At 40.3% G+C, this 72,089-nt stretch overlaps 3 protein-coding genes across 4 annotated transcripts in view; 1 reads left to right on the forward strand and 2 right to left on the reverse strand.

The window, feature by feature from the left end:
- Positions 1-3,423: 3,423 nt before the first annotated feature.
- On the forward strand, positions 3,424-29,279 carry LOC310937558 (homeobox protein Mohawk-like; the record flags this gene model as incomplete). The annotated part of the gene is given in 10 exon segments (XM_083901841.1): positions 3,424-3,495; positions 3,497-3,505; positions 3,509-3,647; positions 4,740-4,798; positions 4,802-5,028; positions 7,038-7,197; positions 10,011-10,164; positions 15,424-15,861; positions 28,888-28,921; positions 29,072-29,279. Coding segments are annotated over 10 exon segments (1,500 nt in total).
- A 26,857-nt stretch (positions 29,280-56,136) lies between these two features.
- On the reverse strand, positions 56,137-65,924 carry LOC310937614 (ras-related protein Rab-18). The gene is made up of 7 exons (XM_083901918.1): positions 65,761-65,924; positions 63,967-64,022; positions 61,454-61,515; positions 61,091-61,163; positions 59,992-60,110; positions 58,585-58,651; positions 56,137-57,868 (listed from the first exon to the last, which is right to left on the reverse strand). The coding sequence occupies exons 1-7, from the start codon at positions 65,826-65,828 to the stop codon at positions 57,699-57,701; spliced, it is 615 nt and encodes a 204-aa protein (XP_083758044.1). The 5' UTR covers positions 65,829-65,924; the 3' UTR covers positions 56,137-57,698.
- Positions 65,925-67,385: 1,461 nt separating this feature from the next.
- The window catches only part of itgb1a (integrin, beta 1a), a 30,711-nt gene continuing 26,007 nt past the window's right edge, over positions 67,386-72,089 (reverse strand). The window contains exons 14-17 of one of the 2 annotated variants that reach the window (XM_083902015.1): positions 70,692-70,927; positions 70,112-70,278; positions 69,038-69,118; positions 67,386-68,635 (exon numbers count right to left, since the gene is read on the reverse strand). In XM_083902015.1, coding sequence (XP_083758141.1) covers positions 69,038-69,118; positions 70,112-70,278; positions 70,692-70,927 — 484 coding nt within the window. In that variant the 3' untranslated portion in view covers positions 67,386-68,635. The remainder of the gene's footprint in view (positions 68,636-69,037; positions 69,119-70,111; positions 70,279-70,691; positions 70,928-72,089) is intronic. The other variant, XM_083902016.1, reaches the window with a different exon arrangement.

Genomic DNA, 72,089 nt, shown 5'->3' on the forward strand with positions numbered 1-72,089 from the left:
TGTCCAATGTCTGTGCTCCTGGATAGTTTTAGCATGTCAAAACATGTCAAATCAGAGGTGGCTGTTACATTACATTAACATTGTTGGTCACAGGCTTTAGAAAATCATTACCAGTGAATTATAGTGACCAGTGCACCTATAAAGACTGTAGGTGAACACCAGTGTCATGAGGAACAGAGCCATGCAAATGCAGGGCTTGTTGCAGAATCTACTGCCGCCAACGTTGTGCTCCTGAATCATAGTGCACACCCACACTGGACAACAGGCACGAGTCTGAAGCTCAAATACAGTGAGCTAAACCAGAATAGCTGGAGGAGGTGAATCAAGATTAAAGAGATGCAAGAGTGACAAACTGTTTATTTTATTTTCTCATCCCTAGAGAAGGTTGCTCTGACCCACAGGTCACAATAACAGACGTGAGGTCACGGGAGGTAAAGCAAGTTCATTTCAGGCGAGAAAGAAAACTTACATATTGTGTATTACCAGAGAAAATAAACCCTCCCCGACCTTAATTAAAGTGATTACATGACTGAGCCATTCATAGCATGTTTGCACAAGCTGTTAGTAAAAGTTAACTTCCCCTGTTAAATTAAAATAAGTACAAATAAACAATAATTACACAGATCCCTAAACCTTCATATGGCTCTTGCTGTTTAGTCACGTCCTTTGAATCACTACCTTGGATAAACCCCAAAGGAACACACAGCTGAGCACCACAGAACCTATGACTCATGAGCCCATACTGTGACAGCTTTTATAATGGAAGTCAATGAGAGGGTACATCAGGAGTAATCAACAGTGGCGTGGCTATATACAGTAAGAATCTATCTTTTTTTTTCTTGATGTCACCAAAAGCAGCTTGGATGGTGTTTGGTTTGATTCTGAGGGAATAATTATTGTTGCAGCAAAAAGTCCATGTCTGTGTTTGATACTGACATCGGCTTCAGGCAGCTTCAAGATGAAGATGTTCCAAAAAAACACAGGATGTTCTGCTTTAATCAGGTATGAAACACACAAAGTTAGAGAAAGTGCTGCAAACCTAATGTGGAAAGACTGCTGGACCATTTAAAACCCAGGTCATGCTGCGTCGATTACATACTATGTGAGGGTTTGTATTAGACTTAATGTAAATGTGTTACTGTTTATTAGCTTCAACAAAGTTCTGCTAAATAATGTCCTGCATTATTAGAAAGTACACTTGATAAAGTTTCACCAGCCTCAGCTTGACTAACCCTTATTTGACACAATAAACACCCACACATCTTGCACTCGCTTAAATGTTTTCCCACAGATGCTCATCCTCTCAGGTAGACCACAGTGCTGTGTGAGTGAGAGGGGGAGTGGCTACAGTAGAGCGGCGAAGGCCAATGTGTGCTTCTTTTACTGATATATTTAACGATATCTTTTGCATTACTGATCCAAACAACATCAAACTTGACGTTGCACGAACTCGTGCCCGTAGCAAAACACCTGTCAAGTTTGAAATCAATCGGAGTGATATGCAAATAACAGACACACACAGACACACAGACAGACAGACGCTCCTGGAATTTATGATTGGAGTTTTCATTTAAAAACACACCCTAATTAAATAAAATACATTTTAGCATTTGCATACTAATTTTGTAGGTTATTGCACTGCTGATCTGGCAACCCATGCTGTACATCTATATATAAATATTTGGGTCTGGACTCTACAGTGACAGTATACCCACTACTGTAGACCAGAGGCGCAGCTTGTGAACAGGCAAGGCAGGCAACTGCTTGGGGCCCCGAGCTGATAGGGGGCCCCCGACACTCGGAGCCTGAGGGCTGTTTTAACTGAAATGTGCAGTGAGCAGCCGCCTCCCTGTCCCCCTTAAACAACAATGGGCGATCTCAGTAGGAAACCTCCCTAAAGGGGCCCCACCTCACTTTAACCTCTGTGAAGTTATCGTTCTGCAAGTTGGAAAATGAAGAGGATTATTCACAGTATAATGCATATCTTTTTTTACTCAGTTTATATAGGGTTTTTTCAGTTATTTATAGTATTTTATTGTTCTTTACATGTATATTTTCACATACTTTTTAATTACAAGGTTTTTACATGTTGTTTCTTTCATTTTGAAAAAAATATATTTCGAACTCATACATTTTTCGTTGGTGTCAGATTATTTGTAACATAATGGTGATGAACACTGGTTGGAAGGGCCCCCCTGGGAATTTTTGCTTAGGGCCCCCACAGACTCTAGAATCGCCTCTGCAGTAGACCACATGGGTAGAGCCTACACACTTACTCCACGTCACAAGAATCGGCTGTGTTTAAAAACAGTTTAGTCTCAAAGTCCAAACTCAGATGATATTGGTGTTATATCTAAAATATACACTGACACATTCATCTGACCACACACCAGAATAGCATTTCCTACATTTGTCAGAAAGCTAAATGTGAAAATAGTTAAAAACTCTTAAGTGTTGTATTTACTCTTGATTTACATGCTTTTGAGCTTAAGTCTGAAGAGTTAAAATGAGGAATTTTTTTTTGCCTCAGGGTAATATTGAAAAATATTTTCTGTCAGAATGATTGACCACACCTGGTGGACTACACTTTTCCGTCTTGTTTTGAAGACGTTGTGAAGATTGGTCATGTTTATTACAGTTTTATTCCAACTTTAGTTACAGATTGCTATCACAAAGGGAGGAAATAAGGTGTTTCAGAAAAAACTAATTGTGCAACGTTTTGGTGTTAACGTTATTTCTATCCTGCATCTGTTATCTGAAAATAGGCTCTGTCAAGCAAAACTATCAGACCTGACTCAGGTATTTTTGTGTGTATACAGCTGGGGCAGGCACCACACTTTTTGAGCAGCCATACTCTGTATAAGCAGTTGTCTCTCTTACGAGCACAAGGATAGGCTTAATCATCAATGGTTTGAATTAAATGTGGTTATATTTCGTATTAATATAATACAATATTGTATATATTAAGTTATCTACTACATTCTTCAATACGACTGTTAATAAAATGTATAATTTTGGACCTTATAACTTTGCTGTGTATATAACATTAGTTTATGCTAAATTAACCATTAATAAACCATTAGTTTATTCAATCAATCAATCAATCAATCAATCAAAGTTTATTCACTAAGTCCTTTTTAAGTGGTGCCTTTTTGATAAAGCTTGAAATAACTTGAACCTCATACAAACTTTAAGCTGGCAACTTATTTTTTCTCCTTTTCACAACTGGAGAATTTATTTAATTGTTTTTTTTAAGCAATATTTTCGAGTTACACTGGATTCACTAATCCAGACAGCCTCCTCGCTTTAGCGCGATGCCCTCCCTCTCTCCCTCTCTCGCTCCCTCTCTCCCTCTCTCTCTCCCTCTCTCTCTCCACTCCAGTGCTGGCCTCGGCCCCAGAATCGGCGTAAACCATCAACAGTATGTTCGCAGGCTCGGGCTGTGTACGAGGAAACATGAGCAGGGTGAAATATTCAGAGTCCCGGGCGGCGCAGCGCAGGCCGCTGAATAAAGCGGAGGAGGAGACGGCGGTCCGTGTGGTTTGAGCTCAGGATCTCAGGACATGAACATGTGAGCAGGGAATGGGCGACTGGAAACAGGATTATTGTTGTACACAGCAGAGAGACACAGGAGGGCCCCGGGACAGGTAACTGACCAACACACAGCTTCATAAATGTTATATTAGCTCTTTATTTCCATGTTTGTAAAGTTTGGAGCAGGGATGTAGACGATTTGAAGTCTGTTTTCTCAACTTTGAATGGACACATCTGACTTATCTGCGTCTTTATGACTTTATTTCTTATGACACACATTAATGTAATGTATTAGATTTTTTAACAGTTTGTTAGTTAGTTAATTTCACTTCACTTCACTCACGAGTGTTGATATTTTGGCACCAGGCTGCAGCTGATGACACCTCACCACTGCTCTGCGCCGTGACATATAAAATATTCTACATTTAGAGAAAAAGGAAAAAGAAAACACACAGTGGCACATGTTCCTGCTCATGCACGCGTGTTTGTTGTGCATTAAAAAACAGGAAGAGCGCAGACCCAAAACAAACCATCCAGAGTTGATAGCGATGCGCGAACTCACCGCAGTGCACTGGAGGAAAGGCAGAGATATTCACGCCTGACTTTTTTTTTTCTTTCATCCATGTCAAGTGTTTGCTGTCCAAACCACGTACTCTTTACTCTACAGATTATAATCCAGTATCTTCTCTGACCAGAAAATAAAGTGAAACTGTACTAATGATAATTAAGTGGAATGCCGTCACTTGTGCAGAGGATAATCCGGTTTAGGGTGGAATATGGGAATAAATGGTCTAAATTGTGAATGGACTTCTGTTGCGCACGACGAAAGTTTAATCTATTTAACCCCAAATGACTTTCTATCAATGGACTGAATGTCCACTCTAGATTCATAACATATAGAAACTCCTTTCATTTGGTTTTTGATTTGGTTTAAAAGTTCTGATATTTTATTGCGTTGGAATCGCAGATGTAAATATTTTGCCACATTATACCGATGCATTATAAGCGCTTTTACGCACGCTCCTCTGTGATGGAGTGAGTCTGCGGGCTGTTTAATGCGGTGAGCAGGCACATAGTGAGGGGTGATCACACTGAATGTGTCACAGTAGGATATGAAACGTTTGTATTATGCTGTCATGAGATATTGTTTTTGGCTGTTAGGGTGCATATACTCATGTTTGTGTCCGTTATTCTCACTTCCACAGGAGAGACACTGGGGCGTTGTGACAAATCCAAGGAGAGACTTTCCCCCCCCCCCCTTATTTAGATTTTTTATATGTTTACGCATCAGACAAATCGGACGACTATCTGGCCAAAGATGAACACCATCGTGTTTAACAAGCTGAGCGGTCAGGTCCTGTTCGAGGAGAAGGCGAAGGAGGTGGAGATGAGCAGCAGAAATTATCTAGAAGTCATCGACGGGCAACATCCAGACCTGCTGTCCAGTAACCAGGCCATGCGAGACAACCAGGCCATGAGGCACAGGCGGAGCGGGTATGTGGAGCATTGTGCCGTACGTGTTTGACGCTGCGGCTCAGCATGTGTGGCTTGTGTTAACATGTGGATTAACTGGAGTTCCGGAAGCGCCATGAGGAATACCGCTATTTCACAGTTGTATCACTCAGCAGTTAATGCAGTGAGATAATGATGATTTAGATATGAGAAGTCCGATTGTCTCTCCACGTTTAACGTGTCATTAAATTTGATTAAGAAAATATTAAGCTGATACAAAGCTTTACTCCTTGGGCCAAAGCCCTACAAAAATGTATGGGCACGATTCTGCTTGAGCTATTAGACCTAATCATTTATTGAGATTTCAGCTCAAATATTTGATGTGTATGCGCCTTTACGCACAAAGCCACATTTTTACGCACATGTAAAATATCCCCACTGAATAGCTTCTCATGTCTGAAACACCAATTTGGTGTTAGGTCTGTTTTATTTTTCGTGATCCTTCACTTCCATAAGCTCTGATGTAACAGGGAAGTTAACCTGATCGTTAAAATTAACAAGTGGTCAACCTTGTTCAGTAGCGTCTTATAGAGGTTTCCATCTGTTTCCAATAGAGAAAATTCATCCTGCTGCTCTCTGTGTGGTCTAGTCGAACACATAAGTATGTAAAATATGTGTTTTATTAAGTTTTTTTTGTGTGACAGGTAGTGAATGTAGAGAAGATCATGTCCCTATATTATTATTATGTTGTTTGAAAGTTAATTGGACAAACATATGAAACGATTGGAGCACGCATTAAGAGGAAATAACTTGGCTCAGTGTGACCTCAGAGGAAACACAGAGGCTAATGAAGAGCATTCATTTATTACAGAGAGGTGAGTGTGTTTGTGTGTTTTAAATCCAAAGCTGTGGAACACGGAGTAAATGTCCTTTAGGATGTTCATGCCGATCTAGATTACAAGGAAAATATTTGTAGAACATGGACCTCAGGCAGACTTGAGGTTAGACTAAAATATGTTGCATCTGCAGACAGTGGAGCTTTAGATAAAAGGAGAATCTGAGCACAGCACCATAGTGACATCTACAGGTTCATAAAACCTGGAGCCACAGGTGAGGCTGAGTCCTTTGCAAGACTTCACAGACTGCTTCAAATGCACTGCAGGGAAAACAAATCGTTAAATATTCCTTCCGATAATCATGGACTTTGTCAGTAATGACTTTAAGGATATTTCGTGGTGTTTTATTATGTGTAATACCACGACAGTCCAGCGTTCCTCTAAGAGCTGGTAGTAAAAACACTGAGGTGTCTGTCTCTCAGACAGGGTTTTTATTTGACTCTCCACTCCACTGTGGCCTTAACCTAATGTAATGTTTTTACAGCATCCTCTCTTCTGGACATGTGTCGTAGCTCTTTTCTGTAAGGGAAAGCCAGAAGTATAATTTCAGTGTTTTTGTTATTCCCCTCTGTGAAGGCTTGGCTGTGATCTTGACCCAGATACATTGTTCTTGATCCACTTCTTCTGCGTGTATAACATTTAATCTGGAAAAAAAAAAAGTGCGCCGGAGCAGAAATGTTTTTTGTTTGTCTCACTGCAACGTGTTGGTGGTTTGTGGGACACGCAATGAAAAGTAAACTGCATGCGGCCATTTCTCTTTCTCTCTCTCTATATCTGACTCTGTGTTTCCTCTCTCTCCTGTAATCCAACATGTCTAAGCTTAATTTGCAATGCCTTGGCTGAGAAAATTGCATACTGTATGTGGAGTGTTCACTTTATGTGTCATGACAAGCTAATTTAGACAACATGCCGACCACTTGCAGCTGTGCTACATTGTTTGGTTCACTTCAATAAACAACATGATTGTTTTTTTATGAGTTTGAGACATTTGGATGTTACTTTAATTTGTAAAAAATAAAAGGAGAAATCATTTCTTTACAAAAGTCAGAATGGGTGATTTCTATTAGAAAAGAGGACCATATCCAGGCATATCCAGTATTTAATCTATCATCTGATATCTGATAGCTAAAGATCCTTTTTTTTTTTTTTTCACAGAGGTCGTCCCAGCGGTGGCAAAGTACGACACAAACGCCAGGCCCTTCAGGATATGGCACGGCCACTGAAGCAGTGGCTCTACAAGCACAGAGACAACCCCTACCCCACCAAGACAGAGAAAATCCTGCTGGCCCTCGGCTCACAAATGACCCTGGTCCAGGTGAGTCTATTGTCGTATAGACGCTGTTACAGCTGCTCATAATAATAAAAGAGCGATGCTGATTAAGTAAAAAGAAAAGTGAGTGAGTGAGTTTATGGTGTATTTATGAGTGTTATTGGTGAGGGGAAAAGTTAGATGTGATTTCTGTGGTTGAGTGTGTCTCTAATTAGGTCTGAAAAGCTGGATTTTAAGTTGCATTTGTAATCAGGGGGCTCTGGGGGAAAAAAGTGTTTGTACATCTTGAACTGTTTATTTTACAGCCCTCATGCAGCGGTGAATTTGTAATGCTGCATTTCTTCGAAACACGACAGTTGGCAGTCATGTTCGCTCTTTTGTTATTTCATAGCAATGCGAAGCTCGGAGTCATAAATAGAATTTGTAGTCGTATACTGTACGACTGTGGCTGTGAATCTGTCAGTTTGAATGAAGTGAACACAGCACAACTAAATAATCTAATATGTTGACTTTCAGTTTAGTATCTAATGACCTCGTAGGATTTTGTTTACATCCTTTTATAGTCCCAACCCACAAACTGGAAATCCCCTGTGGCTTTGTCGTATAAAAATCAGGCTGTGTTTATTTTCAAATATGACAAGTAACACGGTTGTCTTTGCTCATTTGTGATTTAACAATTACATGAAAAAACTTTCTGGAATTAAAAATCATGTCCACTTAGCGTGCTCAGTTTCTTTAATACATTTAGTCGTTTGTTTAAATTATCCCCAATTTCTTAAAGAAACCAACAAATATGTTAACAATTTTGTGCATTAGACATTCATTTTCTTACTTTTTTCTTATTTTATTTGTCTTGTAAAGCCTTACATTTCTCACGAGACCCTAAAAGGTCTTGATTCACATTTTGGGAAGAACTGATCTGCAGTTTATACTACACTGCAGATATACAAGGGATATTTTATATTTTAAAGTTCTATTGCACCCTCTACTGATAGTACAAGTGCATAGAGGATCACTAGACTTAAGCAACTGACCACTTAGAGGAAAAACCAGTGTTGAATATTGAGTGTATTTGGTGTCTGGAGTGTCCAGCTGTGTATGTACAGTATCATCTGGCTGACAAGGTCAGTGATTTGGCCTCAGAACGTCTGCAGCAGCTTTTTCGGGCCGACGGCCACGACGCTTAATCTGGTTCTCATTTAGGAGGCCTGTTTGTTTTGGTGAGCGCGAGCAGAGTGCAGAGGAATGCTTTGTGTTGGACAGTGGGATGCCGTGCTGTGAACACACCACACACACACACACACACAATCTCAAACACGCATGCATTTGAGCTGACACCCAAATAGCAGCAGCAGTGTTAAAGGTCAGTGGAAGATTTTGTGAAATTGAGTGAGAGTGATGACATGAAAGTAAATTAATTTTCATCACATTTTCCAACATAAAAGAGGTCCTTCAAGAGATTTGTGGAGTTTTTACAAGGAAGTTATTTACATTATCCCCTAATTCTTTCTTTAAATATGCAATGCTGAGCTGATTAATTCATCCAGTGAGTGATCGACAGAAAATTCAGAGTCAAAATAGTTTTGATCAAATACTTTCTATACATATCAGAATCAGGAAAGAAAACACATCCGCTTAAAAACATATCATCAATTGGCAACAAGAATCTCTGCACAATAACTTTCCAGTTCTTCCATGATTTGGTCCAAATTCACCTCTGTTGTTTCCTGCAGTAATGTAGAAAGCATCACTTTATGTTCAGGTTTCCCTTCAAACTCCCACCTGTCTCCAGGTGTTTCAAGCATCTAAATCCATCATGTTTCAACAGAACAGCTCTCATTTTCCATGCAATTGTTGCAAATTCTTTAAAGTCTGCTCTAAAAAGCCAGTGCCAGCTGAAGTCTGTGGCCATACCTACATGCCGTCTCCTCTATGGTTTGCACAGTGCATCCAGGCCATGGTCGAAGGAGCTGCTTTGGCGGCACTGTCCCTCCTTCTTTGTTGGTGTCATCAGCGCGAGTGTGCCGTCATCCCCCTCCTCCCTCCCTTCTGTTTTTTCTCACCCCCGCTGACAGACCATCTTTCCTCCCGTCCCCATTAGCAGAGCCGTGCCATGCCATGCCTCGCCTCGTCTCACCTCGCCTCCCCTCCGGCCAAGCCACATGTACTGGATGCCGCCTTCCCTGTGGAGTGCCACAGTGCTGGGCTCGTGACAAATGGATGTGGGATGGTCCTAGTTAACGAGAAACAAGATACTGAAAGAGGGGATCAGAAGAATAAGTACTCTAGCATAAGGCCCCTGTCTCAGCCCCTTCATAAGCTGCTTGAAATCTATTGAGCATGAAAAGTTATTCTAGTATAACATCTAATGGCCTCCCTTCCCAGTGAAAAGAAGAGTGCCAGCTCAAGTGTCTTTTTTATTGCATCCTGAAGACATTGTTGGAAAAAATGTATTATTCGAGGGAGTCCAAAATAAGCATGGAGGGGACGTACGCCTTGATCGGAACATTAGTTAATGAAATGTTGCATTTGCTGGCCATTTGGCAGTTGGCGCGTGCTAAAGGTTTCTGAATGGTGTTGATACAGAGAAGATGCATGCCGAGGTGTCTCTCTGGAGCGCCTGGGTTGTTTCTGAAAGCTCTGTTTCAAAGCAACCTGACTCTGGTTCTGTCTTTTGCTTCGGTCGCTCTTGGTTTTCTGGATGAGTCTGATGGCAGGGAGACAGCAGACCCTTTTCATCAAGTGAAGTCTTTGTTTTCATATGGATGTCAGGATGTTTGGAATCAAAACAATAACTTGTTCGTATTTTGCTGTGTGTTCCTACTCCCCTTCTTGGTCCCTCGCTGTCTTTCTTGCAGGTCTCCAACTGGTTCGCTAATGCCAGGAGGCGACTGAAGAACACGGTGAGGCAGCCAGACCTGAGCTGGGCGCTCAGGATTAAACTCTACAACAAATACGTTCAGGGCAACGCAGAGAGGCTCAGCATCAGCAGTGATGACAGCTGCTCTGAAGGTACGGAAGGAGGTTGCTCCAGCTTTTCTCTCGTGCTCTTTTAAATCCTCCCTTACACTGGATTATGACACAAAGACCATAAATCATCACCTCATTTCATTGTGTAGATAATATATATATAGTCGCACCCATTCATTTCCAATGTCAGTTGTTTTTGACCACAAACACCAAGGTGTAAAGTTTGAGAAAACTTTAAAAAAAAACTCAATTCATTCATTTTAGATGCTTAGTGCAGATGATATTTTGAGTTTTTGACGCAAAAAGATGAAAAACACAATGACTGTGCTTTAGAAAAGTTGTTAAAGATTTTGCCAAACACACAGAGGACGGCAAATTGCACCTCTTGACCGACCAGTCATATGCTGTATGACTGTAATCCATGATTTTAGGACAAAGTCATGGATGCAAGGCAATAATCATGGAATATGAATAACTGGTTTTGATCTCACGTTTCCTATTTTAATATCCTATAATATAGTTCCTGGGCTTGTGTTATGATGGTGGTGCCCTGCTAACATGCACTTAAACAGAAAGCAATATGTTTCATGAGGCTGGGAGAGTTTAACATTTATGTAACAGTGGGAGAATGAAATGTTATGGATTGTTCTCAGGACTTGAACATACAGCGCTGCGGTTTGCTGCAGGATATTACAGCAGCAGCAGATTCTCTAACACTTTACTCACATGGAGTTGTGCACAATTAAAAAAAAAAAAACCTTCAATATAATATCAATGCCCTGTGGCTCTCTGAGATATTTGTGAAGTCTGAGGAAACAGGCGAGATGACGTCATCACAAGGGTCTGATGGGAGATACGATTGAGTTGCGTTATGAGATTTCGAGGTTCCAGCTTTTTTTTTAAGGCTCATGGTGGAGATTAAAAGTCAGTGCAGCTTTGAACATCCATTGTGTAATGTCTCATCTGAGTGCCCCGACTTTATGAAAGTGCAAGAACAAACTGCTGGAGTGTTCTGTCAGATAGTTTTACCAGCAGAGATAATGTTACACAGCTCTCTCCTCTCTTGTGCACACACACTCACAAAAGCTCTTTTTTTTTTTTTTTACTCAGTTAAATGAAATACATTATATTTGGAAATCATGAAAATAATGTATGGATTAATACAGTGCTTGGAGGAATCATTAACAAATTAAGCCTGGAATCAAATAAACTAGTGCAAGATTATTTAAGTCACAAATCATTAGACAAATTGTACTGTTTTCTAATTGCCCCATCCATGATTTTCTAACACAAATACCATTACCTTAATACAATAGCAAGCCATATAAATTTGCGTCTCTCTGTCTCGGGGTCGTCACAGTGGATGATCTGCAAACATTTGGCTGAGATTATGCCGGATGCCCTCCCTGACGCAGCCCACAGGGCTCAATTTAGAGTGTCAGATTGACAATGTGCGATGGAGATCGGGTAGCTTGCTCAGGGGTACCGCAGCCTTTAACCTGGCGGGGACTCAAACAGACAACCTTCCTGTTACAAGCCAAGTTTCCTTTCCACTTGGCCACGGGCTGCCCAGGAAGCCATATCGTGAGCTAAACTAACTGACATTTAAAGATTAAGAAGATTACAATATCATACAAATTATGTCCAAAGCAAAATGTCCATCTAAAAATCACCTTCGAGTATCCAGATGTTGTTAAAAACAAGGAACAATCGAATTGGAATATTCCTATTAAAACCAGAGATATGAACAAATTCTTGCTCTAAACATTTTTAAAACATTGAAATAGTCTCACAGAACATGATAAGAATTATTTTATCTTGTAGTGTACCATTAGAAATGTAAGTTAATTGAAATAAAGTGAGTTATAGCTACAGGTATAAACTATAACGTTACAATTTAAATATCAATCAATCAAAGATACACCAATCAGATGTTTAATTTGTACTGTACACACACACACACACACACACACATATATGGGTTATTGTTTTTTACTTTAGGGCCCAATAGTTGTTAATCCAGTATGTTAGTTATCAGAATCAGAATTTTGTCTGTAACCCTTAACCTCTATCCCACAGTTATTCTCCAGTTCTCTAGTATTGATATTACACCATGAAAACAAAAGCTACAATAATATTCTGCAATGTCAAATAAAAAAAAACCAAAAAAAAAAAACATTTAATTTGTTTGATTGGCAAGATTTTAACATAGGCAGCTGTGTGTTCTATTAAAATTAGGTGGAAAACGTTTCCATTTGTGCAACTGCTCGATCCATCAATTTAATCATTTCACAGACGTCACATCATAATGTCTTTTATAAATTGGCCCCGTCCTCTGTTGCGAACCTGATACCCTTTGCGCACAGTGACCAGGAAAAGCTCCTTACATCATCCTTCCAGTGTCCCCGAAATTTAAATCTAGCATTATAACGTGAATTGAGGCCAAAGGCCACACTGTCTCCTGCTGTGCCCAACCTAAAGCGGGCTGATGCTATGCAGAGTCATGTTCGGGGTGTGTATAAATGGCGAGTGTGTGACCCAGCCGAGAGACGCCAAGGCCAGCGGGCTGCAACACGCTGTCATTAAGACACCCCGCTGAGCCAACCTCTGTCTCCCAGCCTACAATTGGAAATGAGTGCTTCTCTCCCGTCAGCCGTGTATTTACTGCACATGCTGTTTTTCAACGGAGCGAAGGCCATTTTCTGCTCACTGACAGCACAGAAAACATGGTCAGGAAACATAAAAAAAAAAAAAAAAAAAAAGTTCAATAAAACACACATACTGCACACAGGGAACGAGTGAGCAGAAATGAAGAGGGCTGTGGTGTCAGTGATCTCTAATTCAATTTCTGAGGAGGACAGGCTGAGCGTGCGGCTGACAGAGGAATGTGTGCATGGTGTTTGCATTGTGTCCGCCACAGGCCACTGTACCTCCAGAGGCTCTGTATATCTCTCTGACTCTTCTCCCTGTCACATTATGGTTATGAAGCTCCCCGCAGCCTTCTCCTACTTCTGATCCAGCAGCTAAAAGGCCCTCCATTATGTTTTTTATGCCTATGCTTTTGTTCCAGAGGCTATTTATGGGGCTAGACCTGACCCCGATGACCGATATACATTCCTCTTACTACCCTGAGATGGTTCACCTTTTCTGTTTTGTAGCTACAGTCTAACTGAGGAAATGTTTTCTGCAAAGGATGTGGAGAGGACATATTGGCACACATTTTATTTAAAAAGATGCCAGACTTTGATGTATAAGGACCTTGTCATGGGATTATGACGACAAATATATTATTGCTTATGCGGTTTCGGAGGATATGCGGGGCGTTTGCTCAATCCCACCTCAGGCAATTCAGGGGAAGGAGCGCAAGTACACAACCTCCATGTGTTTCTGATATGTGGGAGCTATAATTTTCATTTGGCCCAGACAGAATCAAATGTTCAACCTGCCCAAATTACAAAATTACACTCTTGGCAGGGACAGTATCGACAGTGAACTTCTCCCTGATTTCACTCCTGCCAGGAGATCTGTTTTTTCTGCACACTGTTTTATCTTCCTCCCCTTTGCTTTCATCGGGACTCATGCTTTAATTCAATCTCCTAAGTCTCAGAGCACCTTGGAAATTATTTATTCCTACAGGGGAATAGAGACGCAACATGCTTTTGATGGAGAGGAAGTCTCGGATAGGCTCTCTGTTCTTGACATGATGCCAACAAGTGGGCAGGAGCGCCTGACACTTAGATTCAAGATTACATTGAAATCACCTCATTCTGACTTAGATCGGATGAACATGGGCCGTTAACAATTTCTTGGAATTAGATGAGCGTTTTTTTCAGGAAAATGTGTGTGATTGCTGGATCAGTGAGGCCGATTGGCAAAGTTTTTGAAAATTGAATTGAAAATGTTTCATATCTTCATTGCGTTATGTGAAATTGAGAATGGAGTTTGTACTGAGCATGAGTCCTAATGCAAAATGCAAAATGTATAGTAAAGCTATCAGTAAGAAAAATCATAACTCTCTAATTTACAGAGCCACACCAGAGATGCCCGTCTTTAGCATTAAAACTACACGAGAGAAATCAAAGTCTAAATAAAACCTTTCATTTTAGATAAATGCCCAAATGTGTGCAGCTTTTAATGCAAAAAAAAAACTAGATAAATGACTTACATATTGCTGATTTTTTTGTTATTGGGTCATCATTTATGTGCCGAGTCACAACAGGCTCACTAGACACCATATTGTCAACAAAATTGTCAACAGACCAACGATCCTGATGTTTTTTCCAAGATTTAGAAACAAAAGCAGACGACCTATAAGCATTAAATTAGACAGCCATTCCACCCTGTCATCAGCGCACCAGAACATTCCTGGATTGTGATCAGAAATTACATCAAATAAATATTTTCTTAAATCACTATAATGAGGTCAGTACAGAAGAAAATGTGATTCATTCTTGAGCTCTCTCCATTCACGTAGTTCACACAACCTGTTACTCACAACCTGGGGATTTTTAAATCTATCAACCTCAAATACCAGAGAACTTTCCTTTTCTTAATTCTCAATTTCAAATTCCCATCCTGTAAATGGGTTTGGTATGAATGTGTGTGCTTAATGTGTGTTACATTTGACGTACAGGTGAACGAAATAAATGACTTCATGAATAAAGGGAAAAGGAAAATGTTTTTTAAGAGAGAATGAGTAAAAATATTCTGAATGTATCATTCATTGTATTTGAAAACAGGGACGGGGCTGATATTTTCCATGTTTAAATAATTTATATTAAGCAGTTATTACAATTTTTTGTTCTCTGAAACAGTCACTCAAACTTTATTTTTTCATCCTGTTCATTATTTTTTATTGAAAATACTTATATATAATTGCAATGTAGTGCAGACATAAAATGTAGTTTGGAAAAGCAGACCATTGGAGTTATTTAATAACCGGTAAAGCATTTATTTGTATTATTTGTCATCATTAAACAGTTATATTTTATCAGATTGTGGGAAGAAAATTAAATTAGCTAAAGATATGTATCAGAAAAACAGCATCGGCCATAGAAAAACACATATGGGTCGACCTTCACATGTAAATGTCACAGATTGCAGACATAGTAATAGAACATACACAAAGAAATATAGAGCAAAACTGCCAGTCAGATTGCACATTGCTCTGTGTAGTGCAGTGTAGATCACATATGTTAATACTGCACATGTACATTATGAATGATACAGTATATTTTTGCACTTCATCCTCAAACAATTCTGATATTATTTTTCTTCTGATTTTGTCTCTCAATGATTTAGACGGTGACAACCCTCAGAGGACACAGAATGGCCCAGAGGAGCTTTCCAAGCCCATGTACCAGAGTGTCATCAAAAAGGAGAGCTCCTCCATGGTGGCCATGGGCATGGGAATGGGAATGGGCATGGGAATGGGAATGGGAATGGGAATGGGAATGGGCATGGGCATGGGCATGGGAATGGGAATGGGCATGGGTCCAGGACTGCGCTCGGCAGCCGAAGCCGCCTCGCTAGCCGACGACTACGTGTCTCCGCCTAAGTACAAGAGCAGCCTGTTGCACCGCTACCTGAACGACTCCCTGCGCCACGTCATGGTGGCCAACGCCGTCATGGACGCTCGCAAGAGGAACCACTCCGGCTCCTTCAGCTCCAACGAGTACGACGACGAGCTGCTCTCACCTTCCTCTTCTGAGGCTGAGGCGAACTTTGTTTATCGGGCTGGTAAGGAGCCACATTTCTTGCATTCTTTCCCTTTAAGAGTATCCCTCACACACACACACACACACATCATCCTTCATTTTAGTTCTTTTTTTTGTCCCCACCATCTGCACATTTTGTTTTAATTCCTTCAGCGGGTTCATTATTTCCTCCCTGTCTTTTGCATCACAGTAATGCTGCTCTATTACACTGTTCTCTCCTCTTTTTTTTTTTTAATGGGAGCTTTGTTTTATGTCTCTTGTCACAACTGAAATGGAGACAGAAAAAAAAACCACACACTGCATCAACACCAACTTGTGTATTGTCACTCACACACTCTCACGTAAGCACACTGGCCGTTTCTCCATCTGAGCAAAGAAAAAAATTCCCCCCGGTCGGCTCCTCTGACCCAGACAGAACACAGTCATATGGAGCACGCTCACTTTCAGACTACTGTTTGGCATGTCTTTGATCCTGCCATGAGGTCCAGGACCAGGCTGTGTGTGTATGTGTGTGTGTGTGTGTGTGTGTGTGTGTGTGTGTGTGTGTGTGTGTGTGTGTGTGTGTGTGTGTGTGTGTGCGTTTGTGTGTGTTTGTGTGTCAGCAGATACAGGGTATGTGAGATACATAAAAGGATGCAGTCAGAACATTTAAAAAAGAAACGTGAACTTGCACAGACCAGTGTCTAATTATCTTCTTGGCACATCATGATTAATGACTCTCGCCTCCAAAGGCATTAAAATGTAAACTCAAACTCGCCCATCACCTTTGCATTATATTCCTATTGCAGATAATATTATCACAGATGGTCCACAGAGCTGACATTTTTGAGGTTGTTCTACTCCACGACAGAATGAAAAACACTGTCCAGAGCAAGATGAAGCCTTTCTTTGATTAAGTAAAGGCTGCTGTTTTAATTATTCTCTCTCTGCCTGTTTTTATATTGGTTTTGTGAGTAACATAATACAAATGGGAAGAGATTAAAATCTCTAAATGGAAATAAGAATGAGGTACTTGTGGTATATACTTTATTTAAGTACAAACATCTTCTCTCTTTTTTTTGCAGTTTAAAATCTAATCTCTGAAACCAGAAATGTAAAATATATTTTTATGTAAGCTATTAGCAACGTTCATATTTATTTCAAACAAAAACAGCTGAAAACGCCTGCCGTGATCTGACTTATTCTGATGTTCTCTGTTGGCTCCGATGCTTCTCAGCTCGTCTGGACTGTGAACAGTCAGGGTCAGCTTCGTCTTCCCTGTTCGAGAACATTGGTCCTTTGTTCAGAGCGACTTCATAACTGATGGTTTCACTTCATGAGGAGTGTGTTCTGTGCCTGGACGAGGCAGATCTGAAGGTGTAGTGTGATGGAGAAACTGAGGGGTGTGTGGGCTTTGTGTGGGGACGTTTTATTGTGAGTCATTCAAAGCACTCTAGTGGACAAATGTGTTTCGTATTATCTAAGCGTGATGGAGAGTAGTGTGTGTGTGTGTGTGTATGTGTGATCAAAAAACGTAAAACTCTGTGACCTGAGGCTTTTTCACAGCGACACACCTGCTGAGACTCACAGAAAGAGATCATGAGAGACTTAGAACACCATTTCGACCAAATTTTAATAAGAAAAATCTCAGAAAAAGGATTAATTCACCGGGCCAGCCTGCTGTTTTATTAGAAAACAACAATTTTATCTCTATGGTTAATATCATTTCTTGGCACTGACAGACTCTACTCTTGGGTTTCTCAGGCTCTGGCACCTTTACAGAAGTGTTACTTTGTTACATGCGAGAGAAGCTTTTGAGTCGGCTTATGGAAATTTCTCTGATGCAGCGTTGACTCATGGGATCGAACACCTGCCTGTGCTCTGATCACCCAGCTGAGGAAATGAAACGAAGAGATTTGAGTTCCACGTCTGATCTCGCCGCCACAGACACAGCAAATGGAAGAGGGAGAAATGATTTTAAGCTTGAGTTTGCATCATTTCCTCTCTTCTTTTTCTCTTGTGGGCCCGCACACCACAGATATTTTTGTAGTGAACACATTGCTCTTTACAAATTGTTTTATTGCGTTTTTGTAACATGAGAAAAATCTTTCTTGAGCTGCAGACTTCACACAAATCTATACTTACATCAGGTAGCTATACAAAGGGGAAAAAAAGGAAGAATAAATAAGACCTAAGCTCCCAGTAGTTTCCTTTTGACAGTGACAAAATGTCTGACATTCAGGCAGCAAGGAGGAAAAGGATTTTGTACTTGAAAGAGCCTGAGCATTGTCTCTTGGCACGTTCTTTTGCCGAATTCCTGTCTGAAAAAAGGCTTGTGATTGGTTAAAGCAGAAGTGGCGTGCCTGGCAACCATCACGCTATTGGCCAAAAGTCCATTAGCGGGTCCAGTTGGCTGTTGTTTCGGTGGCCTGAGCCCACAGTGTTATCTGTGACTACAGAGGGCAGTCAGACGTGGCAGGAGATGGAGAGTGTAGATTTACCCCAGTGGAAAACTAAACTTCTGCTGGCTTGAAAGGACGCACACATTCACATACCCACACACACTCGTACATGCACCCACACACTCAATGTATCATTCACGGGGCCTCGTACAAGCGCACACATCCAGTATCAACACCCACATGCGCACACACACCTACAGGCAAAGGACTGTGGGGAATTTCATTGAACACAAGGAGCTGTAGAATTCCATCACACATGCCAGGGGTTTCATGCCAAATTACCCTTTAATGGGATATTAAATGGCAGGAATCTGGCTGAATGTTTTTCTTCTTGCTCAGTACTCAGATTTCGCCCCGTCCGATATCATATAGATCATTATACGCCAAATAACTCCCAGCGTCTCTGCGGACGGAGACCGGGAGATCTTGGTCAGACAATATACACGAGGTTGACAGTGGTAGGTTTTCCTCAGGTTCTCCCCTTTATGGACTCTGTTAGCAGCTGAGCAGCACAGTAGCCTGATGGTGAGCACTTGCCAGTGTCTTCATTAATGGGGAAAAGTACAGATTACAAAAAAGCAAGTCAGAGGTTGCTAGCAAGTTTCCATGGATTTTATTTTATCCACTACTTTCATAGATGAAATTAAGATAATATTTCTAGACTGAATTCATGATGATTTGATCAAAAAGGATTATGCAACATTTAATAACTGTGACAAAACTCATACTCACAGTTTGAGTAATTGGTAATGGTAAATGGTCCGTATTTATATTGTGCTTTTTTAGGCTTGATCACTAACACTGCAGTTGTGCCATTCACACCTTGCATACAGCACATCTGTGGGTATTTTCTGTCACACCTCACACAACCTTCAACGTGGTGTTAATGAGCTACTGTCATCTCTGTACTACCCACATTCTTAGAAATAAGGGTTCCAAAAGGGTCCTTCTACCAGGGCTGAGATTCTACCTGGAACCATTTGCTTCTGAAAAAGCCTTTCCCGAATAAGGGATTTTAAAAGGGTTCTTGGTGGAACCCTCCGAAATGGTTCTCCTATGAGGACAAGCTGATGAATCTTATATGGTTCTACTTAGCACTGCAAGCAATCTGTAATTTAAAAAAACAACGAAGCAACATGGAGAGTATGTTTTAGTCCAGTCACTTTGCAAATGTCCACAACATTAGAAAATTTGAGTGCGTGCAACATTCAAATACATATCTCATTTGCATAAATATGCCTTAAGGACCTGCAGCCATTAGTTTTGCTGGTGTTTTGGTTCTAATCCAAAGTACTGAACACAGTTGAGAGTTCACAACACTACAATTCCTCCTGTGAGGAACATGAATGTCTGGCATGGCTAAATTTAGAATTTATACGTGCGACTATGCCAAAATGTTCTACTGTGTGTTGCAGTTCCCTTCAACACACATCTAAGCCCGGGGCACACAGAAGCAGCAAATGCACCCCTTTTTCTTCTACAGTAAAACGTATTTCTTACTCAGGTGTCATTTAACAAACACGTCTCAGAAATATATTCAGTGAAAACAGCAGCCTTCGGCAGCAGCAGCAAGACCCAGAGGAGCTTTTATATACGGAGACAGTGAGCGCCAGACAGTTATTGAATCCTGGAGATTTCAGTGGCACTGCAGTCATCTAGGTGAATGGAAGAAAAGTCATTGAAACTGGAAAAGTAAAAGAATGTTTGGATTTCTTTTCTTGGGGTAGAAACTTAGAAAGACGTGTGATTTTCATTTGTGATAAAAATAGATATTTGTCGTGGTTGTTTTTTTTTATAGATTTTTGACCAACAGAATATAATTAAGTGGATTTCTTTTACCATGATTGTCTCGCTTGTTTCCTCTCCAAAAAAGTAACCCAGCTGTGATGATTTATACAGCAGCATTGTTGAGAGCTGGTGGCTGTTGAGGATGATTTAAGATAATGAAGTCATGTTTGCTGACTGACGAGTGGTTGAGGCTGCAGAGCAACAGAAAGGACAATGCTCGACGCACGGCCGCTCAAAGACGACGAGCCCCTCCCGAATTGTGATGGCTGAGCAGTGGAATCCAAAGATGTGGATGATCTGGCTACAACTTGCTCTTTCCACAGTCTCATAGGAAAGTAGAAAGGGAAGACAGAGGGAGAGGAGGATGTTGGGGATGTTGTTCCAAGGCGGCATATATTGCCAAGACTCACTGAATTCAGGTTGGGCTTTAGAAACAGTGTGGAATGGATGATGAGAGGAGAGGGAGATACTTGTTCCATCAAGATCACAAGGGTTTTTTTTTTTCAGCTGTGGCCTTTTGGGAGAAGAAAGACAGCATGGTAGCAGTGACTAAGAGATTATGGCAATTAGAAGAAATAAAATGTTCTTCACACAAAGATAGGGAGAACAATCACAAATATGAGTGAAGGCAGTTTGCCAGGCATCACTGTGTAAAGTGGATATTTTTGGCACAGAACTGAACAGATTCAGTGAGACAATAACAATAAAACCACAATGAAGGTAAAATTCCCTCAGAACTAAAATGTAATGCTGTTTTTGAGATAGTTTTCATTTCAGCAACTCTCACTGAATCATCTGCCAGTGCTTTGACAATGATGAGACTATTCATGCTCCTCAGGTTAGTAAAACATTTCCTTTAAAAAGATCAACATCAGTGTCCCTGTCATGTTGGATAATCCAGATACCTCACTGCTTACTGCAGAGAGTCCAACAGTTTTCGAGGATTCAGTCCTGGTTGACATGGCGACCCCTGTACTTACGGATGGTAACAGAATCTGCAGGCAGCAAAACAAACAAAATCACTTTAATAAAGAACTCATGCGGCACTGAGCTCAATGACAAACAGCTCTTTGCACTAGGTAATGAAAGTCTTACTACTTTTAATATGAAACTGCAGCAATATGAAATGTTTGATTTGCATTAGGAACAAATTTGTGCAGCATTTTTGTTCTGACAATATTGCCACATACACCCATTTTGTAACTCTATACAGTGTCTTTCATTATAACCAGTGCTTTATAAACCAACATTCCTGTTGTGTTACATCATGCAGAGACAGATAGTGGCTACATGGGCATGTATTTAAATTAAAATGTAATTTCATTGTTTTTAGGCTGAAGTGACCTCAAGCAGATATAAAAAATGAAAAAGTATCTTTATGGTTATATACCACTAAGGTAAGGTTAACAGTTGTATCGTACTTTTGGGTTAAGTGACATTTTAAGGTCAATTTAAAGTGAGGACATGGATGTTGGGTGGTGCTAGTGAATTGTAGATCGTGCTTTTCAAATCTTGATGACCTCTCAAAGCTGCTCTACAAAACAGTTTTTGCCATTCACCCCTTCACACCCATTCATTCAGCGCTTCTACAGTATATGCAGCACTTTTTCTATCACATGTCGTTAGACATCCACTCACTGGGGAAAAGCTTTAAGGAGAACCTTAACAGTTGAAAGACGTCTCGCTCTCATTGGAATAAAAAGCTCTCATTCTTTGTGTACAAAAGCAGGTCTGTTATGTTTGGTACAAACTTAAACTTGTCATGAGAAAAGAACCCATTCGGTGGCAGGAGATTTCTTGAATATATTTTTGTTTGATCTCTGCAACAATATACCAGATGACCGAATAGATAATTGAACTACCAGCCAACAATATTATATACTTAAGTCATTTATTGCACTTTCTCTCCATGATGAGAGTCATCAGAAGTTGTGAAGTGTCCTTCAGGGTGTGTCTGGTCCAGCAGTGGGAATGACAGGGAGTTGGCAGAAGTGTGGGATAATCCTGGCATTAAGCTGTGGTGCAGTTTCATGTGAATGGAAAGATGGATAAAAAAGACACAGAGTTAAGAAATGAGGAAAAAAAAAAACCCTACTGGTGAATCTCTGGAAGATGGGATGTTGGCTTGCGACCACTGCGTAGAGGTTGGGTGTGAGGTAAACAGAGGAGACACCAGCAGACTGAGACAGCGTTCATTCTAACCGTCATGCTGCCGAGAAGTGTTAAGGCAGACACTGTTTATGTGCAACTCCCATAGATAGACGTGGAAAAGTGCAGAATAACGAGCCCTCTCAATCTGATCGCTTTTAAATCAACAGCACGCACACATCAGCTACAGAAAGCACAGTCTGCCTAGTCAGGGAAACCGAGCTGTGCTGCCCCGGACTGTGTAAAACACAAATTGTTTCCATTTTAAAAACCGAGCCGCGTCTAGAACAATAGTCTTCCATTGTGTTCCCACGGGATAGAGGAGAGCAGAGCGCGTGGGTGAAGTTTAATGAGAGAGCAGAGGTGTGACCTAGAAGGGACTCAGAACACACAGTCACATATGCATGCATGCTCGCACACACACATGTACTCATGTATGCACATATGCAGAAATCCCCCAAGAGTGTGAGAGGGCAGTTCAACCCACCACCGAGAAGAAAATTGCAACATAATGATGCAGTGAGTGCAGCACAAACGTATCATTTGGCCTCCAGCTCCCAAAAAAAGTATATTTTTGGGTGCTTGAAAAAAATCCAAATAATGTTGTTTTTTTTCTGCTTCTTTTCCCCCGATGTGTTTGTTTGTGCACCACAAACAACAGCCCTTCATCTGTTGGAGGAGATGAGTGTGTTCTGTTGTGTCACAGCAGTGATAAGAGCCTGGTTTTGTTAGGTTTATTTTCCTGTGATTGTCTGTCGCAAAAAACCCTGAACGTTTGCTGATGAGATTCAACAAATCTTTTTTTCTTCTCTGTTTGTTTGTTTGTCCAGGACACCACAGCAGTCCACATACACATCCAAACAGCACATTAAGAAGACACTCGCTCACACACTTGCCATGACAACATATTTACTCCTCTGTCGAGACGCTCTTCCCATTTTGGCTGATTTACTGGGGCCCTGATTACACTCTGTTTACTGGCACTCATAAACACAATGACAACCTGGCAGCATTTAAACATCTCAAACACTGTTATTATTTCTCCATCCAGCGAGAACACACAAGGCAATCCTCAATGCTGGATCTTGGTTATCTGTCCCGACCGCAGCCACACCAGTGTGTCATCTGCCACACAGACACGGAAAAAGAGCAACACAGAAAAAGAAAAGCAGCAGCTCTTTTTTTGTTTTTGGGCAGTGGCTCAGTATCTGTCTGTTTGTGTTACTGAGTGTTTGTTCTACTTAACAGTGTAAGAGCAAATTATTCAATATTTTTTAAGTGATGCAGGCGTTGTTGGAGCAAACGGAGAAGGCATTAAATCCACGTCGGGTATGATGTCTTTGGCAAAGTGAATGGAATTGACAGTTTGGTTCTTTGGAGTCTCAGACTTTTTCACCACCCGTAGAGAGAGAGAGAGAGAGAGAGAGAGAGAGAGAGAGAGACAGAGAGGGGGAGAGAGAAATGGCTGGGAGGGGTGATATAAAAGTAGCATTGGCAGAAAGGCAAGGTAGCAGAGTGCCAAGGCATCTCTAACTTCATTTACAGACCCTTCTCGACATCATAGGAATCACAGATCTCTAAAGAAACATATAAAAGATAGCCGTGGAAGTCCAAATGCGAGAGTGAACTCTCTGTATCACGTCTCGTGCTCAAGGTTGTGGCTTGTGTTGGTGTCAAACCACAGATAGCGTCAATGAGCGTCACCGTATTTTGCCTGAAGCGCTGCTCTTTTTCTTTATGGTCAAAAGATTTGGCTGACTGGTCAATGCAGTTGCATGTCTGCACACTCAGTAATGTGAATAAACTTTAGATCCAGTATAAGGTTAATGATGCAGGCGTTCCTTTTTTTTGGAGGTAAAGCACGACTATGAGAATTGTGATTCATCCGTGGTGACAGTAACTCCTGACTCATCCTCAGACCTTGACCGGCAGTGTTACACAACAGCATGATGACAAGCTGATGTGTTCTCATCCTGACCTGTACACCGGCTATGTGGGTCAGTGATGAACAGATTGTCAAGTCTGCAGCACCACTCTGGTTCTCATCAGGTGCTTAAAAAAGAAATCAGCTTAGATCATTTCCTTACTTTTACAGATGAGTGTAAAATCTGTGTTTGTGTTTGTGTCCAACTTTCAGTCTCTTCCACTGATGAATAATGGCAACGCTGTCATCACACCCTCTGCAGTGACATAAATCATGAGTAACATTCATTAATGATGCTTCACAGCTTTTTTTTTTAGTATTTATAAACTGTTTTTCTAATCTTGACTCAAAGCTGATTTACACTACAGTATTGACCATTCACCCATTCACATCCCATTCACTCACACATGCATACAGCACATCTTTCATACCCATTCACACGTTGCCGTCAACAATAACATGGACACGAGCGGAGCCAGGAATCAAACCAACAACCTTCCAGTTGAAAGACAAATTGCTCTACCACTGACTTACTGTCAAAAATGCAATACATTGATTTTTCACAACCTGGCGACCCATAAGCTATTAATAAAGACTTATAAGTAATCCATATGGCATACATAATTGAGTCAATAACCATTAAGAAAGCCATATGTTCCTACTTATATACCCATAACTGTAACTCAACTTATTCCTAAATATTTTTTCTTCTGTACTCATATAAATCATCCAGGTCATGGTATCTCCAAAATTTCCCCTGGAGCAAAAGTATTGGAACTTTCACCCGCATTTAATGGTTGTCATCAACTCAGAGTTTTGCAGTCGTCCTCTCCCAACCTCGGTATAAAACTTTGGTCACATGATAACGAATGTTCCTAACGTTGTAAAGCTCTGGAAAAAGCAAGTAAGCAGACCCCCTTTTTAAGTTAAACTCTATTCCCAAGGATTCATTTTCACACCAGTTTTCCCCACTTTTGGGAATTCTGCGTATTCATTTTCTCCTCTGAGAAGATCAATGCCACTTCCATCGAGTTGTCTCTGTGTGAACGATACCTACAGAGCTAAGTGACGGACCACATATGGTTTAGCATAGTAACTCAATGCAGGAGGAAACAACTACCCAGTTCCTCTCCACAATTTAAAAATATGCTAACACAAACCTCTAAAACTCATAACATATTATTTTAATTGTATACCGACCAAAATGTGAAATGGGCAAGTTGTGTGTGTGTGTGTTTATGTTTGTTACAGGACGTTGTGTGCTAGTTGTCATGAAATAGTTTCAGTTCATGACTCCCTGAAAACCTCAACCTCAAATTGTAGAGGTGCTGGTCAGAGTATTGTTTAGCTTAAGTGAGCGAGACTGTTTGCTCCTGCTTCTCGTCTTCATGCTATGCTAAGCTAATTGACTCGCCGCACTGTAAATACACAGGCATGGCAGTGGTATTTTTCTCATTTAACTCCCAGAAAGAAAGCAAATATACCCCAAAACTGTCAAACTATTTTCTTAAAAAATGTCCTCAATCCGTTCACCTGTTGCCTTTTATTGTCATGGGAACAATCTGGGGTGACCATTAGCTTTGACCCTATGAGTTACTTCTGATAAAACCACCACCTAAAAACCTGAAATGTAAATCTCATATAAAATGAGCAAGTGTGTGTTTATTTGTCTGCTAATTCAGCCCAGCCCATGCTGTGTGCGGTACGGCCGGCCTTGTTTATTGTTGTATGTTGCTAACAACAGCACCAGATGGTAATGATGATACTCAACCAGCCTCCTCCGCAGTCGTCTTAACAGGTGTAACCTCTTTAATTTGTCAGCCCCTGCTTGCTTTCTCTCATTTTTTGTCTTTATTTGCCCTCTTTTCGCTCTCCCTCCATTATCCATGGCGATGCTTAGTGAGGAAGTATTTTTGGGTTTCCAGCACGATATCAAAAACCATGAGACTTCTTAGCTCTCCCCCCCCTGGGGGCGGTCCGCAAAACTGTTGGTGAAGCCCAAAGGCAACAACAATAAGGACTTAGTTTTCAGTAGCAAAAGTAGTAAAGAAAAAACAGGGAGAGAAGAATGAGAGAATAATAAAAAGTCCTATGTGATTTATCGGCGGTTGGCACTGCTCTTGTTTTAAAAATCAAAGTTTTAGATGTTTTAGGCACAGGGCTTTGGAATTTACAGATCCTGGGGGTGGGGGTCAACCTTTGCCATAACACCCTCTCCAAGTGGGCTTTCAAAAACATTGTAAACACGTTTATGTTCTGAACACAGCATCTGGACAGTGGCTGCCTCACACACACTGGAAACACTTAACGCTGTGGATGGAAAGACTCACACACTGCACTTCTCAGCCCACAGTGACTTCACAGCACGCGAAAAAAGACACTCTCGTCTTCACAGACGTTTGCCTTTGATGTCACTGAGTTTGACCTTTTTTTGCCGCTGTCACCAACCAATCCATGCACATGGGCACCGCAGCAGTAAACAGTGAGCTAATATATCTTCAGGGAACATAAACAACACATGAAAACAGCGTAATTGGCCTGCAATTACAGTACTGTGATTGTGGAGCACAGTGCATATTTTTAATCAGGACCAAGCTGCTTTGGGATACTGGCAACAATCAAGCGAGTAGATGGAGATAGAGCACAGAGAGGATGTATTCAGTCTTCATGTATCTTCCTGATATTTACAATTTAGGCTGAAATTACAAGTGGCTGACAAATGGTTTGAATCCAGAGAAAGGGGGGGGGGGGGGGGGGAGGAGATTGAGAAGAGCTGGATAAAATCAAGGGCTTTCAAAAACAGCTTTTGAAAATGTGAAAATGTGGCTGAAGTGCTTTTTCCTTGACATAGCACAGTCACCCTTTACTAAAACAGAGACGGGAAACATTGCATTTGTTTTGGCTGGGCTACATGGGCATGGTCAGTCTCGAGTGCCTGGACCAGCAGGTATTACAGCGAAATGCTGCAGTGAGAGTTAAACGTGTGGAAGGCAGAGGATGAAGGACTCGAGGAATATCAGCGAAGGGAAAACGACTGGCTGATAAAGCAAGATAAAGAACGAGGGAATGAGAGGACAACAGGGAATTGTGGCCAGACAAGAATGTGATGATTTCGTTGTAACTCTAAAACCTAAAATCTCACTCTACGGTTTGTACTTCTGGGTTATCATGTCCTCATCTCCCTCACACGTGCATAGACGTTCCTCTGTTCTTCTGTCTAAGAACGATCAACAGCAGAAATCCGCGCTGAGCAAAAGTCTATCTCTCTCTGTGGAATACACCCATTAGAGGAGAAACAGGAAAACTACAGGAAATTTCATAATCAGGTTCACATTAGCTGGGGGCCTTGCAAACGTGGTGTTGTCAGTGTAGCTCATGCTACATGGGAAGATTTTTGGAAAACAAGAGAGGAACAGAGCAAGGCGTTGGGAATAATTAGGCGCTTATAGCAGCTTGTACGTCTGAACACACTGGATCCAAGATTTTTGGAAAGTCCATGGAGGACTTTGGCAAGGTTAGAGGTGACAGCGCAGAACAGTGAAATCGAGCGTAGGATTTCTGCGATGGCAGGGAAGTTAAGAGTTTTTTGGCACTCCATCTGTATGTCTGTCTGTGACAATGCTAAATCCAGAACAGTGTCCTTGTACTACCTTTCCCAGTCCCCATCAAACGATCACGAAAGCGAAATTCCAGCCAGTCGAAGGATGAAGATTTTCAGGAATGCCTGTCGACTGTCGTGTTGCGGTTGTCGGCAGCATATTAAAAAAATGACTGCTGCAGGTTTGGACATCGCTTTTTTTTTTTGTCGTGGGGGTGTTCATGGGACATGTGATGAAGAAATATCACATGCAAGAGAGCAAGAACTCAGTAGTGTGCGAAGGAGCTGTAGGTAAAATGAACACCTTTGCGCTAAACAGAGATTTAAAGAGAATCTTCCCTCTTATGAACGTCTTTAAGTCGTTAAGTCAGCTGTACCTGAACTTCTTAACAGCTCACAGGCTCTTAGCTGTATGTTTAGACAACTGAGAGTGTGCGCCTGGAGGCTGTACAGCAAGGAAATCCAGATGCTCTGTTCTCTTTTAATGCCTCATAAAATATCAGGCTGGTGTCATTGTATTCACTGGTGGGCTAAACCTGCAGAGCTGGACCAAAGAGACAAATGTGCGTACGATCTCGTGGTTTGAGCAGCATGCTGCAATAAACACAGTCGGTTTGCCCCGAAGAGAAGTTTGGTTTCATTGTTTAATGACTTTGCTATTCCCTGCTAATGTTTTACATATGAGATAGAGAGAAACAGAGAGAGAGCAGGCCTCCATCTTTCTCTCACTGACTCACTTGCTGCCTTTTCATTTCCACTCCAATCTTTTACGCTCAGTCATTTTCAATTTGATTTCTTCAGACAACTCAATTACATTGGCTGTCGCCCAGTTGTTTTCCAACAAAATATTAGAGAATGGAGTCTCTGAGTCATAAGAAGCATCTTTCAACCTGATCCTATTCGTCACCTTTTGTCTTGATGGCTTCATGCAAAATCTAATTTTTGACCAGCATCTCAGTAAAGAGAGAAAACACGTTGGCACAATAAGAGGCATACACATGCAGACCTCACACAAAACATGGTCACACACACACACACACACACATATATGTAACTCCAGAGCCACTATGTTTCCAAATCTCAATAAATCCTAATTGACCCCAAAGAACTTTGCAACATTAACCCTTTTTTTTCTTCTTGTGCTTTCAGAAACCACCGACCATGGATCAAGTAAATGTGACATGTGAGTGGACTTTCTTTAACCTTGCAGTCCAGATTGAAACGTAATCACCTTTCCCCGCTTCCGTCATTACAATCTGAACTTGAATTCTAATTCGCTCCTCTGTGTTTTGTTCTTTGTGCGTGCGTGTTTGCATGTTGTGCTGATCGTCAGTGGAAGCAATGGCGTTGGAGCTGCGCAAAAGGAAAGGGTGAAGGGCAAAGACGAGACGTACTGGAAGGAGATCAATGCCGCCATGGCCTTGACCAACATGGCGCAGGGGAAGGACAGCGTCTCTGGAACCACCAGCTGCATCATCCAGAAATCCTCCCATATAGCAGAGATTAAGACTGTTAAAGTGCCACTGATGCAGAAATATTAGCTCTGACGTCATCCTCCTGACGCTCTATGCAAACCAGCAAACATTTCTGTCAGCAAACTCGCCAGAGTCTAAATAAACTCTCACGGACATGAGTAGAGAACTCTTGTTGAAGAAAAGGTGGTGTCTGAGGCAAGGAAATGCGGAACAAAAAGGAAAAGTTTCATTCTTTTTGGTTGTTATTGTTGTCTTAAAAAAATGCAAAAGAGGCCTTTACCATCCTTTTCTTTGCTGGGTTAAAGTGTTGAAGTGATAGTTTTGCTACCATATTTCCTACAACAAGACACTTTTGTAATGTTAAGTTATTTTTTTAAATGATTTTCTTTTTATTATTATTATTTCTTCCTTTTGTATGTAACAAAATGTGCATTTTGCCAAAGTGCCTTTTTTTTATTAAGACAAATAACTTGCTGACTGTGGTCAATGCAAACTTGCAGATCCTGAGGTGCCTCTTTGAGAAAGAAAGACATATTTAACAGAGTTTAGAGTCATGATTGTGAATGGAAATGCACCATAACATTCTGTGCCTTAAGGACTGCATGAGCTCACCATCTGAGGCACTGACAAACTCAAATAACACACACGCTCACAGTCAGTCAGTAAATGCCCAGTATTAAATCTCTTTTCTTGTTTTGACTGGAGTCTTCATTTTGACTGTAAACTGAACACTGTTTTGTCTCAGTCAGCCTCTTGTTTCTGGCAGTTCGACAGCACTGTTGGATACATACAGTAGATAAGTGGCTCAAACGTGAGCAGTAGGTCGATAAGCAGCCAACATTCTCTACCTTGCCCACATCTCAGCCTTGGATTTCATTCAGGAATCCATTCTTATCGTGGCTTTGTGAAACGTGCACAAACGCCAAGCTGGACCCAAAGGAAATCACATTCACCCAAGCAGTGACACGGTTGTACGTAAATCCACGGACACGCTTCATTGGTTCAGGATTGTATTTGTTCTAACGGAAGAATGCTATGACCTAAAAGGGATGTTTTTGCTTTGGCGTATCAGTGTTGTTTGTGGACAATGTTGCCTTTTCCCCCTTTTTATGTGCTCGGAACACGATAGTCCGGAGTGAATTAAAAAAAAACAAAAAAAAAACAGCACCAGCTCCCCCAGCCTTTTGAACCTCAGCCTCCTCAGCTGTTTAGCATTACATTTAAATTGCAGTTTACAAGGAGCCAGGGGACTTAAAAGTTTGACTTTCTCCCTTTTGTTTGTCTTGAAAAACACATTTCAGTATTATCTCTTTGTCACCCAAGCAAGTGTTCAAAGTGTTTGTTTTTCGAAGCCTGTATATGTGAGGTCAGTTTGTTTTTGAGCAAAACATGTGTTTGTGTGTACGTGGGTTTGACTTAACCATAGAGAGCGTTAAGGGTTTCTTTTGTCATCCAGTCTAAAGAATCTTTTTTTTTTTTTTTTTAAATATAAAATACTTTTGGACGGTGCATATGGTATACACGTTTGCAGTGAAGGATGCCAAGTTTGCAAACTGTTGGACTTATGGGAGAAGCTGAAGTTGGCCCTTTTGGCTGACTTTTTAATTTTTATGTATATCTTCAAGGTACTGTTTATGTGTGTCAGAATGTACACTCCTTCATAAATTGTGCAGGTTTTTGTTTTTTTTCTTCTGACAACCCAGACTGTTATGGTCAAGGATGTTTGGTGATGGGGGGGTGAGTAAAGCTGCACAGTGACATTTGACCTTTTTATGTGTCATGAATATGCAAACTTTTGTTAAGAAATAGCTGCACTTGGTTAGTTTTCAATCAGAAAACACAGCCTCCATTGAAAGCTGATGTGATTTAACGTAAAGGTGATGAGAAGTAAAAGAAATGAAGGACAATGGCATATTATTCCTGTTAGCGTGCCTATGGAATTATAATGAAATGAATCGCACTAGCCAGTCCCCAGGCATTATTTGCTTATGCAGTGGGGGCTGCAGGCTCCCACATGTGTTTTTTATCCATGAAGGGTAACTGCGGGGTAGTGCCGGGCCCACTCCTTGTGTTTCTAATCACACCTCTGAACCTCTGGACCACTCGTGACCCTCACACCTCACACGATACCCGCTCACTGGGAAGAGACGACGCAAGAAAAGGACGTCTTTGTTGTTCCTGCCTGCAGTACGTCACTCCCCAACACAGACACTACGAGTGCTAACAAAGATGTTTCTCCAGCCAAGGTTCTGTACATGCAGTTCTCCAGCACAAGCCCTGCTTTCACAACCACGCTGACAAATGGAAAGCACCGGTGTTTAATAAAGTCTATAAATTATTATTATTATTACAGACTTTGTAAAAAAAAAACAAAAAAAAACTAAGAAAGTGGTGACCACAGTTTGTTTTTTATTGTTAAGTTATATAAAGTCAGATTTTTTTTGTTTGTTTTGATAGAGACTGGATTTTCTATCCAATGACCAAATGCATATCTCCTTGTATTGTCCAGTTTGCTCTAATGTAAACTCTCTTTTATAAAAAAAAAAACAGTTGTTATGTGGTCAAGGCAATGAATAAACCTCAAAATAAACTTAAAAGCCATGTTCTGTTTGTTTATTGTAAAACCTTATCTCAGCTCTCTGATGTTCACTGGTGAGCTTCTTAGGCTGCGACTGAACTACAATAGTATAACATTTAGCTCAACAATGCTACTTTAACAATCATTTTCTATAATTATGAGTAACTGAATAATGAGGCTGTATGAGGCACGACCCAAGGCCAGTTCTGACTTTGCTGCCAGCCTCCATGTACACTCACCCTCACTGAAAATACACAGATTGTAGCCACACAGGAGGCTCACCGAATAAAATCTACACCTGCTTAAGTCTGCAGTATCTTAAAAACAATTTGGCTGCTTCATATTACTGTTAGACAATCTTTTTTGACTAGTTTGTCACTCTGTAAACTGCCCATTTACTGAGTGATTGAACGCCACTGAACATGTGAGTTGAACTTCTACCAACACTAAGTTAAAATGGGTTATTTTGTGACTTGAAATCCATTGCTCAAATATACCTTTGTGACAAAAACTCACTAAACAAGTGGGTCGGCAGCTCTCTAGTCCCTGCAAGTTGTGTGCTACTGGAGAGTTACAAACAAACAAACTCTCATTTAATGTTAACCAAATAATCTCTAAATATTCACACTTAAAAGCAGCATTTGTCTGTTTATCATCCAAAAGCCCCATTCTCTCTGAGGAAAGAAGAAATCACAATCACAAATTCTACCCTCTAAATTGCAGCTCCGGGCAGTTTTAGTTTTCCCTTGTTGATGTCACCAGACATAATTGTAACCATAGGCCACATACGATTCAATGCTGATCGCAGCGTAGGGGATTGTTTGTTTATGGCACGCAAGTCGGGATGGTTTTTAAGAGCTAAACAAACTAATCATGACAAACCACTGGAAGAGCAGAATGTATACAGCAGCGAGTGGCATCAACCACATACCACATATCAGGGGTTTGGGCCCCGTTGTTTGCTGTCTCTTGTGTATTTTTGCTACCTTTAGAAGAATGTGGCATTTTACTTTATTTGCTCAACCCAGGATCAGATCAAAATCAATGTCTCTGGAGTTCAAGAGGCCATGCAGCAGCAGCAAGAGATAAGTCATCTTTAAATAAAGATCTCATAAGTTTGGGTTTGCTATATTCACTGTCAAGATGTGCATACCAAAGATTTACATATCATTTCAGCATTGTGTATCCTGTTTGGTAGTGTCAATAGACAACTGGTATCTGGCATCTCAGAAAGGCCAGAAGAAGATTGAATTTTGTCTTACACTTCCTGGGTGTGTCTTTGTCCTCAGGGCTCAGTCTCACTTCTCTTTTCTGTATTTTAATAGTTATACCATGCCTTACAACCTAAACCTGAGGGGTGACATGGAGCTTAGGCCAAACTCACTCTCACATGTGGAAAGAGAGCAAAAAAGATACCAAGTAAGAAAGCAAAATTGCAAAAATAAAAGATGCGAGAGACGGGAATAAAGATGTTGACAGCAGCTGCTCCCAAGTGAGTAGCAGCAAACGCCACTGACTGTAAATGCTGCCTGGTGTTGGAGAGCTCTGTATCCGCTGGCTCCATTGTCAGTCAGATCCAATCAGGACACAGCCATTAGAGCGGCCAAACAAGTTACCCTGCTGCTCTTCCTATGGATCTACCACTGGACCATAGCGTGGCCCTGTGAGATAGCTCACCCTGAAACTTCCTCGGGTAATCCTATCAAGTTTTCTGACCTCTCATCACTCGCTGCACTGAGCTGGCCAAACTCCACCTTCCCTGAGCCACATTTTCCGTTGAAAAACTAAGTGATATTCCATGCTCCCTATAGCTTCTCCCTTCTTTTGTTTTTTTTTTAATCCATGCCTCTTCTCTGTGTTGCTGAAAGATTTGAAAGGAGTTGTGGAATTGCATGGTTATCTCGGTGCAGGAGACAGACAAGTGGAGATTCTTGCTTGGCTCACCCCATGAATTGACAGACTCCAGACTTCACCTTCGCCATTTAGTCCAACAGAGACTCAGCTTCACCGGCAGCGACAAAACCACACAAAAGAAATCTAAGAGCACAGACGTTCTGAAAATCGTTTCCCATTTGATGAGGAAATATGACTCCCATGGCATGTTGAAATAATTAGTTACCTTGCTGTGAAGGATGCTCCAAGGAGCCCCCTTTCATCAGAGCCAGAACTTTGTCTGTTGCTTACGCCGAGACCTTGGACACAAATACAAGAAGCAATTCTGGGCCTAATTGTGAAATTCCTGAAAGAACTGACTGATTAATATTTGGTCCAGTCTTGCAATCATTTCAAGACGGGGGCTGTTTTGGATCAGTTCAAACTCCATGGGTGTTGAGGAGATGATGCATGCAGGCCACTGCTTAGATCATGGACGCTGTGTGAACCAGAGGTAATCACATGGGAGAGGAAGGGTCAGAGGTGCATGAGTACTTTGCAAATTGCACCATGCAAATTAGCATATTTTCTCAAAAGTCACCTCTTATACATGAGAACAGTCTGATTGCATGATACTGGGAACTTCCATTGGATGATAGTGGAAACATATAATAACACTGCAGATGGATTAGAGTGCACTGCTTACATAGATGACTGACTGAATTAATTACTTCAGGGAAGGCGGTATGTACTTGGAACAATGTGCTATTCAGTGTTAGCTCTGGGTTTTTTGGATGACCTGCAAAATGAATTTCTATGAATTAGTATGTAATGTGTTCAGAATGAAGAAAATCTTCCTGATCCAAGCTGCTCACACACACACGTTTCCCAAGAGTCAGGGTTTATTTTTTGTCTACAACTAGACAAGACATTTTTATTTACTTAAATGCACTTACATAATTTATTTTTCATGCTTTTGTCCCATTGATTCTATTATTGTATTAAAACCACATTTTCCAAGTCCTCCTCAAGATTCTGTTTTGTTGCGAGGCACTTTTCTGAGTCTCCTCCTTGTTAAGCTAACCTAAGCCAGTTGAAAAATATTTCCGGCCTTCATTTCTCATAATAAACTTCTTCAGAAACCACCAGAGCTTTGTTTTCATGGAACCACAAGCAAACGTTGTGTTTTGGCCAAATGAGGACGTGTTGGGTGTTTATCCAGGTGGACATCATCTCCATTTTGTTTTGTGAGAGGGTTTGGGTCTGAGAGGGGGGAAAATGTGACACTGACAGTTTTCAACAATAAGGGTCAACTGCGTTTGTAGGAACAGACTGTGGAGGCATGCACATTGCCCTGACCTGAGAGAATTGGGAAATGGATAAATCTTGGTGGTTGAATTGCCAGAGAAACTGCTCTCACAGAAAGGGAAACACTGTTTTCACGAAACAGGAATGGGTCTTTGGGGGCAAGGGAAGTCAGGAAATCTCTGCTTTGATACCTGGTGTCAAGTTTTTATTCACATGATTTCACTGACCACAATTGCTCGTACATGCACCGTGCTGTGATGTCTGCGAGACAATGCTTATTCAAACTCCAACCATGCAAAAAAAACTGTAAACTCACATAATCCCAGTTACAGTCTGACCACAAAGCTTTGGTCTCATGTTCAGAGCTGGTGTTCAAATGTTAGTCTGACCCATTTCCATATTTTTCTCCAACATTCAAACAGACCCACCATGCACAGACACATGCAGTGGGTCTCCCTGTTTGTTTATTGGAGGATAATGCCTATGAATTTCCTCCCAGAATCCCACAGCGCGGTCCATCCAAGAGTCACTCACACTCACACGAAAACAGTAACAGGGCTAGACATGCTAGAGCTTTAGCTGCCTGCACCTCAGCTGTTTCCTAACAGTCTTAATCCTAGTAATTGGCAGTGGTCTGAGCTCCTGAGAGAGGCCTACTAAACAGCTGCTACAAACAATAAGATCCATTCCAGGGGTGCTGTAGGGTCGAGCATGCTAACGTCTGCCAACGTGGTATCAAGGCGAAGGAGGGAAAGCTGTGGAGAGCAGAATGACATGCAAGCCAAGGGCTGAGAACTGGTACAGCCACCTCTGTTGGTGCAAACAAAAGTAAAGATGACGTTTCATCAGATTGCATTCCAGTATCTTCTTCTTAAAGCGGACCAAGACCGGATGTACCAATTAACGCTGTTTTTATGGTGTGTATCTGCGACATTATCTCATTTATGAAGCCCTAGAGGTTCGAAACAAACAGTTCAGCCACTGATGAAAATGCTGTGTTGTATTGTAATCTCGGGCTCAGCGAGATCTCTGAAAAAACCCGGTCCGCATACATAAACAGCATTTCTCCTGAACAGCAGATCCTCCTGGTCCGGGCACATCCGGTTGCGTACATTGAACCGCAGAGGAAGAAAGACGTCCATTGTGGAGGTGTTTCACGAGTGACGGTGTCTTCTGACTCTGGGTCTGACTCTGGGTCAAAGTCGTAAAGGGACTGCAGCAGGGAGTCGTGAAGAAGCTATTTTTAAACATTGTTAATACAATGCTTTGATAATGAGTAGCAGTGCATCCACCGTTCCAGAGGGGGGAGCTGCGCTTTTGGGAGCTGGTGTGCTAATTACGTCACTTCCGGGTATTGGTCAATCACAAGACAGTTGGGAAGTCTCTACGCTGGTTGGCCAATCACAACACAGTCTGTCTTCTGGGGGTGAGATTTCAGTCTGAAACAACTCGGCTGACGAGAATTTCAATGAGGAGAGATTTCTATTGGCTTATTTCCAGCAATTAGGAGGTTTTTGACCATAAAAACAAGTTAATGAATGTATGTAGACCTCCATAACTCACATATATGTGCAACAGGAACACTCTATGTGAGCTTTAAAATTAGCCATTGATTTCATTCATTAAAAATAATAACAGTCATGTAAGGAATCTCACATATTTTCTCAGTCAAGGCCTACCACTATGCTTTTTGTCAGGCAACACCTGGCTAAAATTATCAATAATAAGACTAATATTAATAATAATAATAATATGATCTAGGAGCCCTATAAGACAATCATCAACAATCAACAACAATCAACAAACCTTCACTATTTGACTGAGGGTATCCTTTCAGGTATAAGGGGTGAATAAGATAAACCTTGGTATATGATTGCAGGGACCTATTAAGATACATCACATAACATAACCAGTGTTATGTGGCTTCAGGGCCCCATTAAAATATCAGGATGAATAACGTAGTAGCAAAGAATATTGGGATAGTAGCGCAGAGGCTTGGGCTCCAGGGTCCCCTGAGCCCATTGGCCCTTGGGCCCCGCAGGCCCTTTCAGTAATCCATCTTCAGTATGGTCATTTGGAACTCACAAAACAAAACAAAACAAAACAAAACATGGAATTCCAGTGAAATATTTAAGTGTCAGTGGGTTTTAGAGAGTATGACTGCCTCGAAAGATGTATTGAACCCTTATCCCTTACTATATATATATAATAGTGTTGATGGTTCTCTGTACTAAGTCATTTCAATGCCTTACAATATTATGGTAATGCAGACATTCATGCTTTAATATGAACTTTTTATGCCTTACTGTATATTATATTTGTATCCCCCTACTATACTATTATGTTTTATACCTTACTGCACCATGACACTTTTGAATGCTTTACTATACTACCGCATGTTTCTTTGGTATATATACAAACGGTTGGCTGATATACTGTATGGTACAAACCAAAATTCAGACAAAGACATTTATGTGCACAGCTCTGTACAGGAACATTAGCTCTGGAGACAGTAGATTTAATGCCAACCCAGAAGAACATAGATTATGTCTAATGTGTGAACTTGATGAGGTTGAGATTTAAATTCACATCTTCAAATTCACACTTTTTTTTACTGCTCTATTTATGAGAATATCAGGAATCTTCTTTTGTAGTAAAAAAGTTTTATAAGCGTGTTGGTTTTCTTTGACTGACAATGAAAAACTTGAGCTGTGCTTTAGTAAAGGAAGCTTCACTATGGCAGACTATATTTGCCAGGCCTGGGGAAGATCATTTGTTTTGATTCTTTCTCAGATGAGATACAATGCAATAATGTAATGGTTTGTTGATGGACCACATCACTTTTGGCTTCTTATAAACTAAATTTGACACATCTGCTATTACTATTATAACTGTAATGGTAAATGATCTGTATTTATATAAGACTTTTCTAGTTTTAATGACCACTCAAAGATGCTTTACTTTCACAACAGTTTTTGCCATTCACATCCATTCATTCACACATCTTGCAAATAATGTGCAGCGCTTTTTCTGTCACTCATTGTTCATACGCTGTCACACGCTGCCACCACAGCCGTCAGGAACAATGTGGGCTTAAGTGTCTGGCCCAAGGACACATCGGCATGTGGACTAGCTTGGCCGGTAATCCAACCCACAACCTTCAAGTCATCATAGCTCAATTGTATGCTATGACCTTATTTATACTTTAGAAATTATACCTTTTTTTAGGCTTTATTGTATAATTCTTAAGGACCGGTTACCATAAAGGGTATTTAAGCTTATATTAACCTTGTCATAGGGTTTATACCAGTAACTACCTACGCCGTCTCCTCATCATTTATTAGATCTATACTTAACAAACACTTCAAATGATCCTCATACCTTTTCAAACATATCTTGCTTTCCCTTTCGTATAAACTGTGATATTCCTGTTGGATTTATTTAGCTTAACTGGTGTAATATACTTTATTTAATGTGTAGTTTTGGTATCTTAGCAGCACAAGTCAAAGTGTAGAAGAGTGTCTTGGCAAACGTCACGATCGTGATCTTCCAAATGTTTCAGCACAAAAAGGCATTATTTTGGCATCGATGAAACCCCTCATTGGAATCTAATTTCAGCTGCTGTGAATGAACTTTTGGTGCTGTTTGTTGCTGGGGCAGCATAATTCAGAAATAACAGCATGGCAGCGCCACATGCCATGATTGCTGTTTTCGCATTCTGCGGTGTCACCAGCAGAGCCACTTTGCTCTTCATTACTTAACCTCCTCAGCTGATAGGACCATGTGGGGTTTGCCCTTGGCAGAGCAGACTCTGAAATGTTGGTTTTAAACTGATGGATTGGGCTGTTATATAAAAAAAAGTGGCAACTGGGAAAGTTGGCAGTTTGTACAGACAGTGTCTCTTTTTTCAGGCATCGTCCCTCATTTACAGACCCAATTACAAAAAAAGTTGTTTTTTTCTCTTTCATTTTTAATCATTCCAGAGGAACTTAAATCTCTACATTAAATCCCCATTAGCGGTATGTAATGATTTCTTTATTTTTTCCTTTTTTTGGCAACATTACTGAACAAATTTTGGACTGTATGAGAAAGAAAAAAATCAACAGCAACACCTTCCTTTATAATTATGAAGGTTTTTTTTGCTCTTACACTATTAAAAGCAGTGCTTGAAGTGGGCCTATACCGTTTGATACTCAGACACTTTTACTTTCACTATTTTGAGTATCTGGACTATTATCTGCATGCCAACACTTTTCACTTTTACAGTTTTTCTCAGTCGCTTTGGTGCTTTTCTCAGATCAGAATGAAAATTCTCATAACTATTAGTTATTATTACAACCTCCATAACATAAAGTTATTTGTGCACATCATAGTAGCAATTTTGTCTCTCCTCTGTCCCCAATAAAACTAATAGTATTCATTTCATTGCTTGAGTCATTACATACAAAACTGTTGAAATGTCATGCAAATTGTGTGTGTGAAGTATTAGTTGTAACCAATGACAAGCCACTTGTTCACGGTCACTCAGGGATGAATCCCATGAACCCTCACTTGGAAAGCATATATGAACCAAGCAGGGCATAGTGTGCACCGTTTCTACAATCCTGTGACACAGAAATGGAAGGTCAGCCTCGTGGAAGAGGGGTGAGGATGTGTGGAGGAAGGGGAACAGGACAAAACCGGGGAAGAGGGAGAAGAGACCAAATACATAGACAGATTCCTAATGAAATTAGAGCTACAGTTGTGGACCATGTTGTCAATCACAGCCTCACAATGGCTGAGGCTGGTCAGAGGGTGCAACCAAATGTTGGAAGAACCACTGTGAATTCAATCATTCAAACATTTCATAGGGAGAACAGGTATGTATAGTATTATAGTATTGGACAGTAATCCAACATCTCATAATATCTCACTTACTCCTCTAACTACAGCAATGTGTAACTTTACTGTAGTTTTTTTAGTAGTGTATAGTGCTGTCTTGAGCATTTTCAGTTGGTGTCACTGAGTTCTGACCTTTTTTGTTGCATTGGAAAACACTGAGAGAATAAACTGTCATAATGAAAACATGACAAAGCCATTTGACTATCTTGTTCATAAACGATGGTGTCAGGACGTCTCATTTTGATGACACTGGCAGTTTCATTGACATGAATACTTGCTTTTGAGGAATGGACGATCCATTTTGAGCAAGTGACTTTGACTTTGTGCGTTTGCAGGTTATCCACTAGGTTTTTCAGTTTGCACAAACTGTTTTGAGAAATGCACTAACTGCTGTGCAAATGTTCATAGTGATGTGAGAAAAGCACCAAAGCGACTGAGAACAACTGTAGTGTTTTTCTTTTCTTTTTTTACTGTAAAACTAAAACAGTATCTACTGGAAGTGAAGTTTTTAACTAATGTTTAGTTATATTCACTCACTTCTTGCCACATTTGTGTCATGGAGAACAGCATAATAACAGGACACCAAATATAATGGACTGTGAGCTTGAAATCACTGAGTGCGTTTACATGCACACTAAAAAAATATTATTATCAGGTTTTGTAGTTTTCTGGTTTTTGAAAAACCTGTTTAACACACCTAGGTTTCTGTCAATAATCTGATTTCATCGAGACATGTTTAAGGTGTATACCTTAAACAGTTTATTCCAGTAATCGTTTTTTAGTCTGCATGTAAACGCACTCACTGGTGGAAAAGTTAAGGAAGATCTAAACATATTAGGCCAAATAGATGTTGTGAAAATATTCTGGTATCTTTTATTTATTGAAAAATTTTAAAATTTTGTGTTTAATGATTTAGTAATGTTGACTGGCACTTCTTTTTCCCCCGACATCACACACTGGTCAAAAGTGAAACATCAATCAAGTCAATCATCCATATCAATACAATATTAGAAAAATAGCTTATAAAACCTAATACACTACACAATATTAACATGCAAGTTACTAGTCCCGCGATATTTTTCCATTGTTATTATAAAAGCCTAGATGAATACAGCTTCCACACTGGATGTGTCTTCTTTTTTATTTTTCTACATACTGACTGACAGATTATAAATACTGTTTATCCACTTGTAAATGCTCATGGTGCAGTTTAAAGTGTCCAGTTGCATTTCTGGGCCTCACTGATTTATCAAATTTCAATATTAGGGACCCTGACAGCCACATTACGATGTTTGAATGCAACAAGGGCAGAGAGTATTTCCACCTCCCGCTGCGAGTTTTAGCAGCAGCTCGAAGCAGCAGTGAGGGAGTGCAGAGTAGAACAGAAGCCACGAGCACTCATAACATAACGACAGCCGGGGGATCACAAATAAGACACGGAGGAGAGCAGGGCCTGGTGTCTCTGTGTAATATTTCATCACAGAAAAGCTAAATAAATTCCTCACTACAGTCAAGTGAAACCACGTCAATGCAGCAGATGTAAGAAATGGCAGCTGCCGGAGGAATGCGGTTTGGCAGCGAGTGAGGCCTGGAGAGAGATGGAAAGGTCCTCTCACATTAACACTTTCTGTTTGGGAACACAAAGATACATTGTTGATGGACTATGCGAGGACTCAAACACATATCTGTCTTTTTGTGTGTGTGTGTGTGTGTGTGTGTGTGTGTGTGTGTGTGTGTGTGTGTGTGTGTGTGTGTGTGTGTGTGGGTGTGTGTGTGTGTGTGTGTGAGTGAACTGGTTTGTGGGTCCAATCTTCCTGATTGTCACATGGAAAAATAATTGTCCCTCTGTGTATCCAGACTCCCAGGACATATTTTAGAGGGATGATATTTCAGAAAAGTAAAATAATATTGAAAAGATATTAAACGCAGATGCGCGCACACACACACACACACACTGATTTTACCATTTTATATTGTGATATTCAAACACAGAGTGAGGTGCACACAGAGAGACCCAGAGTGAAGGGCTGTGGACCTGGCAGGCAGCATGGCATGAGCATGGCAGCCAGTTTTGAAGGCGATCAAATAAATAGGCCCGGAGAATGCAGTCAGAGCCAAAACTGTAATGTTACCATAAATCTGGAATCAAATGGCTATGCTCAGCCAATGCAGGAGCCCATTTCACCAGATGTTAGTTATGGAACTCTATTTTTTTTCCCCCTCCTCCGCACTCATCAGATAAATATATACACGTGTTACGTGTAAAGTTGTCTGGACTTGGGATCTCGTCATGGGCGATTCACAGTTTGACGAAGCCAGGTTAAGACTTCACTCATCGCAGACTGAAACTGATCACATATTTGAACCTGTCCACAGAGTGAGGGTGTGCGTGACTGTTGTTCTTTACTAAACACTGCACATTTAGACCCTTCATGTTGGATAGGAATGATTTTTTTTCTCTTTTTTCCAGTTTAATGAATATTTATGGTGCATTCATACAAAAAAAATCAATTAATAAAAGTTTCCTTCCTTCCTACAAGTCACGTTATCTTTTAAAAATGTTGTCCTGCCTGCTGCATGAAGTAAACTACTTTGACCAGAAATGCCAAACTGCAAGTCTCACAGTAAAAAGTAATAGCAGACGTCTGATCACTTGTTTCTGCTGAACATAAGATCTATGAGGTGCAACTGTGCGCATTGACAGAAAACTTACCATGACAAAAATCTGTCTACACCAATATCTAAAAAGATGTGTTCAGATAACTGATAGAGCAGGGTTAATGAACTCGATTTTTGGGCCCTAGAAAAGAAAAAAAAAGATTAATAGCCTGTGTATTTCCTGATATTCCCTAATTTTGGACCTAAATTACCAATGGCATATGTGTTTTCCAGATGTATAATCTGGGAAGATTGAATGGAGTTCTGTAAATGATAATGGATGTGGTGGACTGGACTGTAGCTGGACATTTTTCCTGTCCTTGTCTTCACCAAAAGCTGACACATGCTCAGTGGCCTTTGTTACTTTATCAATATCAATATCACACAAAAACCTTGACATATATAAAGATCACAATTAGCTGCACAATCCCAAAAAAAGTTTAGTTGTTGCAGGTGATGTAGTTTTATCATGTATAAAGTTTATTCTTGTTATTTATTGATCTATATATGGCATGAAAAATCTGAGACCTAACATTGAAAAATACAGTAGTTAATGTTAAGGTTAAAGACATGTATATACTATACATACATAATATATAATTGCTAATCGCTGAACTAGAAAGAAAAAAAGGGTCAACAAAAGAAAAATAAACGATTGGCTTAAATCAAACAATGTATGACTGTGATTCAGCAATGTCCACAGTCTGACTTCTTTGCTTCCTTCTACACAAATATTTTTGCATACACACTGCATGGAGTTTTTTTTTTTGTTTCGCTCCAGTGGATGCAGGTTTCTGAAGCATCCAATCATTAGAACATGCAACCTACAGCTTCTCCTTGTTGCCATGGCAGAAAGTAAATATTGCACGATTCTTCTGACACAGCTGTCATAATTCTTGCAGCTTGGCTGAGCAGGAGTTTGTATGCAGACCAGTTAGATATAGCCACTGAAAGAAAAAGCCTGACCGCCCATTTGGTTTGGAGACAAATCAGCGCAGTCAAAACTTATGTAGTGAAACAAAAATATGTCTGAAACAAGAACGAGGAGTACAGAAACAATAATAAATGTGTAGTCACATTTTATTACCATTGTGTAACTGTCTTTTCTGACTCTTACTTACTCTTTTCCATAGTTTTTTTTTTTTTGTTAACCAATGCTGAAGACAATGTGAGTATTTACTTTATTGACAAATTTGGATGATAAGATTGTTAAATTAAGATTATTATCACGGTACATCAGCTTACAACAGGGTGAATGGCATCCGTGTCTCAGAAAACAGCAACATGGGGGAACTTGCTCAATAGGTTGAGTGTTTTAAACTGGTCCAGTGCTCGTCCTTGATCTTAACACAACAGAGGTGTTAATGCATGGCAGCTCATGACCTCACCGAAACATACATGTGCTACTGTTTGCTGTTTGAATGGATGAAAGCAAATATTTGAGCACAGAACCACTGCCTGCTGGGAAGCCGAGCCAAAGCATCCAACACCGTAAGTGAATTTGGGAGCCGCTCCGTGCACTTTGAGCACAACACCAAGGTTGGCACTGCAGGGAAGCAGAAACATGCTACACTGCTGTTACACTATCTGTTCACAGCCCCAGGTGGGCACAAGGCAGCAGCATGGTGGAGGCAGTGAGAGCTGGCCTTTTATTACAAACCCTATCCCAGCACAGTGTTTGTGGGAGCTGGTGTAAAGAAAGAAAAGGAAGATGTGAGCTAAGCAGCATAAAAGACAAGCTGGAGCTCAGCAGGGTAATAATGTGAGCCATATTGCAACTGGAGGTGGTGAGGTGTAGACAAAATAGCCTCTCCCAGTACTGTTGCTAGTTACCATTACACACCACTGCCCTCACAGAAAAACACACTCAACATCATTGCATGCAGGAAGGCATGAAGGAATGTCCACATGCACATATGCTCAGCAGGTCTATAGTTTCTAAAGGTATTAGTTTCCTCCAACATCTGAAACAAACAAAGAAAAAACTGTGTTTTTCCAAATTCCAAAAATGCACTGTCCCACAAAAAACAACACTCAGAAACAACATGTATTTTGACAAAGATGAGGGGAGTCCACAATTAGACCTTTTGGTACCATAAGGAATAACCATTGACCTTCACTAAGGAGCTATATGTTTTCTCCAGAGTTTGTTTGTCTGTCTGTCTGTTTGTCTGTTAGCAACAACTTGAAAAGTCTCGGACAGATTTGGATGAAATTGTCCGCAATGGGACCAGGAACAAGTGATAAAGTTTTGGGTGTGATCCGTAGATATCCACAATAGTATGTTCAAGTTTATTTCCCCCACTAGGGTGGTTTTAATTGGTTATCTGATTGTATTTAACACAGCCTGACCTCCTCAAGCTTTTATTTTGGTACATCCGGTTACCGGCAGTGTGAATTTGCATATAAGCGAAACATTTAGTTTCAAACGAAACATTTATATTTAACATTTAGATTTAGATTTAACATTTAGATTTAACATTTAACATTTAACATTTAACATTTAACATTTAACATTTAACATTTAACATTTAGATTTTTTATTCAGATTAAACATTGAAATTATATTTTCACAAGAGAAGTAAATATCACAAAATTCACAAATATTGCTGTAAATCTGGTCAAAACTAACATAAAAAAAATAAAACAAATTTATACATTTTTTTTGCTTAATGTGGCAAAAAGTTGCTGTTTATTTTAACATGCACAACTTTACAATCGGCACCTCATGCGTAGGTGGTGCGGATTTGTATTGCTATTATGTAGGCACTGAGCTGCCTTGGTGGAGGTCTGGGCTCCCCGAGTGCTTTTCTAGTTATTCATTCATTCCTCGTCTACCACTTCATCCAGCACATGAGGGTCATGGGGGCCACTGGAGCTATTTCCAGCTGACACAGGGACAACAGACAGGGTACACCTTGGACCCGTCACCCCTTCATTGTAGGGCAAACACACAGAGACGAACAACCACTCACTCCCACATTCACACCAGTGGTCAGTTTAGTCCATTTAGAGTGTTCAATCAACCACTGTGTTTGGACTGTGGAAGGAAACTGGAGTACTCACAGAAACCCATGTGCACGTGGAAGAACATGCAAGCTCCATACAGAAAGACCCTCAGTTGGACTGGGTTGTGAAACAGGTTTGTTTTGCTGTAAGGCAACAGTGCTAGCCACTACTCCACTATGTGGCCCACAAACAATCTAAACAGTAGTACTTCCAATCCATCTTTTTGTTGGCCAAAAAGACTATATCAATATTTGTCCTGTGAGCAAAGACCTACTGGTGACCACAGGCACAACAGCAGTGACAACCAGTGCCAGGGCCCACTTTGAAATCTGAAAATCCTCTGAGGCTCACCTAAACCTTCAGTCAAAAATACCCATATACATGATTGTTTTCATGTGACTATGGGATACACAAATCCAGTGCAGATTAATAGTGAACTTGCAAATGTTTCGACATGTGGTTATTACTGATGGGCTCCATGTAATATTTGAAAAGTTTTAACATAAATGACAAATTTACAAATTAAAATGAAGAAATTAACATGACCAGTTGACATAAAAACATAAAATGTCAAAATATTGTATATATACACACATGATCTGCTATACAAGGTCAGATAAAAACAAAAAAGCAACACATCATTTTTTTTATTCCTCATACATTTTTTACTTAAAATCTATTTTAAAATCATATTTCTAAATATTTAGTGACCTTTCAGGGCTCACCTGCAGTAACGGTCCACACCTTTGAATCGCTGCTATAGAGCTCTGGTAGCTGACGTCACACGAGTTAATGCCCCCTCTTGCATGTTCCTGGTCTGCTCCCTGTGTTTATGCTCCATACTTTTAACAATTCATTTTTATTTTTTTATTTTTTTCGCCTTTAGATTAGTTTGCTTTATTAAAGGCTGTTTTTGTTAATTTTTGCAAGTGCATTTGGGCCCTACCATTTTTTTTACACCTCTGACAGAAGGGAAGTTAATCATGAAGTTATGGAATATATGGGAATAAAGTCCTCTCCGGCAGCTTCCAAACTCGTAAAAAGCATTGTGCGACACATCGGTCGATCTCCATGGATTTTTTAAGTGCACTGTGAACTCTGACAGGTTGGATGCAGCACTGAATCTGTTCATTCTTTGCTCCATCTTAGGCTGCCAACATGGCAGTTCATAGTCATGTGACGTCTGGGGCTCTAAAAGATATAATCAGAAGTGGACAGTATCACATAATTGAAAGAGAAGTAAATAATGGCACTAGAGGCACTTATTCATGATGAAGACATTTTTGCTTGTCTCTCACTATAATTTAAGATGTCAGTCACCTGCCAATTTTTTTAAGTGCCTGACAGTTTCAGAATAGGTTCCAATGAGGCCTTACTTGCTATATATAACATTTTATGTTCTTATTAGATCCAGATTTGTGCTTTTTGGGGTGTGTGTGTGATTTTCTCTGTATTGCCTCATAAAACCCACTCTGAGGAATCGTCCTCTTTCATGTCATTAGACAGACAGGTACCTGTGGTTGAACCCCACCAGTGGTTACAAAACACTTGTCACGCCTCTGTTATTCCACATAATCTGATTGAAAGGAAATCCTGTGACAAAGTGGATGGTGGAAACACAAAGGCTAAATTAAATGAAAACCACGAACATGTGAAGTATCTTGTGTTTGTGTGACCTGGGTATGATTTCATTGCAGAGAGCTTTATTTGACTTTAGCTTGCTGGTGGGAGGGTGGGAGAGGTAGATGTTGGCTTTGTGTTTTCAAATTCAATTGTCCGCTATACAATCAGAAAGCCTGAGTTTCCTGTGGTTTGCAGTAATAAACGTTCACTCAGGTTACATCCAAGGCACAATAAAGGACTCAAAATGTTCAGGAGAAAAAAAAACTAACAGTGATGTGAACCTGTAATAAGGTTAACGCCTCAAGCTTCAGGACCCTTTAAGACCTGAGGAAAACACCAAAAGGCTGAGGTCTCACCTGGTAGAAAAATGCCTCCATGGCCTTCAAGACCTCCTTGTCTCTTCAAAGGCAGTGCAATTGGAAGTCTTTTGGTATTGGTGGTTTACAACAAATTCTCTGGTCTGACCCCAAACATTGAGATCAGCATGCAAAAGAAAAATAAGCAGCGCAATTACAACACAGGGGCCAGATTATTTATACAAAATAATGAATTTGTTTCTATACATGCCAATCATCTCACCCAAAGGGGAGTTTATTAATATGGATCCTTTTTTTTTCACTGACAGCAGAGTGCTGTGGCAGAAGCATGTGTGTCGTCCATGAAAACGTTCATGGCATGTGGAAAGCTAACACCCGACCCTTGTTGATACAAAGTGATTAGTTTATTATAGAAGCCGATGGCCTGAGTAGATGCCTATTTGCTTCCATCTTGTAGCGGTAGCATGAGTAAAATCCGGACGGGTGTCCTAATATGCTGAACGACGACACGGTCACGGAATATGAGACAGGCGGTGTGTGGCCATGCGGTGGTTGTGCCACAAGGGACAGGAGCACGGTGAACACAGGGAATTATGGGTGGTGGTGGTGTGATGAATGAAATTACTCATCCTTCCATTTTGTTTCTATAAGGCGGCTGTGGCCCTGCTGCCTGTCTGTCCTGAGCCCCTTTTGCTTATTGCCACAGTAACCTGAGGCTGGGATGAAAGCAACCCCCACAGCGAGAAGAGTTTTCTCTTCAAGGATGAGGAGAACCCTGCTCCTGCTTCCCTTACATTCTGTGCACAGGGTGCTGTGTTTGGGGGAATAACAAGTGTGAGTTACAATACAATCATTTAGGTTTAAATTAGATTGACAGAGTATCAAATATGTTGAAACTCAATTACAGTCCTGTTATAGCTGAATTGACTTACATGGACCCAATGCCAGAGGTTCACACCAAACAAGTACAGAGGTTTCCTGTCTGTTCTTATTAAATTAGGGGAGGCCTAGTGTGATTGATGGGTACACATGCAGACCTGCTGCTTCTGAGGATGTGGGTAACCCTCTGTGTTGACAGAATACATAGCATTTCCTGATAAGACTTCATCCTGAAGATGTTTTTACTGTGCATATTAGGTAGACATGCAAGCTGAAACAATAAACACATCCAATTATTATTAAAGAATACTTGTATCAGGCCCACACAGGGTTGAAGAATTGTTATCGCTGGTGGTTGTAGCTCAGTAGGTAGAGTGTAGTGCCATGAAGCATCCTGATTCTAAGAACTCTGGGTCCTGATCTTGCGAGGCTGCTTTTCCACTATCAGGCTGTATTTATATGGATACATTAAGCATGCATGTTCCACCCGTTCTCTCACTGTTAGACAGCCTTTTTTATTGTTGGAAACTGACATCTAAAAATTACTACAAGAAGCTGCTGGACTACTGCTGCCACATTTATTAAGTTTGTGTTAAATGCAAATGAAGGATTTCAAACACCAAAGTCATAAAATAAAACATATGACAACATTTGGCAACAGTGGATGACATATCTGTGTGCCATGATGTAAAATCACCAAAAAAAAGCTCTGAAAAAAGCTGTGTAACTGTGAGATAAAACAGCAAACATATTCTTTAGATATCATAGAAATGTTGATTTAATTAAATTAGATTTTTGTTTTGTGCACAAACCCTTTTTCCTTGTGTTCCTGCCGGCACATGTTTTCAGGATGGCTCCCTGCAGTGACAGCACACTGTTGGCATGTCAGTGCTGACTGTGTGTCAACACATCTGAAACACAGTTGAAAAAAATCTAGAACTATCCTTTAAATAGCAAGTTGTATTCTAATGTGCAGATACTGAACCTGAGTTTAGGAGTTCTGTATGAATGTGAATGGGTGACTACTTTTCTTCAGAGTCAAGAGAAGGGTGGTCTTCTGACGTCCCTGTTACCCAAAGGACGCTGAGGCCTGCAGCAGGTCACACAGCTCAAAACAGATCAGAGTCCTGAAACAGGACGCTCCCCTTGCTTGATGAAATGTCAAAGGGTCTAAATGTAAACGGGTGCCACAATGTAAACACAAGTTCTCACGTAATCAAAGTGTTTCCACCTGCAGTGACAGACCCATCAGTTCTGGCCATGCCAGTCATTACCTCACGGTCCTCTGGTGCTCACAGGGTAACCTAAGAGAGGCCAGAGCTTGACTTTGGCTGATTTGGAGAAAGGAAAGAGCAGGAGCAAAGGGCTATTTTCCGCTACCTCACCTCAGAATGTAAACAGTCGAACGGTCTGCAGACCTACAGAAGCCTCCATGTCGTTTTGTCCAGAACAAGGAAGGTTGGCTGGAGAAAATATGGTTTGTTATTTTTTTATGAAAAGATTGAACATCAAAACCTAAGGCTGGGACCACACTGGATGCATGAGCAGCCTGTCAACAGATTAGAGCAGCCACACTGACCATGAGTGAGCCACACTGTTCTTTTTGGGACTATGCGCCTATTTTCTCAGTTTCACAGCAAAATGGACAGTAAACATTACCATAGTTTCTAGAGTATCTAGAGTTTGAGTTTGATTGATACTGGTTTTTCAAAGAAGATACTGATAGATATTGAACTCAACCCTTCCATCCATCCAGACATCATCCATCCATTTTCTACTGCTTTATCCTCCCAATGTCCCAATGACATTTGTACTTTTCTGCCCCCGTGTCTTAAAAGACAGACATCGGGAAGCCATTGAACTGTGCCTGTGTTCTTAAATTCTTATTGCAACTCCTGCACTTGTCTCTTTACTTGCACTTTTATTTTTCAGTGTGTGTCTGTTATCGCCCTGTTGTTATTAACTATGACGTGTGTGCTGCTGCCTATCTTGTCAGGTGACCCTTGTTAAAGAGGTCTTGATCTCAATGAATCTTTTATCTGATTAAATTAAGGTTAAAATGGTCAAACTGGGATCCAAACAGGTGATTCACAAAATTGCTTGCTAAAATTTGACATTTCTTTAACACTATTAATGTGCTCTGATTATGTCTGCACTGCAGTGCATATAAAGATGGGGGACTCGAGTTATGTGACTTGACTCAAGTCTGACTTAAGTTCAAATGTGAGGACTTGAGACTCGGTTCGACGTTATTTACATTTTCACAAATCGAGGAGTTAACTTTGCGATTTGATCACGGGAAACATTGGGTCCCTGATTTTTCGGGCTTGCATACAAACCTGGCAACCCAAACACTAGAGAGAGAGGGGCTACAGACATAGGGCACTATTGCAAGTAATACGATGTAATAATAAAATAATAAGATAGTCAGTACCGGATATGATATGAGAGCTAACATCAAGTTTGAGGCTTGTTAGAACTGGTTTTGGCTCTTCAATATGTGGAATAGCAAATTTGTAATTATTTTGTAATTATATTATAACAATGTAATAATGTTAGGTCAAAGTTAACTTGGTCTGAGTTAGATCGTAAGAACTGCTATGAAAGATAAAATGTGTGTGGTAAATATGAGTTTTGTTTTTTTTACAATGAACTACAGTAATTTGACTTAATTAAATACAGTATGAGTCAAATCATTGAATTAAAATATTCAACATGACTGCCTTTTCAGTTTATTTAAATGTGGAATATCTGGGATCTGGGATCTTCTATTCATATGACTTGACTCATAACTTTCTTGACCCGAGCTATGAATCGACTTGCAAGAATAGCTTCGGACATGCTTGAGAGTCGTATTTCAACTTGAAGGTTGTGGGTTCGATTCCCGGTTCCATTAGTGCGACAATGTCCCCTTGGTTAAGACACTTAACCCCACGTTGCTCCTCATGGCTGTGCTGTGACTCATTACCATTAAAGTTTGGGTTATTTAGCAGCATGTATCAAGTCTACACAAAAATGTGCAAACTTACATTATTGGCCACTTAATTAAAATGATAAACTGATGACAATTGTTAAAGCATATATTTCATATTCCATGAATCCATTATTGTTTTACAAAAAACAAGTATTGCATTTGCAGTGCGGGTAAATGTGCAGTTTCAAACAGAGGAGTATTTAGCTTAAACTCAATTTAAATTCCAAAGGCAAACCCTAAATAAAACATTGAGCATGAGACAGTTCACCTGTGTGAACACCAGAGCTGTGCAAGACGCATCAGATCAGTGATGCAGCTGTGGCTCCGGCCTAAGGGCCATGAACTCATGTTACGAAATTGAACTTTGAGAAGGCGATGCAGCCCGCCTGAACTCATGGAGAACATATTAGTTTCTCACTACAATACAATACAGGTGGCTGTGACAAAAGATGATCTTACCAATCGTCTTCTTTTTCTTAGAAGTCTGCATGGCAAAACAATTACCTGACAGCAAACCAGTAATAAGCCTGACAAAGTGAGTGACGTCTCAGAACCCAACACCTTATGAAACGATGCCGGACGTCTCGTAACATTTTTACACATGACAGCACGATGGCAGTCACGAGGGGGCTCGTCTGAGCACTAATTCATACAGCCTGCTGCCTCTGCAGGCAGAGGAGGAGCACAGAGACAAGAGCGTTAATGAGAGCCAGATCTGCTCTGTTAGCTTAGCGCTTGGCTGCATGCTCGAATAAACAACAGGGCAAAAAGCAGTCCATTAAAATTTCCTCAGACTTCTCAGGCAACAAGATGGGGGCAGTAAAAGATAGTTCTGGTATTTGGGCATGCTACTAAGACTGGATGGGCAAAATAATGTATATTCTCCATGAGTTTAACTTCCTTAAGGCTGTGATGCAGCAGAGGGATCTAAGGTTTAGAGAACATATCCTGGACAAATAGTGACCCATCGCCACCGACTGCATTGGGTTATGTACAGCGTTAACCAAAGAATGATGTTTGTCCATGTTTATTATGTTCTGTCTGTTGGACAGTTGGTCCACCACTACTCAAACATCTCCACATCTGTCAGGCGAACTGCCACGGAACGTACTACAAACATTTTTGTGGAAACTAAACAGTGAAGCACACTCACTTTGATCATCCACAGATTTACATCACAGCACACGTTGTGATATGTTTTAGCAGGAACAGCACAGGTGTTACTGATCACATTGACGATGGCTCTGATCAGGTCAGGTAAGTCATGACAGTGCAGTAAAGTGAACTAACTTGCACCCTGAAAGCTAAATGGAACTCAGCCATAATTAATTTGATTCTTTACACCTGTGCTTTTCCTACTGCGACCTGTTAAAATGGCTACAAAAACAAGGGTCCATGAGGTTTTAAGGGAAGTGTCTCAACTAGCTAGTTGAGATTTGGTAAAGACATTAATTTCAAAATAACAGTGACATTACAATTTACATTTACAATCCTAGCTGTATTGGTTCATTGCTAATAAACAAATAACACTTTTATGTTATGCTAAATTTAATCTGCTAACATGACATGACAATTGAATATCTTTTTTGCTCACTCTTGAACAGTAATTGATTTTCTTATTTCAATCTACCTACAGTTCATCTTCTGTAATTTTTTTTCTTGTTAATATGTTTGTTATGGGTTTTGGCTCACACAAAAAAAGGACATATGATGATTAAATGATTAAAGTTCTCAGATTTTTCAGCTTCTTCAATGTGAATATTTTCTGGTTTCTTAAAAATGAATGTGTTAGTTTTTCAGACAAAACGAGACATTTAAGGTCATTATTACAATGTTTGGGAAAGAAGAAAAAGTATGAAAATCATGAAAATAATCACCAGGTAATAAAACTGCAAAGGATACCTATTCTTTCAACACTTTCTTACCCCAGCAATCATCTTACAGTTTTTTCTGAATGCTTAAGTGCTAATCGTGATTCTTGTAGCACAATTTCTAAAACTATTAATACGTATAGCAAAACCACTCACTGAGTTTGCAAAACTAAAAGCACAAACACTGCTTTGAACTCAGTTTGCAATTTTGTAACACACACTTTGCAAAACTGTAGGCACAATTCACTGCACAACACCCTTTTTGCGGAACTTTAAACACAACTCACTGCTTACACTCAATTACCAAATTTCCAACACACTCCTAGCAAAATTATACACATGTATCACTATCATTAACACTATTTTGCCAACTGTCTGGCACACTTTCACACGTTTTAGATAATTAGTTCACTTTGCAAAAGCCCTATAAATAAGCCACAGGTAAGCTGTCTGTGTGGAGTACAATGGAAGGAGCAGTAAGAGTGAGAAGAGTGAGAATCAGAGGAGGCCGAGGGAGAGGACGTGGAGGTGAAGAAGCGAGAGGGTTAGAGGAAGTTAGAGGAAGAGGACAAGGAGGAGCAAGAAGAGGACGAGGAGGGGAAAGAGGAAGGGTAAGAAGAGTAAGAAATAGAATATCTGATAACATCTTCCAAAAAATACACAGTGTGAGCCTTTCTGCACTAAGTCGTGTACTTGCGCGCCACAGAATAAGAATGAAGCAAATTTACAGAGTTCCTTTCGAGAGAAACGCTGAACGTGTAAAGCAACTGCGATATGACTATGTGCAGGTAAGCTATAGTGTCATTGGTTCTGGATTTGGAAGTGCATACTGTAGTGCTGTGCATGGGCCTGATGTGTTGCATTTGTTTTGTCTTGTCCAAAGAGTGATGGAACTAGAAGCAGATGCCATGGGACATGAGCTGTAAAACAAGGAGACGTGGCAGGAACATTATTGGACACTGTGCCATCATCAATGTCCCAGGACAACGTGGTGGTAACATAACCATGTGTGCAGCTATAAGCCAAAATGGTGTTGTTCACCATCATGCAACCATAGGCCCATATAACACTGCACACATTATTGCATTCCTGGACACCTTACATGACATGCTCACTGTTCAGAGACTAGAGCATACCCGATATGTCATCATATGGGACAATGTTAGTTTCCATAGGGCTGCTTTGGTCCGCAACTGGTTTACAGACCACCCACCCTTCATGGCACTCAACCTCCCTCCATACTCTCCATTCTTGAATCCCATTGAAGAGTTCTTCTCTGCCTGGCGCTGGAAAGTGTACGACTGTCATCCATATCAACAGGTAGCTCTTTTACAGGCAATGGAGGAAGCATGTGGGGATATTGACTAGGCCTCATGTCAGGCCTGGATACGGCATTCAAGGAGATATTTTCCCCGGTGCCTTGGACTGGAGGATACGTGGACGAAATTTTGTGGCCGAACCCAGAGAGACGACTTGATGTAGGCTGATTGTCTTTTTTTTTGTGAAATTACTATTTTGTGTTCTGACTTTGTCTTGGTTTTGATGAGTGTGAATAAACACCAATACTTGAAGTTTGGATCCTTGTACATTTACAGAACTATGACAAAAGTATGACCTCAAATTGACATCTGCGCACAGAGAAAGCAAAAGCCAGATGTGTTTTGTATTCATACCATCAGTGTGTAGTTGGCACATTGTGTGCTTAGTAGATGATGGCTTGTGTTTACTGTTTGATACGAAAACACAATTTTTACGGTGTGAAGAGTTAATCTAGCTGTGTTCGTTTTTGCATTATTTGTGTGTAGAGTTTTGCAAAAAATATCCAATAGTTACAAAAAATGCGTTTAAGCAATCAGAAAAAACTGTAAAACCCTCAGATATTTTACGTTACATATTATTTTTCTTAAAAAATGCCTGACTGCAATTGCTTTGTGATGTTTGTATATAACAGACACGACAATTATGAAAGCATGAAGTGATTTACAAATATATGAATATGAAACTATACATTTTGAAAACAACCAACTCAATTATCAAGCTAAATTGTCAACTATTTGACAGTTTTTATTATCTTTGGCTTTGGGGTTGGTGGTTGGAAAACATGGGATGCAAAGACATTTTATAGACTGAAAAATATTCAGTAAATCGGTGAGAAAAAAAAAGGTAATTGCTTTATATATGACTTTCCTAACATTTAAGCTTTGCTGAGTTTTCAGCTGTGAGGTCTGACTAAACAGAGATCTGTCCTGCTTCTCATTATGTGACTAATAAAAACGAATGTGAATCAACAAAACCAAAAATATAAGAACAGTCAGCTCTGCCCCTTGAGTAGCTGCTGTTTTTCCAGTGTAGGCATGAGGAAACGACAGCGCTACAGCTCAGCACATGGCCCGACCACATGAAGGCATTATTATGCCGTGTGCCTCCGATGTTGTTTGACTGAGACATATTTCCAGACGGCTGCCTGGACTGTGGCAAGAGATGAGGGATGTGCTACAAGGGAAGAGTCCTCGCTCCGGCTGCCAGGTCCGACCCTTTCATAATCGCCTAGGAATTAGGCACATCCCAGTTAAAGCACTGGTAGAGTGACTTATGGCAGTGGTTGTGTTTCCTGAGAAGTCTGCCAAAAAGATGATTTAGATAGATCACACGTCTGGGATAGTGGTTCCTCGGACACTGTTTAAACACAAGTCTTTATTCTGAGGACAGAGGAATGTGAAGGGCACTGAGTGAAAGACCCATCACCTAACAGTGACATTTCCAACATGGCAACAGAGTTATTGGTTAAAATCTGTTATGAAAACTTGGGACATTAAAGCAGTTACTTGAAAAGGGTCTTTCTTTATTGGTTGTCATAGCAGCACTTGAAGTACCAGATGTTTATGGCTTTGCAACAACAAAGAGTCTGAAATCACACCTACATATTAAGTTAAAAAAGATTTTTATTCCGTTTAATACACAGGGCCGTTCGTAAGTGAAATAAGCATACATTCTGCAAACAATTCATACAGGAATTATCCAACCACATTCCTAAAAGACACAATTCACAACTTTACATGTTTTAACATATTTATGAACACAAAAAAGACAGCTATACCAGTTAAATAAGTAAAAGCCTACTTATTTTCGTCATATTATACTGAACCAGTAAATCCTAACGGTAAACCTGGATGCAATGTTTAATATTCAGCGAATATATAAGTTAAAATTGTTTATAGTAAACAGCCTCTGAAGGTCATTCACCAGACAAAGACAAAAGAATGGCACGCAGAATTTCCCATGCAATTTAAAAGATTTTTAAAAAATTATAATATTTCAAACCTCTGATAAGACATGCTTGTTCTCCATGTCATTATTCATATCCCCGTTACAACAGCACTCTCACAACTACATTTTCCCAGACCATGTACCAGCACTCAAAAACCACAAACATGTTCAGAGGTCAGAGGTACAGTACATTTATAACTGCTTCTCAGATATATACAGAGATAGAAGTACTGTGAAAACCATTAGCAAAGTGCAGCACAAAGCTCTTTCTCTGATTTTCCAAAATTCTGCGGAAACGCCCTCATGACTCACTGTCCTGTTTAATATTGAACACTTTTCCTTTGTCTCTGCACGGTCAAAGGAATCTATATCACAGACGTTAGGAGTGCTAGTGATATGACTGATATTATCTGTCTCAGTGAGTCTGTCACACTCCGTTAAAGCAAATCATTATGAAAAAAGCTGTGCAATTTTAATAGGTCACCCTCTTTTTGTGCACCCAGTGGAAAGCTTGCTGGTGCCAATCGATCTTGATTAACGCACCCATCAAAACACACCAAGGGTTTGAAGTCAGAGTCAACAAATGAAGGAAAACCTTATTCCCAACATTTGGTAACTCTATTATTTTCTACAGAAATGAGGTGGTTGTGCAGACGACAGCGATGGATGATCTGAGAGTGGTGTAAAGGAGTACAAGATAGGTCAGCTTGATAAGCTTCTCTAAAAGCAGCATAAAGTTCATAGTGTCATTGCTGGGGGGTGGGGGAAAGAGGAGAGAGCAGGGGAAAGGCGAACACTGGAGAAAAGTTTGGCCAGTCCTGATGCGCGTGCTAAGGCAAAGATGCTGCGAGTACAAAAACAGCAATCTGGGGAAAAAAAAAAAACCCTATTCCCTATTATCCCCATCAAGCCATTTGCATGACAGATTTTGGTTGACACTTTTAGACTGTCCAGTTAAAAACTGAACAATACATATACTGACAAACTGAAACATGAATACTTTTGACCCAGGTCCTTAAAATGCAAAAAAAAAACAAAGAAAAACAAGAGGAGCATCAACTCGCTCATTATTAAGTGTGCAAATGTAGTGTCTGTGAGGACACAGGTAGTGTGTGTGGAGACAGTCCTCAACTGCCTTTGTGTCAGCTCACCACTGGGAAGCACACAGTGGGAAGAGGAGTGTTTTTGTTTGGGTGTGTTGTATTCATATGTGTGCAGGTGTATTTGTGTATGTTATGTACTTGTTGTCTAGACCAGGGAGCAGTAGCCACCACAAGATCCACTTCCCACGTCCTCGTCGGTGAGTTGGACCCCTCGGCCGTGGGTCTCACTCTGCCATAAACCAGGAGTCTGGATGATCTTTTCCACCAGCTCCTCAAATGCGCACTGAACGCCATCCCTGGTCTTGGCACTCGCCTCTGGGAGCACCGAGCATATGTGTAGGGAGGGAGAATGAAGAAAAAAAGACAGCAGGAGCAGACAGAGAGACAGAAGTGAGGTAAGACGAAAACAAAAAAACAATGACAGGAAAGATGAGGAAGGACAGAAATGAAGACAAGACACAGATACAACAACTGTTCAGGCATCTGCATCTTGATGTCATCATCTAGTTGTGGAAAATGTCTTAATAATGATAATGATAATCATCATAATAATAACAATTAGAGACACTTATTTAGGGGCTGTAGTCTACAAAACACTGTATGAGTATGACAATATCCAGAAACATAATGGTAATAGCCACAGTATGAGGAAACCAAGCTTACTTAAAATGCCATTTCATAAACAATTACATATGGAAATACCCTGAAAAGAAAAAAAATCATTCCAACAAATAATTTTAACAGCTACATTTTGAAGTACTTAATGGGGATAAAACATGCTATTAAACTTAAAATGTATGTCGTTTCAGCTCTTTTACAGAATCCTTCAATGGCAAATGTATAAAATAAAAGCACAAGGGAAAAACAAAAACACATGAAGATGACACATGAATCCTGATTTATAAATAGAACTATGCTAGCATTCCTCAGCAACTGTGGTAGTTATTTCTACAACAGCTTCCCCTGTATAGCTGTCTGCTAAAACTGACGCCCCACAGGTCTTTGCAGAGTAGGGAATCCTCCCAACTTACCTATAAAAAGCATGGAATGTTTTCTTGCAAACTTCAGACCTTCTGCTCTGTCTAGCTCATGGTTTTCCTAAAACAAAAGAGAGTAATGGCCTATTTGAGGTCTGCTGGGCAGAGAGCTGTCAGCTACTGTGGTCTTCACAGAGCAGAGAGAGAGGAAAAGTGATTTTCACAGACAAAGAACAGGACACAATAAATTCATAATACTCTACTTAGTGGGCATCTTTATCCCTGCAGACTGGTTCTGGTACAATGGTAAAAGAACAGCTGCCAGAAATATCAGAGTGGGGCAGCCATGGTCATTTAGTTATGTCATTTGTCAAATAGCTGTAGGCTGATATCATTTTTGTACAAAAATATACCGCAATTTCTGGTTATTTCTGTGGAATATACTGTACACACTGGTGACAGATGAAAAGTAAGAATCTGAGAAATGGGGAGAAACAGGGTGCTCCATCCTTTGGGCAGAAGAGACCACTGAGAGAGAGGAGGTTGTCACTTATATGGTTTAACAAGTGTGCTACAGCCCTTACAGTCAACAGATCTCAAACTGGAGACCATATAATGATACTTAAATATGACCTGGTAAAATGACGTAGGGGAGCAGCAGGGAATCGTGAACTTCAGCTCACCTCCTGATTAAGTGACTGGTCCTCTCGGCCGTCTTCCCAAATATGCTTTTTTAAGTTACATACACCACACCATGATGGGCTTTTTGAAAAGTGTAACACCGACCGACCACCTCTCTGCATTACTCTCTCTCTGGGTGCACCAGGGTGCTGGTGAATCTTAGCTCTGAAAAGAGCAGGTATGTTTCTATATCTGATGCATGCATCACAAACATTACATTTACATGACAAACATTATGTCCTGCACCTGTTTCAAAGTAAAAGCACTTACTTTTTTTTTCCATACGGCCTTTATTGTGAATAATATGCAGGCTCAGAGGCTGAGCAGCCTCATACTGAAGGGTCCAATCATTTTATTGAGTATAGAGGAGCATTTAGAACATTTATTTTTTATGGTGCTTTCCAAAGGCAACCCCTTCAAAATCATAGCAGCAGCTCCACAAAGCAGATGACGTCATTGAAAAAGCAACTGAAATAAATGTAAGTCTGTTACTTTGTATATAAATACATATATATATATATGGATTGAAAGTGTTGGCTAGTATAAGTACACAAATAAAATATAATATTAGTGTAATAATATTTAGATTTTATGCATCCCATCATACAGAATTTTTTTTTTAAAGAATTAATCGTAGTAGACACCAAGTCCTTTTAAAAAAATATTAATTTCAGCAGCCATATCAGCCCAAGGCAAAATAATGAGCTGCTGTATCTAATCAAACAACCTTGTTCCTTGACCTGGAACAAAAACACATTATTCATACGAAAGCCCACTCACCTTGTCAATTTTGTTTCCAACAAGCATTTTCACAAGGTCATTCCTTGTACAGTACGTCTCCAGCTCATTGAGCCAGTTATCAAGCTTGGTAAAGGTTTCTCGTCGCGTGACATCATACACTGGAAAACCAAATGAACGAGAGATGCTAAATTACTATTGCAAAGCAATAGAACAGAATATGACAGAATGGACATTTTATTTCAAAATACTCTAAGTAATATAAATCTACACCTGTACGTTGCAACAGTAAAAATGCATGGTCAGTTGGTGTTTTGCATAAATTATCTAACTTGTGGGGGCCCATCATTTTCTCTCACAGTACTCATAATGAACAAACCCTTTTTTCCACTTCTAATAAAATGTAAATGGCCTAATGAAGCGTTTTGCACCATCACATTCTTACCAGTGACTAAAACATTGACCCTTCCATAGGTATTATTCTACGGTCTAGCGGTGCACATACTGAATCTGATTCTGTGGGAACCACTGATGATATTGTTAACTTCAAACATTTCTTCATGGGTAAATTAAATTGAACAAATGTTTTTTTTAACTAAAATGCAGAGACATTATAAACTTTTACTCACAAGTTATTTGAACTTTTTGAAAAGCCAGCAAAATACTTGATTAAATAATAAAAGAAAGACATTAAAATCACTAAAATAATACAGTGATAACTAAAAACACATGGCTGATAAAACCAAAGGGTTTTAAGTTTTTGAAGAGCACTCTCATATTCCTAGTTCTATAGCAGTGCACCTTCTGTTTCTATGTACGTCATTAGAATGGTCAAAAACCACAGGCTGTGGAGGAAGTCTGTTTTTGAGGTTTAACTAAGTTCCTCTGCGTGTGCATATTCATGCTGTACATGCATGTCCATTTGAGGAGGGTATAAACTAACTTCCAGAGAGACAGGCCACAGCGTGTGCGTGTGTGTGGGTCACAGGATGAAAAGCAATCACTCCTTTTACAGCGACTCTGAAGTGAAGAGGGCAAACCCACAACACTCCTCCACATGCGCACACACAACCCCCACACTGTACACACGTGCGCATGCACGCGCACACACAGTGATGGTGGTGTTAACAGTTTGGCTTACCCAAGATAACTCCCTGGGCACCACGATAGTAACTTGGCGTGAGGGTTCGAAAGCGCTCCTGTCCAGCAGTGTCCTGCAAAACACAACCAGCTCAGTGCAACTGCCCAACACATTTAATTCAAAAGGAAAACCAGGGCAGACAGACATAAACAACATGTCTGACTCATTGGTGTCCCTCTTGCAGCGTGTAGGCTGAAATGGTGTTACAAAACCGCCATCTTGTGGGCATTTGAGGGAACAGCCAGTCTGTACTCAACACTCATGCAGGAGATTGACAATTAATCCGATTGCTCTCACTAATACACAACTGCCACGTGTTTGCTGCTATTAAGCATGACTATACCCACAGAGACTGTCACTTACCCATATGGCCAACTTTGCCTTGTTTCCGTCCACAGATATGGTCTTCACTTTAAAGTCAACACCTAGACAATGAAGAGACAGTCAATCAGACATTGCTTCATGATGACCACATCCTGCTTCAGTAACAATATGATGACTCTTACAGGTTTGGCCAATTACTGCCAAGAATATTAGAATGGCGACAGACAGACTGTGATTACCAATGGTGAACTGTCAAAACACACGCCACACAATGTCGTTGAACTTCTGTTAACCCTGGCTACTCAGACTGGCATCATGCCAATCCCATGTTCTGGATTTAAATTATGGCAAGTCTGTGTATTCGTAAAAAAACAAAAAAAAAGATGGTGCGGTGTAATGTCTTAAAAGAATATCAATACATGTCTGTATGAAAGGGGGAAAATATATTAAAAAAAATAAAAATCCACCACCTGTAAAATGGCTCAGACAGCAATAATTCAACGATAAAATATCTGCCAGGTCCCAAAGGTCAGGACATTTACATAAAAATAACAATGCTGTCCCCATTGCCTTCTACAAGTAAATCGTCTGTATTGTTTTTGTGCAGTAACTTTTAGAACCACTGACAGATTTACCAGGGAAATGTACACATGTGATGGGCTTGTATGGGGCTGGAGAAAGAAGAGGGCATTAAGACGAGGTGAGGATATACGACACACATTATGTGTACCACACACATTCACACACAAATATACAGTCTGGTCACACAGTTAATCACAACAACTTGCCCTCCCTCAAGTCCAGCACAGTTGCTCAGATACTGTTGCCAGATGCATATGGGGAGAAGTTTAGACTAAACACTTCACTGAAACTGGACCAGTATGTTTCCTGCTTTAATTTACCATAAATTCACAAAGGTCTTTCACAGAGAGCATATGCTAAAGCATCTGCTTGTAATATCATAATACAACAAGATGCCACTAAACTTGAAGTCATGGCTGCACTGATGCCCACAGGCTATGTCGTTCACAGTGGACCTCAAAAACAACCCTTTGTCAACTCAGGGAAATATGCTACAACATCACAACGCATCCTGTTACATTTTAAACAATAACAGCTGCTTTCCCTTTATCTTGTTCTGTTTGAATGTACCCGGAAGAAACTAACGGCCCTTTTCCACTATGGTTCTGGCTCGCCTCACCTCGATGCAGCGCGGCACGGCACAGTTTGCATTTCCACTACAAAATAGCACCTACTCAACGTGGGCAGAGTCATCACTGCACGGCTGCATGAAACTGTGGTGACTTTTTTTCACATGTGACACACAAGGGTCTGCGTGACATAAAGGTTATCATCGCCCATTCATACATTGGTATGCACTGACCCAAAGTGGATGAACCTGTGTACACATATAGTTTGATTCCGTGTGGATCATACGCACATGCTTTCTGTAACTATAACTATTTCTGGTCCTGTTCGCCGAAAGTATTACAAACTTTATGTCAATTGTCTTTATCTTAAATAAGATTAGAGAAATTCAATTCTTACCTCAGTAATACCTTTGAACAATATATAATCAAGTGACGATTGTGACAATGTAATGAGAAATAAAACCTCAGACTAACCATTTTGGGTAAGGTAAAAAATAATAATACCTGAATTGAGAATAAGAATAAAACTGACTTTTGTCTGAATCTGACAAAACTCAGCAATGAGTCAATGAGGGAGGCTGAAGTCTAGTAAAAGACATCTGTTTGGCAAAGAATCACAACTGGCAAAGTAACACAGTAGCTCCCCATGCCGTGACCTCGGAGAAAATGTGTTTCACTGTTTCGAAATGTTGGAATATGTTCTTTTGCTAAATAACAAAGACAGCACTGTGACCCCCACCTTCCCCCCCCCCAAAAAAAAATCACATTAGCTAGGGGAAAATATATTTCAAACATATTGAGATTGACAAATGTGGAATTCTAGACTGCTTAAATTAAACATAATCACAGTAACATTAAAGGGGATATGTAAGATGTAAGTTTAAAACAAATCCTAGAATCCAAATAATTTTTTGGGGAAAGTGTTGGCTCCCCACCCTCCTCTCCATAGAATCGAGGCTGCCAGCTAGTGTGAGGAACCAATCCTGCATTAACCGAAAGATGGATCTATAGTTGCAGCCATTTTTCAAAACATAAATTGTAAATTGTCAATAAACTGGTTGTGCTGTGCTGTTCAACAGAGCGATAGGGAAGTTGTCCATAACTGTACACTTTGAAAAAAGAAACTCTGTGGTGTTAAATTATACATTTACTACTGTGGTTGTAGTGGACTTTGTTAGAATAAAATACATATTGTAAAAGGGTTGGCCAAAACATTAGGAACAACTCTCAATATAATTTCAACCAGCTGAACCACAACTTTGGGCCTGAGTGTGTGTTTTTTTTTCTAAAGCTTGTGGCTGATTTTGACTGACTGATGTTTATACCGACTTGCAGTTGCCACCACCAGATCGTATTTTCATTTTTAGTTTTTCATTAGTTGAGCTCAGATGGATTACTCACCTATTGTGGCTGCCTGTTCGGGGTCAAACGTGTCATCTGTGAATCTTAAAAGGAGGCTGTTGGCAGGAAGAAGGAAATAAGAATGTTTAGTCCTGTTATTAATCACCAACAAACAGCTGAATGTGAAATTCTTTCAGCAATTCTATTCACGCCAGCTTTTGGTCTAGGTTCAGGTTTCCATTTGCCTGGCTCACACAACTTGCCCTGCAGCCACAGACTTATCTAATTCTGTATCTCTGTCTATTGACCACTTTGCCCTTCACTAGCATTCAAGGTCCGGATGATATCACCTCTAGATTCTAGTAAGGCGGACAGGGGTCATTTCTAAACTATGACTCATCCAGTGCAAATGCTTTAATCATGGTGTTGATGATGGGGATAAACTCACTCTATTCCCTTGACCCAAGCATAATTTTCTTATTTTCCCTCAAGGGTCATCAGGAGGAATGCAAGGTGTATTTAATATGTGAGCCCCTTACAGCAGATGAGTTGTGCTTGGAGATAAAAATATATTCTGTATACGTCATTTGTTCAGGGGAAATGAAACGTGCATGTATTCATTGCCAGGCAGACATCTGTCTGTTGATTAGAGGACGTCAACACAACAGATTGCAAGGAAACAACTTAATTGCGCTAAATCTGCTATTCAAAAATTAATCAAGTAGTAGGCAACTGGTCCAGAAGGATTGAAATGATGACGTTTGAAACTACTCAGAGTGTAATTTGTTAATTGTATTATGCAAAAGCCTATTTAATAATGATACAAAACTGGCACATGGAAACAACGCCCTTGGCCTGAATGATGCACTAGCAGACGGCGTACAGTACAGCTAGACCCAGACTATATAAGCAAACCCAGGTCAATGTTTATACTGTTGACATAAACTCAGTCCCTCCTCTGAGGACATTCATTACAAGGCTGCTATCACAGTAAGCAAACCAGCATCCCTATGGGATAAAATAAGAGGGGGGGGGGGTGAAAAGGATGGTGCCAAAAACAATACAATTGGATTATGATTGCTACCTATTACTGCTGACATCTTGTGATCAAGACAGTGTAAACCTAGATATAAATATTTGAAATTATTTAGAACCACCTGGGCTCACAGAAGAAGGCAATAGCTTCAGGCTGGCTATCAGGAGGTTTTCCTGCAGACCAATCTCTCTACTGTCAGACAACAACATTAAACTCTGCTTAGACTAATTTGTGTTTTCTAACAAGTGATTCTAGCTACCATTCAATGGCTAAATCACAAGACAATATTTTGAAAAGCCATACAGACTTTTAGAGCCCGTCAACTGAGGTCAAATATAAAAATTAAGCCACTCCTTGTAGATGACGATCGCGGGGATTGGGAAACATCAAGTGAAAGCTAACGCTGAATACTGGTCAAATATAGGGGAAAATAATTTTACATACTGTACCATAAGCAGCAGCTCATACAACGAATCAAGTTGTTGTTGGTTTCGACGCACTGTCCATGCTTCAACCTAATACACCATGTGTGAGCAGATATGATGTCACACAGACAGCGACCCAATGTTAGCTTTAAACCAACAAAAACAAAGCTAAATGTAGTTCTTATCAGCCGCACTACGAGCTGTTTTCCATGTTTTGAATAAAAGGGGACAACCACAGCTGAATCGCCTCCCTTGTCTTTTAAATCCTGTTTCATCTCTGTCCCTGGCATTACTTTCTTGAATGCTAGGCTAGTAACAGCAGCAGCTAGCTTACGCTAACAGCTGCAACGACGAGCCACGCCATCATTTTCTTGGGAGATAACTTGAGCTTACCTGGACTTCCCAACACCACTTTCTCCTATTATTAAAATTTTCAGCGTCGTCAGTATGTCGTCTTCCATTTCCCCTTCACTGTGAGCTGTGTCAACCTCGTTTAACAGCTGCAGCAGACTGTTTTCAACGACGTGTTAGAGACGACTTTTCCTCTTGTTTACAGCTTGCACCAGAGATAGTTTGCCTTCGGAAGACGTTTCACTTCATCAGTTTCCGGTTTCACTTACAGAGACATCCGGTTACTCACGATTACGTAAAGGATTTGACACCAAAGCGTAATAAAATCAGATACTGGTGTAGAGTATAAAAGTGTCAGTAAAGTGTGTCTTTTGTTTATTATTATTACTCCCTTTTAGTTGAATTTCGTTTATTTATTCATTGTAACTAATTTAAGTTTCGAGTTATAAACTTATTACACAGCTGTGAATAATGATTTATGTGTTATTAGAAATGTATTGATGATGTCACCAATTTGTCATTGTTTTTACTATATCTGAAAGCAGGTATAATTGGGCTCCGCGTCCTTTTATGTGCTGATACCCTTTGATTATCTCATCAAAATGACTGTCCGTTTTTTGTTTTTTTTCAAGCAAGTCAAATTGTGGCCATCGTTATTTGGTTCCTTACATCCAAAGAATATTCCATCAAGATTATTTTTTCATTTATTTATTTTTTGTTATGGTTCTCCCAGACCAGATAAGATAACATAACCTCTTTATCAGAGGTAACTAAAACTGATGGCAGTATAAGATACAAGCAAAAAATAAATAAAATAAGAGTATAATGAAGTGCAAATTAAACCACAATTATTATATATATATATGTACATATATATACATATATACATATATATATATATGTACATATGGGGGTGTTGAGAGGGTAATTTCAAAAGACAGTGAGGGAGAGTGAAGGGTGTTTCTGGTGGGAGTACAGTGCTAGAGAATGCCCTGTCTGCCCAGGTTTTGTGCTTGTGAAGGGCAAAGAGACTGACATCTACAGACCATAGGTCACAGGTGGGAGTGAAGTGGCATAAGAGGTCAGTGAGGTAGGAGGGGAGGCAAGATCATGGAGGGTCATGAGGAGGAATCAGTAAAATGTTTATGTAATCACTGATTTGGACAAGTGCTTTGACAAGTCTCAGTCCATTACAAAAATATATATTGTGTTTTTGTAAAATGGTCAATGTCCCTCCAGGCATCCATGTCACTGTGTTGAATAAACATGTCTTTGTGCAGGATTGTCTTGAAAATTCCTGAAGGAGCTTATCAATGTACACTTGAGATAGATAAAACACATGTGGCCATTCATGTGCCAAGCCATGACCGGATAGCTAATGGATAACTCATGCTCCAAATGTTTAAGTAAAAGTAAGTCCTGTGCTATGAGCAAATATAATCATGTATGAACTGTGTATATGTGCTCATTGGCGGTGTGGGCCAACTGCTCGGCGGGTTCAGCAGGAATGGCCTTCAAAATACTGGAGCTGCTTCCAGATGTAATATGTCATAACTCCCTTTTCTGGTGCTTATTCTCAAACAGAGAAGGAGAGAAAGAAATATCCATGCTGTATGTAGATGTGTACGCTATGTATGTAGAGTATGTGAGAACAGAAATGACACATGCCAGCTTTTGTACTTTATTTAATAAATAACTCAAACAGCACAGAGAGAGAACCTGGTATTGAAATAAAAGGCACTTTGAAAACAATACTGAGAAGGCGTATGTGTTACACTTCTGAGGCATTTGGGTGTGAAAGCATTTCAGAGGTGATTCTCAAAACATCTGAACAAATATGTTGAATGCAACATACCAAACTCACCCACTCACAAGTTCACCGGACAAGCTGACAGAAAACACAGGTTTTTGGCATATGTGACAAAAACACAGGAGAAAACCTGAGTGACTAATTAAGTTACTGCATTTAACAAATAAAAACAATTAATTAGTTCATTGTAACTTGCATCGTAACTTTACAAATCATTTGATTGTTCAGCATCGCCACAATTTCATTAAAAGTGGTATACAATCCCTTTGTGATAGTATATCATCAATACAAAAAAACAATAGTTGATATTAATATTCATCTTGCTTATTTAGTTCTTTAACACAGAGGACAGAACTCAATTTTAGGCATCAGATATTCCTTATATCTGCAGTTTAAAACTACATTTACAACCACTGCAGACTTTTTTTTTTCATGATTCAAAGACACTGTCTGGTCTGAGATGGATACTAAATATGGTTCACTATTTCCTTTTGTAATTGTTTTCTCTATATACTTTATATACACACAGACGGACGGACAGACCCACACACACATTGACGTAATGTACTGCTATGGTCGAGTTTACACATTTAACTCAGGTCATGTCTGGAACACAGAGACACACGGGACACAGGAAGTCAGTGCACAGAGACATAGGAGAAGAGAGACAAACAGAGAGTAACTGACAGGAGCTGAAGATATTTTGTTTGTATTGTCCTCACTGTGTTTTAAAAAAAGCTAAACTGTCTGCCCATACCAGTGCTATGGCAGGAACAAAAGGAACATTATTTCATCAACTTCTGCAGATATGCAATTTTAAAGTATATACACATGTTGTACATCTACACAACTGTACATCTAAAATACAAACAAATGCAGGTAACTCATAAGTGTTAGTAAAAGAACAGATGCAGTGGCTGAATGGTGCATTATAATGATAAGGTGACAAATTACATACAACTCACCACAAGTTACATTCGGAACACAAACAAACTGAATGGTGCAGATATCCAATATTTCAATAGCAGAAGTTCATTGTCATCATTTTCCTTCATATTTGGGGTTGACCACAGTTGTGACAGCGCTTTTGTAGATGGGGTTTTCACCCTGAAAAGCAAAATTAGAAAGGATTATATTACACTGATCATACTTTAACAATGTGGGTTTATAAGGACAATATAGTTTGGGTTACCAGTAAACACAAAGCATTCATTTAGATTACACTCAGCACACTGTCATGCCTTATGACCAAACACTTTTGCCTCATGTGAACTCAAACATATGACTTACCAGACAACTTTTATATATTTGTAGCCCGAACATGGTTTTGTGCACACTCATGCAGTTTTTCTTTCTATTTTAATATCACTCTTCATATTTGTTTTAGACGTATAATATCCAGGTGTATAATAAAGAAATTGTAGAAACTGAAACTGAGGGAAAGCAAGGAAGAGCAAACAGAAATAGCCCATGCAGGAAAATGAAGTGGAAAGTAAAAGAAATACAAACTCAAAGGGCAGCAGCAGCTTTACGTCCATAGCTTGGGTTCTGGAACTGATTGATAGGACTCTTGTATATGGGGTTTTCTTGCTACAGGCAGGATGATGAGGACAGAAGAGAGTTCAGCAGGAGAAAAGTATAACAGCACAGAAAAAAAGGAGTAAATGTAAAGAGAAAAAAAACACATGGTGGAGGCAAGATGATGTGAGAAAGACAGGGAGGGATAAAAGTAAATGTGAACTGATTGCAACAGCAGTCAGTGGTCTTTTAAATGAGAGACGGGAATGACAAACCCCTCAAACAGAGGCTCTGGTTTAGGGATCTCATGTATGCTTGGGTCTCCTGAATCCATTCATGGAGACCCTACACTATTGCAGACAGTTTCATTCTCTTCTCTGCACCTGTGAAGAACTTAAGTAATTAAAACTGTCATTGCTGCACCTAAACAAATAAATAAATAAATGAATAAATAAAACATATCAGCTTTAGCTTTACAAACCTCTCTTCAGCTACAGATTGTACTGCTCATGGTATACTAATGGTAAACAAATGGTGGTGCACTGCAGCATTGATCAAAAAACATCCCATAACCCACAGACACTATGGATATGACACAGAGTAACCACTAGGTGGAGGCATATGACTGCATATCACTGATGAGTGATTCTACAGCGGGGAAGAAGTATTGGAGGGGAGGAGCTATGGCCACCACTCAAAAAATTTAACTGTGCTCAGAGTGCGTAACATTCCCAAAAAAGTCCAGACAATCCCTGACATTTTTCCCTTTTCCCTTTCAGTTTGAGTGCCACTCAAAAGCAACAAATTAATACTGTCTCTGCAGCTGTAAGACAGTAGAGAAGTCAAGTGAGAAACTGCAACGGTGTCAACAAGTCTGTAAATCTCATCTGCTCAGAAAAACAAATTATCACTAGTTCATTCCTTGACAGTGAGTGGCTCTGCAATCGAGCCAAACAACACCTGTTTTCCACATTTCAATTACTCAACCAAACCCTATGCCAAAATTAAAAAAAAAAATTCTTGGCCTCCTCTTTGATAGAGCTGGTTGTGGTTGCAGACACTCACCGTGTCCCATTTGGCATTCATCTTCTCCTTCTCAAACTTGGCGAACTCTCTCCTGTCATGAATGATCATCAGCAGCTTCCAGATGAGCAGTAGGGCTAAGCCGATCAGGACGATACCGGCGACCACACCAGCTACGATTGGGATGATGTCAGGACCTGCAGGGCAGTCTGAAATACACAACATGTTGCAGTGTTTAGGCAGCTTAAATTAAAGCAGAACTAGGCAGTAATTTAACAGCTTTGGAGTCATTGTGATGGTTAAATGGCTTGTTGCAGGGAGATTGGGGCTTGTATCCACTCCCCTACTGTCTGTTAGCAGAAAACAAGATAAAGTGACCGACAATGAATAGATGGATGGAGGCTGTCATATTCTCTGGGGAGAAAAAGGCAAAAAAGCAACCTGACTTGCAATGTTTCACTTTAACTGTGTGACTGTGGCAAAAAACAGTCAGTCACACAGCCATACATGGATAAACAAATGATCTATTTTTTGTAACTCAACCACACCCTCTGTAATTAGCTTCCTCTGTAAGAGAGACCTTCCACACTCTGGTTCATGTTGGCCAAAGCTGTCCTCTTACCCAGTGAGTCCACCACATGCACCTCCTTCTCTGTGTTGTTGTTGACAGCGTAGGTGTAGTAGAACCAGCAGTCGTTGGCGTCCCTCTCCTTACAGTGCATCACAGGATAAGTGGCGTCGTTGGGCTGAGGCAGCTTGTCTCGGTCCTTCACTTTAATCAGGTTGAAGTGGCTGCAGTCGAGCTCACATGTGTCCTTTTTCTCACCTGTGCCAAAAGCTCGGCACTGGACACACTCTCTGTAGGAAACATGAAGTTGTTGTTCATGAAGAGCACTGACATATTTGCTCTACTATTAAGGGCTCATACTTCCTCACTTGTGTGTAGTTTGAAGTGTAACTAATATCTTAAATTTCATAATTTCTTCAAGCAAACATGAAATCCACTAACTGTAAGCTTGCTGCCACCTTGTGATAATAGATGAACCACAAATTAGGTAGTCATTGGAGTAGAATGATTTGTTTTAATGAATGCAATCATTGATGAAAAAAAATGTATTGTATCTTTCTAAAATATTACAAATAGTCAGAGTAACTGATCAATCTAATACTCATGATCATCCCTAATCGAAGTTGAGATATTTTTATAAATCACAGTTTTTGCATGCGTCATCACAACATCCTGTTTCGGTCGTTTGTTTCGGTGTGAAAAATGTTTTCGGTGGCCACATTTTCGGTGCATCTCTAACGCAAACATCCTGTATACACATACATAGCCTACAGTATACTTTGTATGGTTAAAGGTCACATAGAGTGGTCCTGTTGCACATATATGTTAGTTATGGAGGTCTACTTACATACATTAACTTGTTTTTATGGTCAAAAACCCCCTAGTTGCTGTAAACGAGCCGATAGAAATCCTCTTTTCTGACGGTGTTTCCCAACTCTCACACCCAGAAGACAGAGTCTTGTGATTGGCCAGTATCTGGAAGTGACATATTCAGCACACCCGCTCTCAGAAGCCCAGCTCCCCCCTCTGGAACAGTGGATGCACTGCTACGCATTATCAAAACATTGTTTTAACAGTGTTTAAAAATAGCTTCTGCACGACTCGCCGCCGCAGTCCCTTTTATGACTTCGACCCAGAGTCAGAAGACACTGTCGCTCGTGAAACACCTCCACAACGGACGTTATTCTTCTTCTGCGGTTCAATGTACGCAACCGGATGTGCCCGGACTAGTGCCCGGAGCAGGAGGATCTGCTGTTCTGGAGAACCGGTGTTTACGTAACCGGACTGGGTTTTTTCAGAGATCTCGCTGAGCCCGAGATTACAATAAAACACAGCGTTCTCAGCAGTGGCTGAACTGTTTGTTTAGAACCTTCAGGGCTTCTTAAACAAGGTAATGACACAGATACACACTAAAAAACATTGTTAATTGGAACCTCCGGTCTAGGTCCGCTT

This window comes from Microchirus variegatus, assembly GCF_963457635.1.
Source record: "Microchirus variegatus genome assembly, chromosome: 15".
Taxonomy (NCBI): Eukaryota; Metazoa; Chordata; class Actinopteri; order Pleuronectiformes; family Soleidae; genus Microchirus; species Microchirus variegatus.

Excerpts from the sequence above, each read along its gene's own strand:
- LOC310937614 (XM_083901918.1), bottom strand. The coding sequence starts at position 65,828 with ATGGAAGACGACATACTGACGACGCTGAAAATTTTAATAATAGGAGAA. Across the intron at positions 61,164-61,453 it reads AGGCAAAGTTGGCCATATGG|GACACTGCTGGACAGGAGCG; the intron begins GTAAGTGACAGT and ends TGTGTTTTGCAG. Across the intron at positions 57,869-58,584 it reads ACATTCCATGCTTTTTATAG|AGGCGAGTGCCAAGACCAGG; the intron begins GTAAGTTGGGAG and ends CGGTGCTCCCAG.